We start from the raw sequence: 72,089 nt of genomic DNA, 5'->3' as shown, positions 1-72,089 counted from the left end.
AATATATAGCCATAGGTCATATCTCGATATAGTGTAGCAAAAAACTTGGAAGCAAATGGAAATTAGCGTGGGCCAGCGAGTTGGACGCGCGTTGCGTGGGCCAAGTACATGCAAAATGGACGCAAATTGCATAATCTGAGTGGACGCACAAGCGACGCATATGCGACGACTTATGCGTAGGCCAAACCGACGCAAAATTTAAATATCTCCTATGCGTCGATTTGGCTGACGATAATGAAATAAATAAATAAATATATATATATATATATATATATATATATATATATCAGAGGTTGCGTGGCCGACACATATTAAAAAAAAGTTGGCGTGGGCCAAAGGCCGATGCATAAAGGGAAGGAAAAAAAAAACAATTTATTTTGTTTCCTAGCCAGTTTACCTGTAAAGAATAAATATCAACCAAATCACATTCAGACAAATTACTATCATTCACAATACATCCACAAACACATCCAAAGTACAAAAATAATACAAATAGATATGAACATCCACAAACACATCCACAACCAAACAAAGTCTTTGATCCATTCAAATATTCAAAATGGATATGAATACTTAGAAAAAATATTACAGTTAAAATTATACTTTAGAAGTTTAACTAAAAGCAGCAAAATGAATCCCATAATGATGTGATAAACTTGTAAAAAAATACAAACAATATAAATAAATAAATGAAATAATTAAAATACTTAGTATATAATAAAAATGAAATTAATTCTCGTTTAACAAGTTTAGGATGTAATATCAATTTTACTAACGCTAGTCAAAAGGAAAGAATTAATTCTAGTCAATTAATTTGTTTTGATGCATGAGATTGGGTCACACTCATCCTATTATAAGTCATTAGTGGGAAAATACCAGCAACCAACATAGCAGCTCAATAATCCAAATAAAAAATCAAAAAAATCTGAACCTTTAAATGGAGTGACGCGGAGGAGGCTAGGGTTAGTTACGCGGAGGAGGCAGTGACGCGAAGGCAGTGATGCGGAGGAGGCGGTGACATGTAGGCACGAAGAGGAGGCGGTGACGCGGAGGCACACGGAGGAGGTAGAGGACTCTCCCAGAGCATTGAAACGGCCGCGGAGGCAGAGCTGAAGAACAGCGAAATTTTAGGTTTTCAATTTTGGGACAAGTTCTATGAGTGTTGGGAAAGCGGGGACACAAATTTTTTTTATATATAGTCCAGTATGCACCGGCCACATCCGACCCATACTTTAAAATATTTAATTTTAACTAAATTTAACATCGAATTCAAAATTTAAAAAATAAATTAAAACTTTTTTTATATAACAAAAAATTTTAATTTAATGTATAAAAAAATTTAATTTCATTATACAACAAATTTTTTTTAATTTATAAAAAACAATTTAATTTAATTTATACAATAAAAAATTAATTTAATTTATACAAAAATATTTATTTTAATTTATACAATAAAAAATTACTTTAATTTATACAAAATAATTTAATTTAATTTCTACAACATAAAATTAATTTAATTTGTAAAAAAAACTTTATTTAATTTATACAACAATAAATAAATTTAATTTATACAAAAACTAAATTAAATATAATTTGTATGTGACATAACATCTACTACCACAAATATCAATGAACCCTATTATTGAAATTGCTCATGATATTCCCATCATCCCTTCTAACTTATAATCCAAAATCTAATAATCAACTATATTCCATGATTCTAAGTTAATTCTATATACTATCACGAAATGACTCATATTTCTCAAATTACTTATGGTACTCTCTTTCAGCCTTTACAATGCACTTCTTAGTTCAACTCTTACCTTGACAATGGACTACGATTATTAACTTATAATCCAAAATATAATCATGAACTCTATTCCATGCTTTTAAGTTCATTCTATATCAGACCCAGTTAGAATTTACTTATTTATGTTACATTTATAAAGAACTAAGTTTACTAAAATGACTATGTCAAAGACCTATTATTTAGTACATTGGGAAACTGTATTAACACACTTATAAGGAATATTGCATGTGTCATCTCGTCACTTAAAACTTACTATATTATTATGTGTTTCAGTTGGAAAACATCAATTTCTTTTTTAGATCATACTTAGTAACTATAACAATGACATTTATAGAGCATGTAGTCAACTTTGGAACACTTTGGATATTGTAGCAATCTAACAATTAAAAATAAGTTACTTACTCACGCACTTAGTCTTAATATGTTTGTATCATATACATTTTCGCTAATTCTTTAAGATGATCTTATGCTTCAATTATGAGAAGTAACATCTTTAAAATTATAATGGATATCAAAACAAAATTCCTAGTTCATTTATCCATTGCACACATATAACATTTAAATTTATTTAAGCTACTAATCAAAAGTTTTATCTAACTTTTTTTCTTAAGCCAACTAAAACATTTTTAGATAAAATTGACTCTCTATTTTTAAATACATCCATTACATTTTGCATTAATTAATTACTTCATCTTGTTTTTATATTCTTAAATTTATGTATATTTTATATAATATTTACAAAATATACACATTTTTTTTACTATTTTTTACTCAATTATTATTTTTCCACATGTTTTCAAATCTTTATAAACTTTTTAAGATAACTTCTTTTAAATAATTTCAAAACTAAACACTTCATCAATTTAATAAATTTAATTTAACTAATTTATATCATAATTTCAAAAATAAAATACTTATGACAATATATAAATCAAATAAATTTAAAATAAATAATCTTTAAAATAATAAAATATTTTATATAGCATTTAAATAATTTAAATATGTCTTTTCTTTTACTCAATTAATTTTAAATCAAACACTTAATTAATTTAATAAATTCAATTTAACTAACTTATATTAAAAATTTAAAAATTAAATAATTTATTATAATTTTAAGGAAATAATTTTAAAACAAATACAATAAATAATTAAATATTAAAATATTTCTTATATTTTTATACATTAAATAAATAAATTTTAAAAAACCTAAAATATAAACATGCGTGGCCGTGGCCGACACATACATTAAACTATGTGTGGACCGCGACCGACACAAAATAGATTTAAAAAAAAAAAAAAAATCCGTAGGTGCGTCCGTTTTGCGTCGATTGTCCTCAAAATTAAGTTTGCGTGAATTTTGCGTCTGTTTAGCTGACGATATTCGCGTCCACAATTGGTCCACACAAATATTTGGTAGTTAAATTCTCATTTTCTTGTAGTGATGGAAGGTGACACCACCTAGCCCTAAGCTTACTTTAAACTATTCATGGTCCAAATAATATTCTACTTGACGCAAAACAATTTATAAATTACTGTGTACAATATTTACAAAACTAACTAAAAAGAAGAAAAAAATTATTCAATTATGAGTACTTATCTCTAATAAGCTTCCTCTTCTTCTATCTTGTTAGCTAATGGTTTTGAGACGATCTCCATCAAAGCTTTATTCCAAGCTCACTATGTTAAGTAGTCATATTATTTTCTCTTCTCTGTTACTGTCTACTCTACTGCTCTGTGACCGTCTACTTTTTTTTTTCTCTGTTATCTTCATGAAAAACTTTAAGTAAAGAAAGTTATATCCAAACACAAGAAACTATGCAAAAATAATTTTTGTGATGTAGTGTAATTTTGAAAGGTCAGCTCGTTCAAGTCGGTATTGATGCATATGGGTTGCACGAGTCAACCCTAAGCCCAATATAAGCTGGATTCCTTTAGAGGTCATGATGCACATATATTATGTTCTCTAATTATATCCATTCAATTTTCATTCTCTTTATACCTTTTCTTTAATTTTGGCAATCTCTTTTCTCAAGTCACTCGTCGGTGTGATTTTGTCCACAATACGCTATTTTGAAAGATTGCCATAAAACATGAAGATCCCGCATTATTTTATGGTAACAAGGGCCATGTAAACCTAAACCTAACCTACAACATAGAAGGCCCATACTCTATTCAAGCGAGTAAAGAATTTACCTAAGATATGTTCTTTTTTCTTTGCTCACTTTCTTAATTTCCTAGTCATGAATAATGTCAAGTATTTCCAACACAGGTACTTAGCACATTGCCCTATGCCCATATGGTGTGATTCAGTGTTTGTCCCAAGCTACAACAATTTACAACAAAATCATTTAAGTCCGAAAGACTTCACATGTCAAAAAGATAGTATTGTCTAGAGGGCTATCATTTTCATTGTTTTACTCGTATGTATCATTCATAGGGTGTTGGAGCAGTTTACTGTGATGAGGAACAATTATTGGCACTATTAGAGCAGCTAACAGGCCAAAACCAAATCATATTCAATGATACGGATATGCAGCAGCAACAGGGAACATATCAGACGTTGACTTGTTTAATTTGCAGATTAATAGCATTTCAGACAAAAGAGGGTAAATGGGAATACACTTCAATGCTTTATAAACTGCATATTACTTACTGACCCGCACATTTTTTTTCTTTCATTCCATGGTTCAGTTATTTCTACATCATTTGAATAATAATTCACAAATTATCCATTTGCACAAACATTAACTACTTTGTAATTTTGTGTCCTCCCTTAGTGCACCAGTTATGGAGACATAACCAACCAAAATGTTGATTTGTTTGGGAAGCTTAGAATGCACATGCTAGTTGCAGCAGGTTACCAGCTAGGAGAAACACTTAAGCTCATCTCCAACATGACATGTGAGAGATGTGGCAGTGTGCTGCATATTTTGCATTATTGTACCTCTCTGACTACACCCCGTTGTCACATGTACCAATTAAGAGTATGTAAGTAGCTTGAATATGGAGGACTGTGATTATTACCACCTGCTCACTTGCTGCTGCAGCTGCCTCCTTAATAGCTACGAAGACAACACACCCGAATAAATCAATCTATCAGGTGTAGTGAATTTCTATGTTTTTATGTATGCGGTTAAGTTAGTTACTTTACTGCCTTTATACCCTTCTTCTTATAAAAAGAAAACAGAAGTTGGTAGTTACTTACCATGGTTTTTCTTATGATTTTTAACACATTTTTTTAATTATCATTTAGTTACAATTTTTTATATATCATTTTCTTGTCTACTGATTCATAATTTCTATATTAAGAATAATAATTTCCAAATTTATATTTATAATTATTTTTCACTAATTAGTAATATATAAAGTTGTAAATTGTGATGAGATATATTGTTAACTTTATAATAATATTTTTGGATCGCATAAAGAATGAATTTTAATTACTTGATACTGTAGAAAAACTACATTGGTAGTAGTTTTTTGGAATAACTTTAGGAGAAAATGATTTAGCGTTTTTTATAGGCTCAAATTAATTTATTTATATACAAATTAAAACCATAATTTATATAAAATATTTCTTATATATATATATATATACCAATATTATGTTGTGGAAAATAGTTAATTTCAATTTTTTTTATTTTTTTCTTCCAGAAATATTTAAAAAAAAATGCTTAAAATTTGATATAACTTTTAAATTTTTTATTAAGTGATTGATGTTTTATTTTCCTTTTATCAGTAATGAATTAATAAAATTAAAATGAGATATTTTAGGGTGTTTCAATCCTTATACCACGTATACTCTTAGTTTAAGCATTTAACAATCAAAGCTATAAATTATACAAAATACACTCTCTCGTTCAAAGACATACATGAAAATGAAGAAAATGAAAAAAAGTTAGAAAATAGATATTATGATAAATTTAAATTTAAATTAAAATAAAATAAAATTTGAATGACTATGATATGATATAAATAATTTTATTAAATATATTATAATAATAATAATGTAAGATTTTAGCTATTTATATAGTATAAATTAATTTTATTTCTATTCCATTTAAAATCTGTAATCCTGTTTCTAACATATTAGAACCATACATGAAACTTACAGTGATATCAGTCCATGACATGTTGAAGCAGAAAAGCTGTGTACTTATTAATGGGGAGGGAAACAGTTTCTGCAATTCAAACCTTTAAAATGAATTAAATTAGAAGCTAAATATTGAAAATGGTGTTTGGAAGTTAATTATGACATATTTGATTTATAAATTAAGTTAAAGCATGGAAATTGGTGAATTTATTTCTCTGGCATGTCCATACAAAGTGGTAGCACAGGTGAGAGTACTGTAAAAGAGAAGATGTTGAGTGGATGTGGTGGGTCTACATCTCCAGTTTCTGATGTCGTAACCAGTAACTCCCAACCTGTTGCCAAAATGCCAGTATGGAGCCACATGCTGCTGCGTCAATATCAATCATTTCCTCATCAGAAACTATGCCAGGATTAAGAGATTTTCTGGGCCCAAACAGGGAATTAGGGAATTTTATGCCTCAAATTATTGGAATCTGCTGCCCCTTACCAGGTAATTTTGCAGCTACTTTTCTGTCCAAAATCTAGCACATTTCTTCACTGCTTTATCACACGTTTGGCTCTCATTAACAAACATTTTCATATTGTAAACAAAATTAAATTTTGCATCATTTTGTTGAATAAAAGAAAATAGATTAGCTAGAGTTAGGCATAAAATTATGGGGTAGAAAGATATTTGGTTAGGGGACAGGAACCCTGTGGCTATATGTCAGATTAAAGTCCATGTGAATAAAGGGTACGACCCTGACCTATTCTTCTCCTCTTCATGAGTGATGATGGTATATAATGTTGAACTGTTATGGACATATTAATGATAATAAATCACCAATAAAACACTTCTAATCAGGCAAATCATTGCCAAAAGATGTCAACCATCAATTTAACTCAGACAGCTGCTGACATCAACTAATCATGCATAAAGGATTCTCATGATTCCACCAACAATATAATTTCATACTTTCACTTTTTCTCATACATTTAAATTATTATTTTATAATATTTTGTTTTTTTATTGCTGTAATATAATATTTTTATTATTAATAGCAATTATTAAATTAATGTAGATAAATCAAAAAATATCTTTTCATTTTAAATCCTCTCACCATATTTCTCCCCTCTTTTTTATTTTCAATTGTTAAATTATTTTACTTTTAATATTTTTCTTTGAAAAATTACTACGAGATGCATTTCATTTTATACAATATTTTACAAACACTCTTTTATTTTAAAATAAAAGTAAGTTATGAGTGCACTATGGTTTTTTTTCTCATAATCTCAATATTTCTTTTTACTTAGTTACAACAAGGATAATAACAATAGTCAGTATATGCATCATATGATGAATTGACGTTACCAAAAATAATTGTATGATGAATTAATAGTAAAAATAAATTATTAAATAAAAATTATTTTTAAAGATAAAAAATAATTACTTGTTATATTCACTAAATTAAATACCATTTTGTAAAGTAAAAAAATTATTGATATCTAAATTATTTTTTACTATTAATAAATAATTTTTAAATTGACATATAATTAACTATCAAAATTTTAATTATCAATCTTAAAATCTAAATAATTGATAGCTAATTAGATACTAACTTAGAAACTATTTACCAACAATAAAAACTAACTTTGATATCAATAATTTGTTTTAGTATTTAATCAATATTTTAGCTAATTATTTTTTGTTTTTCAAAATTATTTTTTATTTAAATATTTTTTAATAGTATAAAGGTGTAAGGTTTCACTTCGATATCAATACTTCTTTTTTAGTATTTAATCAATATTTTAGTTAATTATTTTTGTTTTTAAAATTATTTTTTATTTAAATATTTTCTAATAGTATAAAGGTGTAAGGGTTCACAATATATATAATAAATTTTAGAGAGTTATAATAACAAAATAAATCTTTAATTGAGAATTGAATGGTAATAAATATTAGAGAGATATAATAACAAAATAAATCTTCAATTGAGGATTGAACGGAAAGAGTAATTATATATTTTTAATTCTCTTCTACTATTTTTTACATATTTTTTTAAAGATAATATTATTAAAGTCATGCATATGAAATATTGTCTTTTTTAAAGTTAAGTGATATTTTTATAATTTTATCTATAAAAGACACATAGGTAGAAGGGAATTAAGAGATGAGTATTTATAAGTTACATTTGATCTATGTTCCTATGTGATATAGAATTTTAAAAATGTTATAACTTCAAATTTATTAAGATAATATGAGTAAGGTCAACCGTTACATTCTAAGTATTCTCAATTTTAAAAATAGATTTTTCAGTCAAATTGTTATCTTTAAAAAATGTTTTTATTGACTAATAGAGATAAACTTAAATAAAAAATATATAAATGATCTAATATCGAATGGTGAGCTATGTGAGACTTTTAATATCATCAAAATAAATATAATTTAAATGCTTGTAAAAATAAATATTTATAATTGTATTTACACATAAAAAATTTTCAAAAATGAAATTCATATATATATATATAATTTATGTTATTGTTAAAGAAATATTTTTATAAAAAATTAATGCGTTTTTTTTCAAATTTTAAACAGAAAAGAAAAGTAATTCAAATACAATGTGTTACGAGTGTGCATATATTTTCTATGAAAATTTCTCTAAATAATATAAAAATATCCTCAAATTTGATGTGCCGACGTTACTTTATGTGGTGCTAAGCTAATGCATCACCTAAGCCATTTATTGTTGTATAAATGTCAAAATGGTGATGGGGCCTCCTGTAACCAAATTTAAAGCTTCATTACTAATTCCAACCCAATTAATGTATATGTTGTATCAGTATTGGTACTAACAACTTCTACTTTTTTGTTTTATTTTTCAAACTATTTCTTTATCCAAATACGATTAAATGCAAAATATGAATTCACAATATATATTTTTTTCACTTTTTCTCATTTAGTTTTGTACAAAAAATTAGATTAATTGAAAATAATTCAATAAATTAAAAGATGAAAAAATATGAAAATATCTTTCTTAAAGTAATTTCCTATAATTTTTTAAAAGTTAAATGTATTAATTCATGTATTCAATATTTTAAAGGAAGGGTAAAGAAGAATGAAGAAAAAACTTTCTGAAACACTTCTTGGTATTGGTAGTTTTTATTAGAAAAAAATACAATAAAAAAAGTTTTAGAGATCAACATACAACTCCCATCGAACTAACTAACTAATAGAACTAGAAATTAATTTTAAAAAGAAAATAACATCTAAGGAGACAGTTGAGAAACTACTTTTATTATATGCAATACTTACACACACATTCAATGTAGTTGAGCTTTAAGAGGAGGAGACTCAACAACTTTGAGTTTTTTGAGTTTGTCTTTCTCTCAATAAAAGAAATCTAGCATAAGAAAATGGTTTGTTCAAGGCATATAACACCTTCTCTCAAACAAAAAAAATAAAATAAAACAAATATATACATAACAAAGTGATACATTGTATATTGGTTATTGTAAAAATCTAGTCAAAATATAACAAGGCAGAATTAAATTGTGTTTTAAATTTTTTTGAAATTTTCACATTATATTGTTTAATACCAAGTAGTCTGACAATATTTTTTTTTAACAAATGTTTTGACAAAAATCTTTTCTTAAGATTAGTTTATAAATGGTTAAACATGTTTATCCTTATTAAGGATAAGGGAAAGTGAACTTGTTTAATAATGTAGACTATATCCAATTCTCAGATTGAGTTTCACTATGCAGACTATTCCTGCAAGCTATAAATTGGGTATTATTTGGAACATAATCACTCTTCGCTAAAATCCCAATATTGTTTGAAACATAGTCACCTATGTAGAACAGACATTGACACAGACACTAATACGACATAGGCACATAGATACGTATAATCTCTATAATGTATGACACGTGGACACATATCTATATATTATATAATTATTAAACACCAAGTATTTTTTGGAACACAATCATTTCTGACTAAATAAACAAAGTTTGTATAAAGATGTGATCATAACGATCACAAGAGTTTGCTCACTAGAGAGCGTCTTATAACGTACATAAATATATGCATTGTTTTCTAGTTTTTTATATGAACATAATAATGTTTTTCTATAAAGCTTTTAAGGTTGTAAAAAGATTTTGGCAATGTTTTGACACTTAGCAATCCATCACTTTTTTTTTCTTTTTCTTCAAATGATGACTTTATAGAGAACATGAAAAAAAAGTCATTACTAATCCTTTTCTAGTCATTAAGAGCTTTTTAACTAAATAGCTTCATCTACTTCCCTTTGTCAAGCGTGAACGTAGCCATGCAACATTAAATATCAATCTTATTTTTTAGCAACATCCCAATAGTTGACAATACTTACCAGGGCTAGGTCATATAGGTTTTTACTCAAAATGAAGTAAAAGTTTGACCATACAAGGAAGATAGTTGGACAAGAGCTGACATCAGCTCATGTCAAGATGGTTGTTGATAGAAAACAACTTTAGCTTGAAGCCCAAGTGATCTTGATGTACATTTATGCTTTGTGCAGATCATTTGGGTAGATAGAAGATAAAGACATTCCCTACAACACAATAATAAGTCTGAAGAATGTTTTTGTTAGGTACAATGTAACCTTAAAGTCTATTGCACTTATCATTTATTCAATATTTCACTTAAACAATTTTTTTTTTGCAAGGTGTTGTATCGTTTGTCAAATGAAACACTTAGTCTTATATGATATGCTCGTTTTCATAATTCAGCGTCTTTCAAACTAAGCTTCTTTGTGTTTCTCACTTTGTTATGATAAACACTTAATCAAAACCATGAGGTTGTTGGATTTTTTCTCTAATAGCTATGCTCTACAATTAATGTTGAAACTAACATTGTACATTAATTATTAACTAATGTTGAATTTTCTCCACTTTCTATATTTGTGGCATCTACATCTGTTCATCAACAAATGTAGAATATCCAAAATAACTTATTAAAAGGTTTATATTAGATTAATGATGAAGAATTTGATTCAAAATAAAGTGATATTACGATTATTACGATTATAAATGTTGAGGAATTGAATCTAGATAGAACAAATGTGAAAGAAGAATATAATGTTAATCAAACTTATATATAATAGTAGGGTGAAGTCGTAAACTTCACATTGAATGTGAGACAACTCACCATCATGGACATGACTAATGTTCACAACAAGAAAAATCACTACAAGAACCATTCTAAGGATTATTCGAATCACTAGTCAAGATGTATTGTTGAGAATGTTGGGATGAGTATGTTAAATGAACTAAAGGGGAATTAAAATTGAGATTAGGGTTCAATTCTTGGAATTGCGACAAATTGAGAGAATTATCTTTTGGAAAAAATTCTTCAAACGTGTTGCATGCATAAGGGGAAGCCCTTTATCTTTTCAATAGAAGATTATCAAAGTTGTTTTCAATAAGCTCAATAGTAGGATTTTACCAAATAGGCAATAGCTCGATAATGACATTAAGATGTTCGCAAGGAATGACAGATTGACCAACAAAGCCAACGCTTCTACAAAAGCTTTAATATGAAAAAAAAAAATCATTTTTTCATTGATTTATCTTCAAGAATAGTAAATCTAAACTCAATTTGTAATTGTTGCACGAAGAAGTTTGTTTAGTGAAAATAATTATAAACATTCTATCAAATTTGATAAGAATGTGCACTTTTAAAAGAACACCCAAAATAAAAGAAAAAAAAAGACAAAATTGACTTAAGACAAGAAATCAACATTTAATTTTGTTTTTGTGTTACTTCGAAAAGAAAGATACACCAAATATATTGTTACTCTATATCATTTTTCATAAAAAAAAAATGATGAATTTTAAAGAATTTATCATAAAAATGTTAAAATTAATGTAGTTTAATCACTGATTTATTGTCGATATAGTAAAAAAATCCATTAAAAACTTCTCTAAATCTATTGAAAAAAAAACAAAGGTTGCAAAGAAAAAAAAATGAAATCTAAATATTATTTTGATATCAGAAGGCTGTGAAAACAAAACAAAAATAAGATAGAAAAAAAATCACGAAAACACTTTTTAATATTTCTTATTATAGAAAAAGGTAATAGAGAATTTATAAAAATGTAAACATTTGATGAATTTATGGAATTAGAATCAAATTAACTAGATATGAAACATGAAATAGCATCTAAGAAGACAATTGAGGAATTGCTCCTATATACAATACTCACACATTCTTTTTGGAATTTAAACTATATCACAAAATTGTTCATAAATTATTTTAAGGAAAATATAATATTAATGTCAAGACACATGTATGTATAATTTATAGCCCTCTCATTCACGTGTACCGTGGTTTCTTAAAACAGTGTGGCACATTTTAAAATTAAAATATTATTCTATTTTGAAATTGTTAGAAATTTGATGTTTAAAAAAATGATAAAATATTTTATCATTATTTTTTTTTTTAAAAAAAACATTATGTTAAAAAGATGTATTCTCTTCTATTAAACATATTAAAAAAAATACTTTCATATATTTTATATGCTTTTCAATTATCTCATACTTTTTCTTTCTTCCTCTCTTCAAAAGTTACATAATAGTTTAGTATATAATCATACCATTGATGCAGTTGGTGTACACATATTCAAAAAATTTAAACAATATTTCAAATTTCACTAGATACATTAATAACATAATCAATATATATTTTTAGGTGATGACATATACAAACATCCCATATTTTACTAAACATTATATATATATATGTATATGTATATGTGTGTAAGGGACTTGTCTGTTGCCCTGCTCTGTACTGCGTACAAACTTAAAAATTCCAGAAGAAAGGACCCATCTACCATCCTATAACGATTGGAACTTAACAATGGAATGTTGAACCTCTGTAACTGCATGCAATAACACTATATTTTCCAAACAACATCTACATCTTCAGATTATTCTTGGTACGCTACACCATTTTTTTATCACTTCCTGCAGTACGTTGCACCAACGAAGCAAGACATTATTTTCTGTCGTATTTTCTTTGGTGTCTGCTCCTAATTATCATGATTCCATAAGTCTCTGTAGTATCTGATAAGAACATAAGTAAAACGCAGATTATCTAAAAAAAAACTACTTTAGTTCGAAACACCGAAGCAGTCATGCATTAAGTGGCAATACGAGAAAGTAGACACGTACGTTAGCAACTTCAATTGTTGTTCCCTGATTCGCCTTTTACAGCTCTAGCTAGCCTTAGGTGGGAGCCATCTTAAAGCACTGTCTTTATCTCTTTACTGTTCAAGTGCCCATAATTGGAACATCACCAAGGTACCTTCTTCCATTCACCATTCTCATCAACTAACAAAATTATAATATAAACACATTATTTTCGTGCTGCCTTTAATCTCTTCTTATTCACATGATCTTCGTAAATAAAGCTAAACCCGAATCCTATGTGCACAACACAAACTGTACTGGTGAATATCCTGAACCTGCTTTTTCAGGGTTTCTCTTTTAATCTTTCTAATTTCATGCTGCTTATTTAGTGAGAAAGGAAATTATTAGATTCTAAAGCATCTTATTTTTCATCTCATCTATTCTGGAAATCATTTTTTATCTTATCTTTTCAGATTTTAAATTTCATATATAGATAGATAGTAATGTAAACCATTTTTATACTTTAAACTATTTAATAGTTTAAAATAAGTACTATTAATAATAATAATAATAATATTAATATTAATATTAATATTTTATCATATGACAATTTATAAATGATAAGATGATATAATTTTACTTTTCTTTACACTGAGTGGATATTCTTTTTTATGTTTCTTTCTTCAATTGATAAAGAATTTTAAAAAAGTAATTGTACATATATAATTCCTCCTCACTCTTTTCGTTGTGCCATCTCACTCCCGAAGTCACGGAGATCCCTTTATCGTTTATTGTAGAAGATAATAAAGCATTTAAAAATTGTTATTTATTATATAACTTTGGTTTTCTACGAATATGAAGGAAAACATAAAAAATTGTTGGTTTTGTGATAAGGTTACTCTAAAATTATACATAAAGTAAATTATAATGGATTAGGTATCAAATATATTTTCAGTGTAGGAAAATTAAATTAAAACAAAAGTAAGCCGTTTATTCGTTTCTTTAAATAGAAAACTAGTCTACCCTCTAAAATACTAACATTAACATATAAAATACGTTATTTTAATAATATTTTTAATTAGAAAATAATAAGTTGTACAGAAAATGAGTTGCTAAAAATTGATAGTTAATTTCATTAATATTTGATTTTTTAAAATTGGATAAAAGAAAATAATAAATATACCTGGTTCTCGGTTTGTCTTAAGTTACTAAACCATTTTCAATTTATCTGATATTCTATTTTAAAATCTAATGAATATAGTTTCTTTATTTTTTATTTGGCGTAGAAGATAAAGAAATTTATGTCCTTTTGTACTGAATTATTGATATACTATTATATACTCATCGAATATCACCAAAATGTATACGAATTTTTATCTAAGAAAAAGAGTACCATCAAACTTGCCCTTACCATATTTATTTTCTTCGTTTTCTTTCCAATCTCACTTCTTTTTCCCATTCATATATCTAAAATTAAAATAACTAGATTAAAGAGTGAAATAGTGTCAATTAGATATATGGATGAATATTTATATCATTACTATTACTATAAAAAATTAATTTTAAAGAAAAAAAATAGTTACATATTAATTAAATTATATATTATTTTAAAGACTAACAAAATTATTGATATTTAAAATAATTTTCATTATTAATAAAATTTATAAATTATTTATTTATTAACTAATTTAATCCATAATAATTAATTATTTTTATCTTTAATTTTTGTTTAATAATTTTTTTATAGTATATATAATAAATAACAAATAACGACCATACAACACTAATTCTGCATGTAATTATTTTTATTTTTCACACTTTCTCTTTGTATATCTTTCCTTTTTTCCTGGAATTATTTATTTTTTATAATTGTCACTTTAAACTACTTTTACTTAAATAAAAATGAATATGATATTAATCTTTATGGAATTATAACTCTATAGTGTATTAAACTTTATTCTAGAATTATAATTTTAGAAGTGACTGGAAACCTTCTTTACAAGTTTACTTTAATATAATTTAGTAACTTTAGAATTAAATCTCCAAAAATAATTCCGGTGTCACTTCTAAAGTAAACAGAAATAATTTTAAAGTCAGATTAAATCAAAAGATGATGCTATTTGAAAAAGAACGATTTGGTGGACACATACCCAATCATTCAATGCGGCGATCGAAAGAATGGCCCGCCAAATGGACGGTCCTCATTGATGGAGTGGTGGGCCATATCTCAGAGGATCATTAATTAAGACTCTGATGCCAGCAACTGCTCCATCAAAAGGAACGAACAAAAATAACTTAAAGAAAGAAATAGAAAAATGAGTTTGTTCTAAATTTATACGCTCAATTGCCTTTGGGAAAAGTTTGTTTGCGATTATGCAATTTGATTTTTTTTTATACTTCAATTTTCGTTTTCTTTTGTTATAATTAGGTTCTACTTTAATTCTATTTAATATATACTTAAGTCATTATACTTTTTTTAACATGAGAAGACATTTCATTTGTTATTTATTTTAAAATAAAAGTACCTTTTAAATCATATACTCCAAATATTGTAGTCTATCACATAAAGTAATTTTTTAAATGTCAGAGATAAAAGTAAGATGGAGAAACTTAATTGTTATAAATGCAAAAAAATGAAGAAATATTTAGTGAGTAAAAATGTTTTACACAGAAGAAAAAGTATTATAAAAGAGAAAAGAGAGTCTTTGTATATATAATAAAATGAATAATTAAGTAAGTATGTAGAAATTATTATAGTAATTTTTTATATGATTAATATTGTTGGTAAAAGAAATTGGGGAATATCGAGCTGTTAGTGAGTGATATTGTACATTAAGCAGGAGGTGGATCCCACCATGGAGGCAACACCTGGAACTGATAAGGTGTTGCAGACCCCACCATTCATCTCTCAAAAATCTTAATCATCCATTCTCTAAACCTCCACATTCATGGCGAAGATTTAGAATCCAAAAGCATTCTACAATTTTAACATTCACACTACCCTCACTCTTGCACTACTCACTAACACTGTTTCATTTTATCCCTCTCTTGCTTTTTCACTTTCGTAAACTGTTTCTCATCCCTTTTACTAGTGGCTCGGAAACCCCAAAATGTGTTGTTAATTGAGAAGGAAGTTAATTAAACTTACCAAGTTATGATGGAAAAGTGAGTTGTTTTCTTTCTCTTCTAAGAATAAAAAGCATAAAATTACAAATCAAAAGGCTTTCAGGAAAAAAAAGGAAGAAAAGAAAAGCCAATTGCACAAACAATGATGATAAGATATCGTGTAGTGAAATAAAGCCAAATAATATCCAACTGTTCAATAGTGTCATCTCTCTCTCTCTCTCTCTCTCAAACCCTAAAAAACCCTCTTCTCTTCCATCATCCATTCATCCACCTCTTCCAACATATTAACCACACCAAAGAAATAGGAAAAAAAATAATAATAATGATAATAATTATCCTTTCAAAATAAACAAAACTCAATTTCGTAGGGCAATAACAACCAAACCTCACGTCACGTTGTGTTAAAACACCAAACTAGTACACATGTTGAAATCGAAGAACACGTTGGTGGATTTGATCCTCTTGTGTTAATTATCATCGTGCCGATCCTCGCTTCCACCGTGATGTGAGTGTGACTCACTCGCCTGAGATTCCGAAACGCCGATGACCGTCCGGTAAGGATTAAGCCCCGAAAGCATGCTCAAATGCCCTTCGTTGATGTTCCCACCAATCCCTGAAGACCCTAATTGTTGACCAGGTAAAAGGGCCATAGGGGTAGGAAAGTTCATGAAATGCAACCCACTTGACATGTTTCCTCTATACAAAGCACTGTTACTCACACCGGGGAATGTCCACAAAGGAGCTTCACCACTCACACCTTGGCTATTGGAATTCGCCACCATCCATATATTCGCCGGAATTTGAGCATGGCTCTCCGGAATTGTCCCTGAGCTGCTTGATTGCATCAAATAGCTTCCAACTTGGTGTTGCATGGTTGAGGATAGGTCTTGCTCCAAGGGTCGTCTTTTCCTTCCCAAACCCTCTTCGTTGTTCTCCGAGGACAAGTCTAGGGATGATGAATCGCGCAATTCGTGCTTGGGTTGGAACATGGAAGTGGAGATGGGGTTGTTGGATTGAAAATTGAGGAGTGTTGTGGAAGTATTGGTGTTTTCAAGGAACAGGCTTCTCCGGGGTTGGAGAGAAAAGTTTGAATTGAAGTAGTTGGATCGCAGCTGGGAGGGGACGGATATGGAGGAGCCCGAGCTCCGGTGAGATATGTTAAGGGATGTGAAGTTAGCGGGGATGGTACCGGTGCCGGTGGCGGCGATGACAGATGGCTCCGCCTGCTGGAGGAGCCACTCTATGGTCTCGCCGTCAGACTTGTGTCCAAGCTCCCGCGTGAGCTGGAAGACTCTGGCAGCGCAGAGAGCAGGCATTCGAATTCGGCGACCGCGGCCGTCGACTTTGGTGTGGCGGTCTTTGGTGGAGGTTCTTTTGGGAGGTGGCTTTTTGGGGGAGGACTCAGATTGTGTGGGGATGAGGGCGGTGTTGTTGTTGGATGGGGTTGAGTTGGAGGTGGAGGGTTCGGCTGAGATGGCTAGGGAAGGGTATGGGGAGGAAGTGGAGCAAGAAGAGGGGTCTTGGTCTTCTTTCTTCTCGAGGAGTTGGAATGGGAAGTCTTGTCGGTGTTGGTGGTGGTGGTGATGGTGATGGTGGTGGTGGTGGAAATCATCACCTCCCTCCATGATCGCATGGGAAGGATTAAAGTTGTTTTTGATTGTGTTTTGTGTTGTGGTGTATGGTAGTTGTTTTTATGGAACAGAGTGTGATCAGTGAGTTTATGGTTTAATGTCTGTGCGGTGGGTCTTTCTCATCAGTGGACTATATTTGGAGGAGGGGTGTATGTCTAGGTTTCTTTGTTTTCTTTTTTAGAGCAAGGGAAGAGAGAGAGAGAGGGCATGAGCTTTAAGCAACAAAGATAATGAGTGGGAATTATATGGGTGAGCTTTAAAAAGCATGATTTTTGCTCGAAAAGAAAATTGCTTTGTTGTGGTGTGTAGCTTTTGAATTGTATAAGCGTATAAAATGTTTTTGTTTGGGTTGTGAATACGTATGGGAAGGAATTTGAAATGTGGAAAAATGGTTTATAATTTTCCTTTTGATTGTGGTTGGACAGGCTCTTTGGTTCAGAGTCCACGTGAGGTGCTCTTTTTTTATCATTGAATCCATAAAGACAATGGAGGGCGTGGTGGGTCCCAATCCCAAGTCAAAAAATTTAAAGACCTGGAAAGGAAAGATTATCCGGTGGGTCCCCTCTCATTCAACTAATCATTTCGTTTTGCCTTTGCCCTTTGCCTTTTCTTCTGCACCTTTGTTGGGGAACTTTGGGATTCCTCAATTCGCCTTTCCCATTTCCCCCACCCTTAAAACAAGGGCTCTCCCATTTCTCAATCCAACATTTATATACCAAACAAACTTCACTATTACTTTCCTACCTAAACCCTGCTAACCATCTTACTCCAACAACTCCTTTTCTCTATTTTTAACCTTTTCAACTTCTCTCCAACACAAAAAATAATTCATCTACACACTATTATCACATTCTAAGCTCTATACATATTGATTTCTGGAGTTAAATTTCTTGATCACGATTGGACATAATCAAGTTTCTTGCATAAATTATAATAGATATATATGGTAGTTCTTAGGCCTTATTTACAATTTTACCCTCGATTAAAAATCTTGAGGCCTACCTATAAAATTAATGATTTCAAACACCGATGCATCTAATTTATATTATCTGCAACATACTTAGTGCAAGTATTGCTACATATGTGTAGCATCTATCCGCTCCTGTTAATATAGTTGATAGGACACATCATTAAATAATACAAGAAAGAAGCAGCTCCTTAAAAATAGGGACAAAATGTAAGAGCAGCAACGTATAGAATCGGATAGAGTATTTAAATATTCAAGAGAAATTATATAGAGGTAAAAAAATTTAAATACTCTAGCTATGGGTCTAGGATTTGTCCTAAAGTTTTTTAATAGGACATTTATACTTATTATGACTAGATGACCTTTGAAAAATGATAGTAAGAACACATGATTATGAGGGGGTCTAAAAAGCAACAACATGGGAGAATAATCAAAACAATTCTCCAATGTTACAATAAATTATGGATATCATAAAAGTTACAACAACGAAATAAAAAAAAAGTTTGATAGAGAAAAGATGGGTTGTACAAAGAGTTTAAGAGGAGTTATAAAAACTACATATATTTTTAATCAGCAAAAAAATGGTATATGGGTATCCCAACCATAAAGAAAGAAAATAAAGTAATATGTTATATATGTTATCAAGAATTTTCAGTGTGAAGATTCAAATAGAGTTGAAAGAATAATAATGGAGTTTTTTTTATGGGTTCTTGAAGAAGAATTTGAATTTCATCTTCATTTGATATAAAGAATTACTTGTAATGACAAAGGTGGTGGTGGATTTGTGCATCCAACTGACCTTAAGGAAGAAATACCTCAATTGTTGTGGTGATCACTTGGTTATTTGAAGTTTTTCTATGCCTTTTGAAAACTAAAAGTTGCATGTTGTCATCCTCATCATTATTTGAATTGATTACTTGATCATTATTTGAATTGATTACTTGAAGTATGAATTGAGAGAATGCATTAGACACATTATTTCGAGTATAGAAGGCTTAACGACCTTAACTTATTCTTTTTTTCCTATACGAGAGCACCTAGATGTTGTGTCTAGTGTTGCCTCTCAATTACTGGTGGAGGTGCTTGATACATGAAAAATTATGTACTTGGAAAGCTTTGTTACATCATCCTTCAAGCCAAAATTATGCAAGATAACCTTGTTACACATTTGTTGCAATAGTTTCACTTCATTGGTCAGCTTGTAGATGACAAGAATGTTAACAAGGCTTTTATATAAGTTGTTACCAGACAAAACCTTCTTCACAAGGTTCTTCTTCCTATAGTCGGTGTCTCAACCATCATATAGTATTTTTCTACTTATTCACAACAGATGACCTCAACCATGGTCTTTTGGTTGACCGTTATGGTTCAACCCAACAACTTAGACCAAATGTCTATCACTTCATTCATAAAATACTGTTATTCCAAAATGTGTGAAGCAACTTCTGGTAGATAGTGTTGGGTTCAATAGGGTCAAAGTTCAAGAGGGGGGTGAATTGACCTTTTAAAACTTTCGCACAGATTCAGATTTTATCACAGTACACAGAAAATAAATTGATTTATTTAACAATGAACATATTTATTTTTGCACTGTTTATGTGTTAAAGCATTTATATCAGCCAATTAATTCTTGAAGTTATGCAGATTAATTTGCAAGCTATACACACACAGTTTTTAAAGAGGATATTATGAAAAACAAAAACAGTGACTTTCAATTTTTAAGCAAGTGATAAAGGTTCAATTTCTAGCTTGACAATCAATTGGGTAACTTATCACAGTCAAACTGTTTCAGTTGTATTTAATAGGTCATATATCTTCTTAACAGAACCAAACTGATTTTCCAGAAAATAAGAACTGTATGAACAAGCCCAGAAAGAACAAATTTATTTTTAATTGAACAAATTCAATTTCTGACAGATTAACAGATAAGCAATAACCGAGTGCAGGGAAGAAGAGAAATAGAACACACAACAATTATACTGGTTCACTCAAATGAGCTACATCCAGTCTCACCTAATCCAAGGTAAAATCCACTAAACAAACGTACCAAACACACTTACACAACCACTGTTCTTGAACCCTACAAGAACCTTGACACACTTGCTGAAAAACACTATTTCAGCGCACACACTTTTCAAGAAACACTATCAAGAAGAGTTTACAATCACACTTTTACAAGAATTCGAAATATGAAACGAATACACCTGATACAGAGTGCAGAAATCTGCCTTAGACCAGTAGAACAGATTGCTCACACAGTAGCAGCACCTCTAACCAAGCCTTAGAGCCAACCAAGAACAAGCACACTTTGTGATTTGGAAAATCTTTCAAGAACACATGCTAATCCTCTGAAAATCCTTATTTTTTTTTTCAAATGTATGATCAATCATTAAACGCAGAAACTAACTCTCCTTTTATAGAAAACCATTTTATAACAGATTTTCAAAAAACAGTTAAAGTTGTTATAAAAAGAACAGATTGAAAATAAAATGAACAGAATTATTTTCAAAAGCAGTTAGAGAATCTGTTATGTGAAGGAGACTCAGTCAAACACCCTGGTGCAAGGATAAAACGTAAAAAGCCTTTTAATGGTAAACATGGCACCAGACATAAAAAGAATCCGTTCATTTACAGATGAATAGATTTATTTTCAAAACGATAATAGAAACTTCTTAACAATGGAAACACAGTCGTTTTGATGGATTGAAAATTTAGTTAAAATGCTTGGTGCACAAACCATGATTTTCAAAAACACTTAATCAAAGCATCAGCTTAATAAAAGAATTTATTCATTTAGAAAAGAACAGATTTATTTTTTATGCAGTAAGGGTGTTTTTGCAAAACATGTGAAAAACAGTTTAAGAAAACTTGTGTTTGCTCTTATCACATGGTATGGGGTTAAGAGGTGAGGAACCTAGCAAAAAGCCTACTCTAAAAAACCTCTAAACTATACCTAAGACATTCTTAAAGCATAAGTAAATACAAATGAAAATTACACAAATGGCTTCATCAAACACATGTCTTGAATGGGCAGTAACCATCTTCAATAGATAGTTCAAAATGCCGCAATGGAAAAATAATTTGCAAACCTTATATCCCAAGAGTCGAGTTCCTTCATATCAAGTCAATGCTCAACATATGGTTGCGTGGGTTTGTCACTACGTAGCTTGATGACAACAATTGTGACTACGCGAATTGATCTATTCCTTAGAAGGAAGTTGTAGGATCTATCAACTCAAAAAGGATTTGAGTAGGCAAACTTCATGGATGGTTCAAGGAAGCTTAAATGTAACAAGAATGAGTTGCAAGTGAAATTAAAAAGTGGATTAAGGTAAGAATTGGAAAAAAGCATACTAACTTTAGAATGAATTCCAAGGATAAGTGCAATGGAGATTCACCAATTGAAGAAGCTATTCAAAATAGGAACCAATGAACAAGGGTTCCATACTCTCAAGACACTCAAAGATGCTCATAAATCTAATAGCATTCAATATTCAAGTGTGTCTTACAATAGAGAAGAACCTTGTTTATAGGTTATGTGGTTTGACCAATGTTACAAAGAAATATCAAAAGCAATGTGAACACCAGCCTAATGATTACACTAAGCTAATATCAATATTAATATTATGATCACATAAATTTAATTAAATAATCATGTGCTAACATGTCATGTATTTGAAACCTTCATATACACTTAAAAGTGATTGCAGGTGGCATTAATTTTTCCCAGCAGAAAAAATTGTTGTAGGTAGCATCAATTGTTAAGTGGCGTAGGTCAGATAAGTCAAGTCACAATCAAATTGTGTCACTTGAGTTGCTACACTCTTAAGTAGAAAGAGTTGTACCTTGATTATGAGTTATAACTTTTAGCCTAGTGGTAAGTGATTGATAAAAAAAATGACATGTAGAGAAAGTTACTAGCATCACATGTGTTTGAAAATGACATCGGAAGAAAGTTCACATTGGACTTTCTAGGGGTTGTAAAACATCCTTGAACCTTATAGATTATTCTAGAATCTCCTAAAAGTAGAAGTGATTTTTCTTCTTAGCTTCTTCTTTAAGATCTTTTAATGTTTCCCTCTTGTATTTCTCTTTACTCTTCTAAACTTTTGTTCTTTCCTTTCATCTTACTTTCCATTATTCTTAGTGTGTACTTTAGATTCAAATCATTCCCTCACTCTTAAAGAAAATTTTACTATGAATTCAAATCTTAAAAGAAGAAGAACAAATATTAGGAACTATTAACCATCCTCCAAGGTCAAAGTATAAGCTACTTGGAATACCATATGCAAGTACGGAATGTATTTCTTTGTTCCACCTCTTTCTTTCCGTTTTCTCTTTAAATTCAATGTAATTTGATCTTTATTAACTTCTTTGAGAGATAAAAATTTATTACAAAAACTACTAATTAAAAATATACCAGGACTTGTTGATTCACATATATCTCATCTTTTTCACTTAATCATTGTAACTTGTAGAATGGTGATAAGTTGAAGTTTGTCCACCATTTATGCAGATTTCTCTAATTCATAATGAGTGTGAAAGTTTTATTCATAATTAGGCATCTTGAACGAAAAATAGTTTTTCTTTAGGTCTCTTGAAAAAAAATTAATATTCTCAAGCATGTGCCTAATCATTAATAAATCCTTTTCAATCAGAGACAACTCACAAACTTTAGCACCTAAGGAACTCTCACTTGAAGAAGATGAAGAAGAAAAATGTTTTGAACATACTTTCTCACTTTTTTTTAACATCATAACCCTTTTATTTGAACATTTGATGCATTTTGTTCAAATACCAAACATCTAAAACATATAATGGTATTTTTCTTTTCTTGAAATTTGGATTTTTAATAAGGAAGATGATGAGTTGTATGTTTTTATATGTATAGGAGAAAAGGATGATTAAAGATGTTTAGAAAATTTACGTTGATCCTTGGAAGTTTTTACTTCACCCTTTTATTTATCTCTTCATAAAGAATGGTGGAAGAATATTTCATGTAGAAACTTTTTCTTTTGAGTTGAACTTCCTCCTTATTAGCTTGGTGGAAAAACACTTCCAAGGTTCTATAATTTTGAAGTTCCACTAGGTGTTAGATGTCTTGGTTAACTATATTAATGAAACTAGTCATAGTGGAATCTAAACCTTCTTCAGTTTCATACTTGATGAGGAGAACTTCCATCTTGTTATAGTATTCTTTCATGCTCTTATGATCTTATTAAGCCTTTGGAATTGAAGAACCAATTCTTTATTTGTAAAAAAAATTAAACAAATCTCAATCTCATACAATTTTCATGTATTTGTCATTCGAAATCTCATTTGTAATTTAGTTCTGCCAAATTTAGGCATAGTATTTGAACTTTAAAGACTATGTTTTACTCACTAAGTTCATAAGAAAATATAATTTGACCAACTTTCCTTTCCTATTATATGTAATACGACTGAATATAGGAATCTTTACATTATGTTTTAACAATTTACCTTCTTGTAAAGTTCTTCATCCTCTTATTCGTCCTTTCCCTTCATGGAAAAATCCATATCTTTTTCTTCCTCTGAGAACCAGAAAATAAAGTAAAAATTAGAAAATATATTCAAGAAGATAAATTAAAGAATATAAAATGTCAAAATATTATAAGAAAGCTTACCACATAAAAAAAAAGATTGAAAAGAGGCATAGGATAGGGTAGAATAACATGTTTGGATGTTAAAATAAACTATTCTAGGTTAGAGTATGAAACTCTAAATGAACTTATGTGTTAAGAGAAGTTTCGCATTCTTTTTTTAGGGTGGCAATGTGTGGCACCTAAAGGCTACATAAGAAAGACTTCCCTTAACGTAAAATCATACCTTTGAAATAGAAATCAATTTGAGCTTTAAAAGTCTTTTGTGTTTCTTTTGTGAGCGTGTTTCATCTTTAGTTAAATTTTCCTAATTGACATCTCCTTCTATTGCTTTCTTAGAGCACCAAGAAGAGTTTCAAGAGATCCTTCAAGGGTCTTGGTCATCCATCTTTAGGTTGTACACTTGGTAATCACCACCCTATGTTATCCTTATTCCATTTAATTTTTTCATATTCACTATCTTTCATTGTCTTATTCCATTACATTTCTTGCATATTATTTTTGTGTTCTTATGAAGCTTCCATCCTTCACCCTCTTTGATGTAAAACTTAAAAGGTTGGAAGGATCTTGATCAACTTAAGGAGATGTGAAGAAGAGAAACTCCATGATTTTTAAAGCATCAATGGAATAAACATGTGCTTTTATGACTACTTTATGACAAATGTACCGAGTTAGAAGTAATAATTTATCCATAAGGACGAATATCAAATCCACAAGGAGTAGTTCTAAAATCTCAAAGTATAATATTCACTAAATATAAGAAAATGTTAAAAGTTTGTTGGAAATGTTGTTTGTATTGTGAATTTGCAAGAAATTAAATAAAGAAAAGTAAAATATTTGTATCAGTCAAGTGGGAAAATTGGGATTGTGTTTCATCCTTCTCACTTGTCTGTATTTTTCAAAAGCATATAATATTCAATTTTTATTAATATTGATACACATATAAAAATCATTCATATTGATTCTTTTCATACAAAAGTATTAAGAGAGTCTCCTAAATATCGATTTCTCGTATATTAAGAAAAACTCCTTATCATTACGAAAAAATATTATAAATAAAATAACATTTCAAATCTATTCCTAATATTCAAATATGTTAAGCATTTTCATTTAGGTAAGATGCTTAAAAGTACTTTCCATTCAAATCTAAGGATCAAAATCATGAATAATTCAAGCTTTGAGAATAAAATGATAATACCAATCATCAATCAAAAAATGAATATTATAGATAAATATCACCTCAATACATAAGAGTTTGAACAGATTACTCACAATCTCAAAGGTGAGAATTAACCACTCATGTTGGTTATTACAAGCTTGGAAAGCAAAAAAAGAATACCCATGATGTCTCTCCTTGACTACTGCCTCCTCTAAAGTTTTCTATCTCTCTCTATTCTCTCAATGATGTCTAAGGTTATGCCTCACACCTTCTATTTAACCTAATTGGGCTTGGACTAAGTGAAATATCTCATAAGCAAGTTATTACTTGCTTAAGCGAGTTTGACGAGAAAAAACCAAACTTCATTGGATAGAGAGTTCCTCTGGAGATCTTGCTTGGGCGAGTTTTGGGCAAGTTTCCAATGTTTCAACTTAATCTTTTCATCTTGTTCATTCTCTTTTAACCCTTTTATCTCCATTTTCCCCTAGAACCATGAAATTAACACAAATTTGAGAATAAATAATTCAAAATCATCTTATAATAAAAAAAATATGTAAAAAAGGTTCAAATTCCTAAATTAGCACTAGTGCAGAAAGGCAAAACAACAACGACTATTTTCAATGTAAAATGGCAGTTATATAGCTGCATTTGATATACATGTAGTCTTAAATCGAAGAGATAAGAAGACGTCTATTTAGCTGCATTCCTAAATTTGATTTATAAATGCGGCTATTTACTATAATCGCATTTACGAATGACGTTTAGGGTTTCTTTACTTTTTCGCTGTTGTTTGGGTTTCTAATCAAAGTTCCCAACTTTGATCTTTTTCGAAGAACAGGTAATTATTTTAGCATTTCTTTTGAACTCTTGGTGCATCCATATCATACCTCTTCACATTCTTAGTATTTCATCCCAATTTGAATATGAATCTGACATGTTCTGAATAAAAAAAATAATACAAATAATGGATTGATATTGGAAGACTTGATAACTAAGAACACAAATAAAAGTTCAGAAAACACAAATAAAAATTTCCCAATGAAACGCAAATACATGACAGAGCAAGGCAGCAACAGCGACGAGGAAGGCACAGTACAAAGCAAACAAAAACTTTTCCAATGAAATAGTGACCTTAGCAATGACATAAGACAAAACATAAGAGAAACGAAAAACATACAAAAATCAATGGTGAAGAAGAAAAGAGGAAGCACTGTTCATGGAGGAAGCATAGAAGAGAAATGAAGCGCGAGAGAAAGGAGAGTATGAAAACATAAGTGATGCGCTTCTGAGTTAGGTGAAAAAGGTTTTAAGAAGGTGCCTGTTAGTTTATTTGTTATAGCCGCATTCGTAAATCAATTTAATTTCAAAAATGCCACTGCGTTTGAAAGACATCGTCTGACCGTAAAAACGCATTAAATAATGGGTCGTTGTTTTAAACTTTTGTACTAGTATAGGGGTTGAATTATAACTATTTTATCAATTAAAATTCATAATTTTCTATCTTTTTATATGAAATATTACTTAATTAAGACATTTATCATGCTTCCATGGAGAAACCATTTCGGTTTACATTAGTTTCAAACTAAAAACAAGAATGTTTATAAAAAATCCAACACCTTGTGATTTTGATTAGGCGCTTAAATACAACAAAACATAATCATACATCATCTGTAAAATGAATGATTTCAACAATAGATCATGTAAGACACAAATGTTTTGTTTGACAAACAATATAACACTATGTAGTCTTCCTTTATGTCTAATAAAACGTGCAGAAGATCAAATGATACTCGTACAAATTAAGCTAACCCCGTATTATACAAACATTTGTACGCTTATTATTTTGATGCAAGAAATGTCTATTTCCTTCATTTACCAAAGAGATCAATTCAAGTTCCAACACAAGTCAACATCAAATGATCTCTTGGAAAAAAAGTTAAAGTTGTTTTCTTCACCATCCTCCTAACACAAGGAGCATTTCAACTATGGCTTAGTTATTTGTAATGTATGATATGCACTTTTACAATGAATATATGCAAAAAGCTATATTACCTAGGGATATGAAAACTGCCAATGATTAAATATTGTGCGTAAAAATGAAGATCATTTAAAGTTACATGGAGTGAATTTAATGCTACATACACCATCAAGCTCGTCATATGCATAAAAGGCATGCATGAAAGATGAAGCAACTCAACAACTAGAAATGGTCTTATGTAGTGGTTATATTTTTCCAATAACTTTATAAAGCATCTTATCAAGAAGACTAAATAAGAGAGGTTACACCGTGTCAAAATTTTGTCTAGATTTTGTAAGCCTAAAAGAGCTTCATGCAGAACATTGTGAGTGTTTGTCCAACTAACTTGGAAAGAATGTTTAAGCATTTTATTCTTTAAAAAGAGGCAATCTCTTTCTAGAAAGCTTACCCGATGATTTGGACTAGGAGAGAAATCTTGAACCTTGTATTCTCTGAGACACGTAAACACTTCCTAGTACATAGACTTTATGATATGATGATCATGTAAACACTTAATTACATAAAAATCACAATAAGGGAAGGTTGAATTTTGATTTAAATAAATTTAAAAACTTTTCACAAACGTCAATTAATTTATGATACTTAAATGGATGATTTGTTAGTAACACAATTAGATCAACAACTCTTTCATCTATTATATTATATCAAACACATTTAGCTATGATTTCTTTTGACCTACAATATCTAGTTCATATTTCACCTAAGGAGATATGCTACAAAAGGAAGGCTTAAGAAGAAACCATCTACACATATATTTCAAAATGTTTCGTCTGATAAAGCTTAAAAAAATTTCCTCTAAGAAGACTTATAACATATATGATCACATTGATATATTAAAAGGTTTATTTTACGCTTATCTCATCTAGATTATAGAAAACAAGTTAGATGGTAGTGACAGGCAATATAAAAAGAGATAAAGAAGAGATAATATATGTACAAGAATTTATATTGGTCCATCAATCGCAATAAACTACATCTAGTTATTTATCAAACTAGTTCAACTAAGTATACCAATGCTACAAAATACATATTGAGTATTGTTTAGGTTTGTAGTCATTCTTGGCTAACCTCTTAAGTATTCTTTACACAAGTCACTTCTGACTTAACTGAGTATTCCTTGCTCAAGTCACTCTTGACTAACCTTGAGTATTCTTTTCTCAAGTCACTCCTGGTTAACCTGAGCATTCTTTACACATTGTCACTCCTAACTAACTGAGTATTCTTTTGGATCGCATTCACTCCTTGCTAATTAAAGATATTCGATTAGCCAAGAGTGATGGAGATCAAGATCAAGAAGGAATAGAGGCCGAAGATCAAGGACAAGAGGAGGTAGAGGCCGAAGTTGAAGAAGCTCAAGGAGACACTAGCTTACCTCAAAGGCTTACAAGGAGCAAGTTTAAGGAATTAGGAAGTAGTGGTAGATTGTTTTCTCTTTTTATAGTGTCTTTTGTATAAAAAGTAGAATGTTTAATACATAGTTTTTAGGAAGGTGCTTAGAGGGAAACATTAGATACCTCTTTTGTAAAGCATCTTTAGGCTTTAGTTTATAATTTTCTAGAAGGTGACTCTTCATAAGTCACTATAGGCGTTAGCTTAGGAGAATCTTGGGTAGCTTGTGGTACAAGCTTTGTAAAGCTCATGACCGACCCTTGCTCCTATAAAAGGAGGGCTTGGGTCCTTCTAAATGCAGAATTGGAATTTGTAGTATCAAAATTCTCCCAAATTGGTGATTGAGTGTAGTGAGAACTTGTCTTCTCCTCTTCCTAGTCTCATCTTGAGTGCCTTGGTTCCCTCAAGTGGCGGTAATTCACACTTATCTTGGAGCATTCACACTTCAAGTGGCGTGTTCATCAACCAAGAACTACAATCACATAAGTCTTCTTTCTTCTCCATCTATTCCTTCCATTTCCGTGAACATATGAACTCCTAAACATGTCTTAGGTTCCTTTCTTGCAATTAATGACAATAAAACTTGACTGGTGTAATGGTTAAAGCTTCTGTGCACATTCCTCAATGGACTTGGCTTCGAGTCCCACCTGCTGCAGTTTAGTTCTAACATTAATTATAATTCTCATATCATATATAATAATTGGCAAATAATAATATATGTAAATAATAATTGAAAATTAAAAAAAATTCAAATAATAATTAAAATTTTAAAAATAAAGTATATTAACATTACCTACGGATAATGTGTTCGACGCCCATATTACATACAAATTTTTTTTCGTGGGTAATCCGTAGGTAATGTTGATTTACCTACGGATTTTGGCTGCTACCTACGGATTTCTTCCGTAGATAAATTGGATTTTTCTTGTAGTGTTTCTTGGAAGTTATGCAAGTTCATAATCTGTTAGATGTAATAGGGTTGAAACATTCCTAAAATACTCTACATTTATTTTATTTTTCCTTTGATATTTAAAAAAATATAAAGAAGGATATTAGATTTGACAAATCTCATATTTTTGGATGACAAATGGATAGGACAAAAGGGAAAACACTAAGAAAGATATAATTTAATATAAAAAAAAAACAATCATGCTATATATTAATATGGAGGTTTGGACGAGTGATACATGCGGAGAGTAAGATGGAGAAGAAACTTTTTGAATGGGAGAAGGTAGTTATGTAGAGAATGGTATTTGAAATAGATACTATAACTATGAAAAGGAACAAGAAGAATAAATGGTTGTGGGGAGAGGACTCAAAAGACTATTACTTTATCAAATGTGCCTATTGTTCATTAAGGATTTGAAAATAGGAGAACAACAACTGAAATTTTCAAGTAGTTATGGAGTTGCAAAATGTCACCAATGGTGTTGTACTTCGGTTGGAGACTTTTAAGTAATAGACTCTTGGCTAAGCAATTGTCATGTCCTTTCTTCCAAGAAATAAAGGAATTTGCATAATACTTTTTTTACACGTATAAAATATTTTTCAGTTAGAGCTCTTGTTATAGTTAGGTGGATTCGAGTAAGGTTTTACATTACAATGTTGTATTAAACTTCATTCATCATAATTTTGGGTGTGAAGAGTCAAAAAAATCTGAATTGGTTATGATTTGCTGGAGCATTTGGGAAGAGAGAAACTTTGTGTGTTCCAAGATAAAGTTTTTGATGGTGGAAAAGTTGTTGGACATGAAACAACAGATTAAATCCCAACAATTGCCTATTGTTCATCCCGAATGTAGCACTATATTTAACCAAACCACTCGTTGCTTGCTATCCCTGCAAGTGTATTGTTGTTGTTTGGTTATGTTATGGGTTTGGTACCCTTTGTATTAAATATATATAAAGTTTGTTGTTTGCTGAAAAAAAAAATATTCCCTCATTAAAATTTATTATAGCTACTTAATTATGAAACTTAAGGACACTTTAAGAATATATTCAACTAATAAAAAATAGTTATAAAATGACCGAAACATATTTAAACTTTGTATTTTGTAACAAATAAAAACATAAATTTGAATATATTAATTCAATTTAAATAAATACAGTGTAATATATTATAAATATAACCATGCTTAAGATTTAAGGGTGCAATCAGAAAACAAATACATGAAGAAGTTGTAGCAACTCACCAACATATATATGGTCTCGATAGACACTTATCTTCTTCTCCCTAATTAGGACCACACGATATCGTTTTCTTTGCATTTATGAACAGGCTTTAGTTACTTGGCATTGACCAGAATGGAGAAAAATATTAAAGTGACACTTTGAGTTTGTGACATGCATATAAAAAATCGAAACAAAATGGGGCTAACCTTGTGCTAACGATGCTTGGTTCCAAGATCACACTCAATCTTTTCCCCTAATATATCCAAAATTTTCCTTTTTCCCTTTTCAGCTTCACAGTTATTCTTCTGGGTACACGTAATTGAATCAAACAAAGTTCTTGCTGGTTACTATGCATTTACACTCAGATTCGTTCACATCCTAATTTTTACATTACAAAAAAATGAAATATATATAATTATTATAATTAATCAATTTATCGAGAAATACAATTTTAAATATTAATTTTTCCATATTATAATTTTCCCCTGACTATATTTATTTTAAAGAAGAGTACATATCCGAGAAAAGGGATGGGGAAAAATATTTGTTTGATATATATGGCAAAGTCTATGATGAGAGACGTAATAGTATGCATACTCAAGAATGGGAAAAGGTATGAATTTAGAATTTTAGAAAAATGGAATCTCTTTAATTTAACTTTTGAAGAAGAAAGAGGGTGGTGTAAGTTTGAGAAATGCACATCACGAATAACGACAAATAACGCCAGCAGAGGATAGAAATTAGGTCAATTTTGGATTGCATGTAATCAATGATTAATTTATTGTGATATAACTGCAAAAGTAAAGAAGCATCATAATTCAATGCTAAATCCAATTAACCGCTATGCATAATCTACTTTTTACTTTAATTTGTCATTATGCAATCACTTTGTTTGACCCAGTGAAATGAACGATTAAAAAATTACTATAACTGTGAGTTGATGGTAATACCAAAACGATTGACTTATAGCTTATTGCATGCGAACCTTTTTTCTAGTTAGTGAAAAAACAATTCGAAATTATGAGTTGTAGTTTTGTTTTACTTTTACTTTAGGCAATAAATTTGAAATTTCAAATTAGTGTCCAACAACAAGTCCAAAAAATTTGAGGACGCAATGCTAAGTGGCCACGTGAGATCCTCAGATCCTTACCCCACAAACGTAAAAGTTCTTGTCGCCAAATTACATGCCAAGAACTGCATAGACTAACACGCAGACAAGTTGACAAAAACTAAACGCTCTCATCAATCCTTGAAAACGACTCAAATTCAGAAGTAAATTTGGATTCTCAAAATGTAGAATAATTTTGATTATGTAAAACTCAGTTACGATAACCCTTATTATTATTATTATGTAAATTGTTACATAATAACAAGTTACATAATTATTATGTAATGTAACTCGAACCTTTGATCTGTATGATGATAATTTTTTGATTTATCTTTTTAGTTCAGATTTTTTATTGAGTTATGAGTGTTTTGTAATTTTAAGCGTCTGACGATGTGAGTGTTGAGATTGAGTGTTTTAAATATTTTATGTTTGTATAAAGATTGAACCACTCCTAAAATGGTTCACATTTATTTATTTATTTTTTTATTGTAAAAAAAATTATGTAACTTGTTTGTAAAGCATGATTAAAGGCATGGAGAGATTTGTTTATTTAGGTTGGTATGAGGTTGATGATTAGAGGGAAATATGAATGGTTGTAAAGAGGAGATGCTAATTTTGAGGCATAATTATGAAGTTATGTGAAGATTGAGTGAAATGAAAGAGTGGTTAATTATGGATAAGGTGTGAGTTGAAAGGGGTATTAGAATGTAGGACTTGTGTCCTGTGGAGAAAGGCATGGTGGAGCAGCTTGCAAAGCAGAGAAGTGGACCATGTTGATATTAGCCATGCATTGCTGCCTTTTCTGCGACCACATGCCCTCCAACTTATGTATGCCATATTGAAGAGGACAGCCTACCCTCTACAATATAAACCCCATTTAATATATATACACACATCTATACTTTCATCTATATAATATTTTACATTTTGCTTTTCTACATTTAATATTTAAGAATACACAAACTATAATTAATATGTCATTTTAGTTAGAATTCAATCCTTATAAAACTAACTTGAAAGTCAAACTAAACTTCACCATAGAAAGAACCAAACATGACTATTTTTAGAGTTTATGAAAACCTTAGAAATATAATTTTCTGGATTTCACATTGAATATTCTCACTTCAAACATTAAATTCCCTAAAATTAATTTACAACAACAATTATGTCAGAGTTTTTATAAATTAACTTGTATATAAATTAAGTTTAGCTTATGAAATGATTTTTTTTCCCTTTAACAGAGAAGTTTCTTAAATATTCCTAACTTAATTTTTATAAATTTTTCTAAGGTAAAAACTGTATTTTATATATTTTAATTTAGTTATATAACCAACTAATGCAAGATTTTGTATACATTTCTCTCCCATTAAGAAGTATTTCTTATATGACTTTTGCATAACTAAAACCATGTGAATAATTTAAAACGAATTATGGCTCAAATCACAATTAATAGGGGTAAAATGGTTTTAAAATTGAACTATGTGATTTAAAAAATTCCTTCTTGAAAATTTTGATAGAGAAAGTAGTAAGAGGATACAATAACAATAACATCAATAAAATTAAGAGTCACATTCACATCAGACACTTACATCTTTATAGTGTATCGAAAGGTAACTATTTAATTGTTGTTTGTTGGAAATGGTAACGTTATGGGTCGATCCCGATGTTGATGTTGCGTATAAACAGATCGCCTACCGATATTCATATTTAAAGACATTAATGTTGTATCAGCACAAATTAAGGGATACTAGATAATCAGCCTTCAATAGAAGCCACCAATTATTACTGAATTAAGCTAATAATAAGATCATATACAAGGAAAAAGGAGGAGCACTACTTTGTATAATAGAAAGAAAACAACTCACATAATACACAACACACATGGAATACTTTCAACTCATATTTTACATTATACTCACTATATTTTTATGTTCTTACTGACTTGAGTATCCTAGTATCTTCAGCAAGTGGAACCTCCTCATTTTCTGGAGGCAATTCATGAAACTTACAAGAATACAATCCAGCGACCATCTTAGAATTTAATCGACTTCAACTACATGTTCTAATTGAGAGACATGAAAAAAATGACGTTTAGTAATTACAAAAATTTTAGAAAAGTGTTGATGTGGAGCATATGGTTTGAAGCTAGGAGATTAGATATCAAAGATTTTTAGTTGACGCATAGTTGAAGGAGCTATAATGGCACATCAACATTATTATGAACCGTTATGTGTTGATTGTTGTAATGAATTATTATCCGTTTTGCCTTTCAAAATCATCCAATATTTTTGTCTTCCTTTGTTAAGAACAAAAACTCACCAACACAATATTATAAAGTTCAGCCTGTTAATAATAATAACATTTTAAGAGACTTATCTGTAAAAATTTAATACTTATAAAAAAGTTTACAGCCCTTCACGTGCTCTTCAACAAACTTATAAGTTTAAATGTGCTACCATTTTTATAAAATCATGTATAATATTAATTTTTTATTTTGAAACAAATAACTATTATTCAAATTCCTGAAAAATAACTATTACCCAAATAATACAAATATCGTTATTTGATATACTGCATAATTATCTTTGTATAAATACTTCATTACTTAACACATAAGATATATACTTAAAAAATAACATTTATAATGATTCAAATTGTAAATTCGAAAATAAAAACTATCACAGATGAAATTTTTACGATTAAAATAATTATGTATGTCAAAAATGGTTTATGAAAAATTTAAATACTGGTATTTTTGTTAGAAAAAAAAATTACTAATATCTAAATACTTCTATAATGTACATTTTTATTATTTTTCATTTTTTTTGGTTTGAAATTGTACCAAAGTTTTTCCTTTTATTTCATGGTCATTTATCATATTTTGACAATTAAATATAGTCATAAAATATATCATATTTTACCTTCATTAACATTATGGAAGATTTGAAAAAGCTAAAAATTGTTTAAACAAATTTTTAATTATTTTACTAAATTTTTCAATTTCCGATAAATATTTATTAATTTATTTTCAATAATTTTATATTCAATCATTTTATAAAATTATCTTTTTATTTAAAAGTATTTAAAATAATAATAATAATAATAATATTAATAAAATGTTATCATATTAAAATTTTAAAAAATGGATAATTTAATGGTAGAATATAACAAGTAGTTATTTTGAAATAATTACTCTTATGCATCTAATGTGATGATATATAAATTAGTTTAACTTTCTTTCAAAAAATTATTATATCAATAATATTTTTAACCAATCCAATGTGACCAAAGTGTTGAGCTAAATGTATTATAAATCACCACTCATTCTTTTCTAATAGAATTTAGCTAACAAAATAATATTAAATCAATTTATTAAGTCCAAAAATATCATAACATATATGTTAAATCAATTCATTAAATATAATATCACAGCATATATGTCAAATTATATGGAGATTTCTATCAAGTAAACATTATTTTGGTGGTGTTTACACATCTTGTCCACTCTCTTTATCTTCTGAAATTAAAATCATATTATGTTATCATAATTATAAAATATACATAATATTGAATTTTATTTGTGCTTTACAGTATAATTTTATTTAACACACAAAATATTTAAAGTTATCATAATTTTATTTGTGTTTTAAAATCATATTATGTTATTATAATTACAAAATATACAAATATTGAATTTTATTTGTGTTTTACAATATAGTTTTATTTAACACACAAAATATAAAGTATTAAAAGTACATCACTTGCACTATCAAATATGGTACACAACTCATGAAAACTATATTTATTTATCATTCATCTGTAACCATGACAAATTTTAATGTTTTGACATTTTTTTAAGAAATTATTAGCTTTTTCTCAAACTAATAACTTATACTTTTCAATTGAAAACTTCAAATTGAATTAGAATTTGAGTCCTGTCTGCATTACTATCATCCATCCATGGATGACCTGATATCCGAGAAGGTTACTTGCCTACAACGTTGAAAAGTTTGGGAGATCTCAAAAAAATCCTTCCAGAAAAAAAAAAAACTTTGGTAACTAATTAGATATCAATTTAAAAACTATTTAATAATAATATAAACTAATTTAGAAATCATAAATTTTTTTAGTATTTAAAATGGTTTTTAATTTAGTCAATATAGTAACTAATTTTTTTTTCTATAAAATTAGTTTTTATTTAATGATTTTCTTGTAGTAAGCTGAGTGTCCAAGATAAAGCATGGTATTGATACATGAGATTTGGACATTTAAACTATTCATGTTTAAATATGATTTAACATTTTAATATAAAAATATTCATTATTTCATTTTTTATAAATAGAGGTAAAATAGAATAGATGGGTTAAATTATTGTGCATAATCGATTATTTTTAATTTATTAATTTTTTATGTATTAGATTATTAAAAATAAATAAACTAATTCTTTTCTCAAATTCTATTTAAAAAGCATTACTTTCAATTTTTTCTCACTATGATATTCGCTTATTAAAATATTTTTAAAATATAAATAATTTAATTGAATGGATTAACTTTCTTTAAAATGATATTCAAGAGTATGATCTCGATTATAATCATTATCGTTACCATAAATATTTACTTATGTGAATAGAACATAATCAATTGATTGAATCTAAATAAACGTAAGAAACTAAACAAAATCACAACATATATAAGTCAAGCCAATTACTTCCACCATATCATTGAAATGACTAAGATATCCTTAAATAAATAGGATTAAACATTACAGATCCTCTTTTCCATAATGTTTCCAGATTTTATTTTTTTCAGAACGAATTTTATGTATTATGGATTTTTTAGAACTTATGAATTTTTTTTTATCTGAAATGAGATTTTGAATTTTGAATTTTGAATTCTAAATAAACTTTTTCGGAATGAATGGCATTTTCGGAAATAAAATATTATATTGGGTGAAGGTTAAAAATGATTGGGTGTAGGAATAACTTGCCAGATGTCAAATGTTGGTAAAGTGTTATGAAAACAAAATCTTATAGCCCAAGAGAATAATAGGCTTTTGCTTTCTGCACCCATATAATTACTAAATGTATCTGCATACTAAGAAAAACACTAAACTACTCTCCCTTGTACACCATGTCACTGCCTTTGTCGTTGTTCACCACTGCCACCATTGCTGCCACTCCCACCACCACCTTCGAGAGGAAGAATAAGAGAGTTATTTAGGAAACTTCATTCTATAAGCTATCATTTATATTTTAGAAAGTTTGTTTTAAAAATTTTATGAAAACTCTTCTAAAACGTATTTCATATGTTTCAGAAAAAATATTTTGAAATGCATCATATATATTTCGAAAAGCATGTACTAAAAGGTTCGTTTCAAAATATATTGTGTTACGAATATTTTGTTCTGGAAATTTTATTATGAACATCTTGTTTCAAAAATTCTGGAAAACTTGTTCATTTCAAGAATAAGTAATCCAAAAAAATCACTTTTGAAAAGGATTAAATAATTATTTTAAAGTTATGCAGGTGCAGTTATAAATTATAGGGGTGCAGAAAGAAAAGCACAAAATAAAAAAGAATATATTAAAATAATTTTCTCGTCTATTTATGAAAATCTTTCTATGTGCAATATCTACAAATGTAACTTATATGATACAACTAAGGAGTTCCAAACTGAAAAGCCACCATTTAATTAACACAACAAAACATGAAATATAAAAGCAAAATGGACAACCACTATAATAATTATACATAACAAAAGTTAATTTTTTCATACATTTTAAAAAACAAAGATAAACAAATTAAGTTAAATTATTATAATGATACTTAATAGCTCTTGTCTCATAATTATGATAGTTGTTTTTTCAATTTAATCACATTATTTTTCACATGTGTCATTTTAACAATGTCGTCATCATTCCTTTTATAAAAAATATTATATTAACTTTTTTAAAAATCAAATCAAATTAAAATCGTGTAAATAGTAAAACAAAATTAAAAAATTAGCCTTAAAACTAATAGATAGTCGATAGCTCATTATGTTTTTAATTTAGATTAAAAAAATTAAGCGATTCCTTTGTTAATGTTAGAATTCCTTTTTTAAGTTGAGTTATGACAACTATTAATATCCATTGTACTTATGACTATAGTGATTGTGGGAGTTTGAATCCATAATTTGATGAGAAAATAGACTATTAAATAGTGGAACTCACGTAAAATTTACCCATGGCTTGAATTTGCCAATAAAGTCAAGGCTTACAAATTTGTCAAAAATACCCTTACATATTGGTGACAGTTTAGACATTGCATCAAAATAAAACTATATATTTTACTTTTATCAAATCAGCTACATATACGTATAAGTTCTTTATTAATTTTTCTTTAATTTTATCAAAACAATCTCATTTTTCACCTCATTTCTTATTCTTTTTCATTTTTTCCCTCTTTATCCCTATAAACCTTAGAAAAGAGAATTAAATATATATTTCTGAAATAATAATAATGAATGAAAAAACTTTATTAATTAAATTCGTTTTATACGTTTTCAATACATTAATAAATTATCTAATCCCGTATTATTACTGCTTTTATTAATCATCCAATCAACACGTGTCACTCCTAAAAAAATGGATATTATAATAATGCTGCTTCATTCAAATTATTCGCACGATTTCGTTGAAGCTTCAGAATGTCGGAATCCTAAGAATAAGAGAATGGAGAGATTTCATTCACAGTGAGAATAGTAGGAATACATGGGATAGATGCTAGAATTTATGGTCGTTTGATAAATTAATATTTGTCATTGTATTTTTCTTTTGGTTCCATTGAATACATTGGCAAACAAATAATCAATATGTCTAAAATAACCTATGGTACACTTCGTGGTCTTGTATAGTGATTTAAAAATTAGCATTTAAATTTGTTCTAGATTGAAGATTGGACGACCTTAAACTCAACATTAATGATAGTTCAGAGTGAGTGCACTCTTGACTTATGTGTAAAAGATTATGATTCTTGTTGGTGCCTCTTCCGATATATATTGGTAGAATCCAACCTGTCTCTAACGATTCTGCATTGATTGAGCCATTAAGACGAGTCAATTAAGAGATTGCTAACATATATCAAAGTAACGTCATATTGCCTTATGATTCAGAAACTAATCCACTCGTTATTAAGTCGAGTCTAGGCCCATCACCCTACATGTCCTCCGGTCTCAGGCATAAAGCCATTGAGGCTATTAATAAGTTACTTCTTGTCTGTCGTTGGTTGATTCTTTACGCTTTACAAAAACTCATACTTGCATTTATGGTTGTTCTGTTACACATCACTTCACCTGTCACTTGGTACTCCTAACACCCACATGTCGCCCTCTTATTGGGAGAGGTTCGAAATAGCCTTTTGGCCTTCCCGCTTTTACTCCCTTCGCTCCTTCTTCTTCATTTTTTGGTTTTGGACTTTACTCCTTTCACTCCTTCATAACTTTGTGCCTCTGGAATCACCTCTTCTGCTCTTTTCTCCTGCACTCGACCTCTATATCTTCCTTCCAACACTCCCGCTCCTAGGTACGCCTCCAGTGTTCCATATCCTTGTTTGTGTATTACCATTGCTTGCATATATTGAATGTTCGTCGTTTGCTCTGTTCATGGATTACTACTCTGCATATCCTTGGGCAAAACCTGATATTATCCATAAGTATTTGTTTTTACCTCCATGAAAAGAATCCAAAACTTTGAGTCGTACCCCTTCATAAAAAGATGTTGTCGTGTCCTGTGAACCAAAAGAACCTATTTGCAAAAACTGTGTAAACGAACTAACCTTTTGTTTTTAATATGAAACATTTTTTACGAAGCTTGGTGTCTGACTACCCTTACATCCTTTTGAAAAAGAAATACTAATGACCATGAATGTTGCCCCTGCCCAATTGCATCCCAACAGTTGGACCTTTGTACGAGCTTTCATATCTTATGTGAACAACTTGATCTTGTTCTAAATGCCAACATGTTTTTTTACTTCTTTGAATATAAAATTTCTAAATGTACCTCCTAGGCCTTTGTTAGTGGTGTTAAAGGTTGAGCACTGTTATCTCTATTCTAATCTCCATATAAGTTTTTTAAGGGTAAATTCATAAAAATTCAAAAATTCGACCATAACTCTAATCTTCTAAAGAGGTTTCTCCTTTATTGGTCATCCCAACCTCAGTGTCAACTTACTCATTCTTCGGAAGACCTTGAGAATAGTGAACTAAATGACTGCAAAAAAACTTGTTGATCTTGGCATAATCTTTGAAGCTTCGATCCTTCTAAAGCTCGAGTATCGACCCAATAATCTTAAAGTCTACATTCGTACTCACTTTCTCTTTATTTTCCTTATGATTTGTTATCATTTTACAATAACTTCTTTTTTCAAATAACACCATGCTTTTGACCAAAACCAAAATGACTCGCCATATTAGAGGAGCCTCCACCAAGCCTAGTACCAAACCTATGGTGACTGATTCCGAACAAACTATTTCCATGCCTACTAGAAAGAAACGCTCTCTCGACAGTCCTCCTACCATCCGGTGCAAAATCGTTAAAAAAAGATTACAACATTCATCAGCCAATTGATGACCCTTCCTCGTGGTCTGAGCTATTAACCATTTTTAATGGCATGGCCCAAAGGTTAATGAAAGAAGATAACCAAAAGGCTCACACTATCACCAAGGAGCTGGAATAAACTAAGAAGTTGACAATTGAATTGGAAAATGCAATAGTCGAGATTGCATTGTTTGAGAACAAACTAACCAAAATGGCTCGTGACAGGGACGATGCACTGGGAAAACTATAACGAACGATTGAAGACTACGCTGTTAGAATATATGGCCTTAAACGATAGGGGTGAATTGTTTAAGAAGAATTTTAGAAAACTTTTAAGCTTAGAATGAAAAATACATCAAGAAAACCTTGATTAAGAATTCAGTTTTTCAAAACATAAAGCAAAAGCACAATACTGGAAAAAACAATCGGTTGTTTTACTGAAACAATCGGTTGTTTATACCAGTTATTAATTGACAAAACGAAATTTAAAGAGATAGGGATAGAAAAATTGTACACAGTTGTTTATACTAGTTCACTCCAAATCCAGAGCTACATCCAGTCTTCTCATAACCCTGAGGATATCCACTAAGCAATCACCACTTGATCACTTACACAACAACCAAGAGAATGACCTTGAACACCTCAAGAAACACACTCTCCTTGGCCAACACTAAGATTGCTGATCTTGAACACCTCAAGAACACACAGCCAATCTCAGCAAACACAGAAACAAAATTGTTCAACAGAGTACAAGGATTACACTTGTTACAGAAGATAATCTGAAATCAATACAAGCATAATCCTATTCCAACACTTTGATCAATCACAAACTCTTAGCAATCTCAGCACTTTAAAAAAAAACTCTTTGGAAAAACTTTTTCAAAGATTCTTAATTGTCAAATCTGTTTTCCTGAATTTATTCAAAGATGTAGTTTGTTATCAAATCTTAACTCTTAAATTGCATTAAAAGATTGGTCAAAGCATTTAATGACTGGAGCGTAAGCAGTTAAAACATTTAAAGCTCAATCAAAGAAAACAGTTGTTCTATTATGGTGCCAAAACAAACAATCGGTTGTTTTCTCGAATCAATCGGTTGTTTTGGTACTTAATAGTTCAACCATTCAAAACAGTTTTCAATATTTTTCTCAAAACACCTAAGTATAAACAATCGGTTGTTTCGACAAAACAATCGGTTGTTTTAACTTAGTTTGAAAACATTTTACTTTCACAAAGATTGAGAATGCTAATGCTTTAGATTTAATCACAGGGTGGATTACAACATATAAACTACCCCAGAACAAAGCTTAAACCAGCACAACAACATCAAGCATAGCAGAGACTTCAACATCCTTCAAAGGATTTGGATTCTTCAAAACATGAACACCACTTGATTCAACATACGCATGTCATCGGGAGGAAAGACAAGCTGCTAATCGAGCTTGGGAAGTCACTGAAACCATGTTCAAGACAAGATTTCCACTCTGGAAACGGCCTTAGAAGTCACTAAAGATTAGATTTTTGATTCGTTTGTTGACAGCTTCAACAGTGCTCTTGAGCAAATCAAAGTTCTCCAACCTGATATCGATACCTCAATCCTCAATCCATTTACAAGTGTAATTGATGCGAAAATTTTCGATGAAGCATGAGAGTTTAACTCGGGACATTTTCTTTTGAAAAACTCATAAGTACATTATTTATTGTATAATTGCTTGTCACATGCATACTTTAATCTTCATATCATGTTTTCTATTATGTCTTCATATCATGTTTTCTATTATGTCAACACTATATGTGACACCATTTTGAATCATGAGTATACTCAAACTTATTTTTCTTAATCTATCAAATTTATAACTTTAAGGGACTCAGAACTATCTTTCTCGTTTACCAAGCATGCATACAGAACAAAAATTGGTGACTCATGGATAAAATGTTATTACGAAGTAGTTGTACCTTTATTTGTAGAGGCCACCATACTCTGTTGTGTCTTTTTGCAGGTTGAATTGGACTGAGGCTTTAAAGATCGACACCATGGAGGGTTAGAACCCTTTCATGATTTTTTCGGTTGACAGTGGACCGAGTCTTTAAAGCTCGGCAACATGGGGTTAAGACTCTTCCATGGTTTTTTCGATTTTTAAAGCTCGACACCATGGGGGATTAGGACCCTTCCATGGTTTTTTCGGAAGGCAGTGGACTGAGACTTTGAAACTTGGCATCATAGAGGGTAAAGACCCTTCCATGTTTTTTTCAAAAGGAATTGGACCGATACTTTTAAAGTTCGACACCATGGAGAGTAAAAACCCTTTTATGATTTTTTTTTGGAAGGAATTGAACCGAGACTTTAAAGCTCAACACCATGGAGGGTAAAGACCCTTCCATGATTTTTTTCGGAAGTAATTAGATCGAGACTTTAAAGCTCGACACCATGGAGGGTAAAGATCCTTCCATGGTTTTTTCAGGAGGAATTGGACCGAGACTTTAAAGCTCAACACCATGGAGGATAAAGACCCTTCCATGATTTTTCAAAAGAAATTGGACCGAGGCTTTAGAGTTGCATTGTGGAGTATCAAAATTTGCATATAAACTTTTTTTAGTCATTATTACTTCACAATCCATATTGTATTATTCATTCTTAAAAAAGCGAAATAACTCACACATAAACTCATAACAATAAAAAAAATGAATTAAAATTCATAACACTTATTTCAATTGTAATAAAATCGTAAATTAGCGACGCTCCATGTACGTGGCACAATTCCACCATCCAAAGTTTCAGACGGTAAGCTCCTTTGCAAACAACTTCTTGCACCCTAACTTACTATCCAGACCTGCTTCCCCTACTTTCTTCAACACTAAGTCTCGCTCTCTAAACTCCCTGGGTCGAACCTTACTTAAATACACTGCTCCAATTCTTCTTTTCAAAGCCACCTCTTATATCTGTGCTTTTTTCCTTAACTCGCCAACCATGTCTAACTGAAAGAGTCATCCTTCGCCTGATTCTCTCTCCACAAAATTATGGGTCAATTCCCGTTAAATCCTTTACCGACATGCAAAAGCGCCTAGATTCTCCTTCAAACATCCCTTTACCTCCTCATTTAACCCAAGTTCCATTTTACTACCTATTTTCAACATCCTTCCTTCCTCAAGCATAATAGTTTTATTCTCCTCCCTGACGTGGCCTCTCCTCCTCGTAATCTATTCTTGGGTCTAACTCTACATCATTCCAATTCCCCGAACCCAACTCCACATGCAAACATCTTATTTTGGTTTTAAACTCCCCTCATAACACTTTAATGTCACTATCTGAACTACTCTAATCACACCCAATCCACCCTTATCTGTAGGATATTTTAACTTCATATGCACAGACGATACTACAGCGCCCAATGCATTTATTGTCGGTCTTCTTAATAAAACATTGTAAGATAATGGAGTGTTAACAACCATGTACCTTATGCTGACCGTTTTGGCCTCATCTCATTCCCCGAAAATCATCCTAGCATCCAAATAACCACGCACTTGGACAGGATCGCCAAAAAAGTCCAACCAAAATCCCATCGTATGGCTCTAGCTCGTCCAATGATCCTCCCACGGCTACAAAAGCTTCCCAAAAAAGTACATATACTAAAGAACCTTGGTAACCAACACTATGAATTCGCCTGCTTCTAATGATGATTGAGATGACAATGGGGTCATTATCATGAGGGAATACATCTCTTAAATCATCCTTCATAAAACTCATCGTCGGTGTAGGATCTACGTATTCTGATACATGCATTATTGTTGGAGCATACTTCTTTCGACTAGCGCTAGACACCCCTCCACTTGAGAATCCTCCTGCAATTATATTTAAATCACCCATTACAGGTCTCTCATGTCCTTCCCCTCCTTCTATATTTTCTCTAACCCTTCTTGTGGGATAACCTTTTTTACTCAACACCTCCTCCTCCGTTCTTGCCTTAAAAATTGGCTACATTCCATGTTTAATCAATTCTTCGATCTGCCTTGTTAACGTATAGCATTGCTCAGTATCATGGCCATACAACACCACACATTTTTATCGTTTCCCGTGTTTCTCGTAGTCTTTTCTGGGAAACGTAAAAGTCGAGTTGTATTTACATCTTTGACAATATCCTTTTGTGATACTGTCAACTTGGGTGCAATCCAATCAAACCTTCCATCACCTTTTGTCATTTATAGCCCTTCCACCTCCATACAGACCTTCCATTACACGATCATCCCTCCTTGTTCTTAACGGGCCTCCCCTATTTTGACTCGATCGCACTCCTACCACTGTCTTTTCACCTTTTGATCGTCCCCCTTCTTTCTTTCCCGTCATGAACTCTTCTACCTTCACATACGATGCAACTCTAAGATTTATAGGTGTCATATCTTTCGGTCTTCTATGTACCAACGACTCACCAAATCTTCCTGACCTTAGTCCCCTAATGAATGCCTTAACACACATTTCTTCATTTGGTTGAGGAATCTGTACCACCACCTCATTGAACTACTGCAGGTATTGCTTTATCGCCTCTCATCTACTTTGCTTCACCTCGAAGAGATCTGTTGTGTCCGAAGGCTCTTTGTTTGCCGCAAAATGAGCCATGAAGTCTTACAAAAACCTCCAATGACAAAATCGACCCTACTGTTAAATTACTAAATCAGTCCAAAGTCGTTCTCATCAATGATCCTACCAACATCTTACATGGCACCGCATCCGATCCTTCATAAATCAACATTTGTGTCGTAAAATTTTTGATGTGGCCATTCCAATCCTCAAAATGTAACTATTTTGGGAAAAACATTTCAATGGGAGTAGCTCATTCAAAAAAAATTCGAAAAAAGGCTGAAAATCTAAAACTACTTCCTCCTCTAAACGGTCATTCCTATTCTAACCATTGCTTTTATCATTTCTACCAACATCCTAGTTGTATCTGGTGGTGGAGCTCTATTTACCTCCTCCTTCGTGGCTACTTATTGTCTCGCATCCTGATTAGTACCTATTGGTCAGGAAAAGTTTATTAGGCACCAAATGTTCTAGACTAAAAGTTGGACAACCTTAAACCCAGAACATTAATGGTAGTCAAGTGTGAGTGCACATTTGACCTATATGTAAAAAATGATGATTCTTGTTGGTACCTCCTTCAATATATATTGATAGAATAATCTCTCTTGATTCTACATTAATTGAGTCATTAAGATCTCCTTCAATAATATATATTGATAGAATCGAACTCTCTCTTGATTCTACATTGATTGAATTATTAAGATGAGTCAATTCGGAGATCCCTAACATATACCAAAGTAACATCATATTGTCTTATGATTCGAAAACCAAAACACTTTGATATTAATTCAGGTCCGGACCCTTTACCCTACATACCCCCAACCTTGGGTGTAAAATTGAGGTTATTAATAAGTTACTTATTGTCCGTCATTGGACCGATCCACTCGTTATTAAGTCAGGTCCAGGCCCATCACCTTATAAAACCCTTGATGCTTTGAAATTTTCATTACGACTATATTCATAAAAATATAAGGGGCATTGAACTTTTTTAAAGTATTTTATGTAAAAATAAAACAAGGTATAGTTTTTAAATCTTCGAAGAGGAGAATGATGATCGCCATTCTCAAATAATCAATGATTATCCCAAATATTAGTGATACTTGCAAAAACAGTATCTTAAATTGCCCAGGTCGCCAAATGTGACTGCATCTAATTTTAGCTGGAAAAAAACATCATCAGATTCAATAGGGTACGTGATAACAAACTGAAATGTGACTCATGCAAGTAAAAGAATATATTGGATAACACTGAAATAGTAATTGGACATTTGACTAGGGAGTCATTTCTCATTTGTAAAATTGCTTTCATACTCCTGCACCCTAAGAAAATACCGAACTGGAAACTGCTATACAAAAAATACTGCAATTTAACTAAGTAATTTCACATAAAGGTTTATAAAAAACCGATATAAAATTAGTATTTGAAAAGTGCACAAGGGAATAAACCAGAAATAACTCCATAGGACAATAAATAGGACTATAGTCAGAGAGAACCAATAACTGGCCTTGGTAGCTTCACCTGCCGAGATAAGTTGATAACCCCAAAGGGTGGCCATATGATCATCCCCTAAAGAACGCTTACATACTCCTAGGACACAAAAAAAAAGGTAATATGACCATAATAATGTATTTTCACTTGCCATCATCCTCCTCCCCCTCATCGTCATCCTCCTCACCTTCATCATCATCATCTTCAGAGTCACCGTCATCCTTTCCCTGCTGACAGGGAAATATGCATTTTATAATACACCATGTATATCTGCATATACTATCTCAAAAATTGTAGAGAAACTACAAATAAAAACCCAAAGAACATAAAGCAATTGAAAAGAGCAGCAAGACTGGTAACTTTCTTGATAAAGCAATTGTATCCAAAAGCATTTCATTAGCTAAATTTCAGTGCTGAGATCTGCTTTTTCCCATGTAAGCACATTCACAGGTGTCCACAGAAATCAATGGTAAACTTAATTGATAGAAAATTAAAATCTCAAAAGCACAAAACTAAGAGCATAATTTAATGACGTTGCACACCATGTTCATTATGATGGTTCTCAATGCTCCAATGGTGAAATCATCATCTTAGCACAAGTTACACATTCAGTATGGTTAATCGCTCTTGTAAGAGAATATAACGTGGTGATATCACACATTCATGCTAATTTAATAAAATGGAGAGATGACGCAATTGCTAATCAAAATTTGTCCAGACAACATCCACTGGCTGGTAAAATATTACACAGGAACTGTAAGCATGATACATATTAAAGATATAACCAGAAACTGTCACATCTTTCCCATCTTTTAGTTTAATACCCATCTTTCCCAAAAAGACGCTGCCCATTAAGTGCAGAATATATATTACAGATATAACCAGTAACTGTCACATTACGAAGCAGTAGAAAATAAAAAAATCAGCAACATTAATCAATTAAACTTCTTCCAAAACAAGAAAAGTTACATCAGTTACCTCATCATCAGCTTCATCCTCATCAACCTCGTCCTCATCAGGTTCTTCCTGTTCCAAAGTAATTATTATTGCGATTATTGTGGGAGAAGGAAAGAAACAATATTGATGGTAAAATGAATGATTCAAAACCAAGAAGCATTATTGTCTCTAAAGAGAAAAGGATATCAGAACTGAAGGTTAACTTACGTTGTTGAAATAAGTAAGTGGATTTGGCCATAAATCATCCTTGATTAATTCTGCAACCTGCTATTTAGAGATAAATATAACACTAAAATTTATATGACTCAAATACACAAACTAAAGAAAGTCAATTATTATGAGATGCAAAAAATCAACAGCAGGGATGCACTGCATAAGTAATAATCAAATCCAGAAAAATATACCTCATCATGGATGTCATCAATTTCATCTTTTTGCTCAGTGTCGTTAAACCAACTAAAGAAGCTGCATACATTAACATGAGAATATGAAAACAATGATTTATTTGTTTCGTAAAGTGTTTACAAAAAAGAATTTTTGACAATAATTTTTATATAAAATTATTAATTGATAATTTAATAAACAAGAATGACGAGTAAAAGAAATGTTGTATTTATTCATTCTTCTTAGTAAAAACATTTTGCAAATTTACAATATATATATATACACACACACACCAAGTTTCAGTAAGGTATTAGAATCATACACTAGTAAATTCAATTCATATCCAGATATTATCTATAACAAAATAAAGTATGAACACAACTATTCTGAAAGCAATGCCTATTGAGCTTATGGAAAATTATTTATAAATGAAGAAATAGAGCATAAACTATAAAAGAAAAAATCTGCTAGACCACAGTATAAAATTGGTCTCATATGCACTGTAGTTAACCATTTATTGATAGTTGATAATCCAATGTAATGCCAATGAATCTGTGATCTGGTCAATCATATTTCTTAGCAGATCAGACATATATCAGTCCCTTGAAAGAGCCAGAAATCCGCAGGAAACTCAAACAAAAAAAAATACAGTTCTGGACATCAATCATATAACTAATGGAAAGCCAGAACAATTGCCAGTTAACAGAGTCTACATGTGCAATGCTTTCTTTGCTGCCAATATTTTATGGAAAAACACTTGGAACATATTTAGGCACCAACCTGATATCAATAGAAGCCCGCTTGTTCCCTTTTTTCTCATGACTAACGCCATTGGGTATGCTCTACATGTTTAAGGATTGGGATTTCAGAAACAAACAAAAAAAAGCAGAACAAGTTAATAGAAGAACACCGCAAGTGGCATTCGTAGCTTTACCTTGCCCTCCTTCCACTTTATGGGAGTGGCAGTGACTTTTGTTGTTCCTTCCTCAAGGAAAGTATAAGTCTTTACAAGTTTTGAATCTTCAAAATAGGGATTGGCGTTGAAATTCTGAACAAAAAATCAATTTTAGAAGAGGTTATTATTCAATTAAATGAACAGTTCCTGAAAAACATAAACTTATTAAACTGGCTGTTTTGCTAAACATTCCGTTGGTATACACTAAGAGTAGAGGAAAAGCAACTTACAAAGGTGATTGAGTATCCTGATTTGACATCTTTAAAATCTTCAACCTCAAGAGAACTCAAATACTTAAATATCTACAAAATAAGGGGATCGCTTGTGAATTAAAGTTACTCATCAGAAGATATCTGTAACCAAAATAATATTTGACGAACTTCCATGGAAAAATTTGGTCCCAAATAATTAAAAAGAACAGAAATGTAAACAACTTCAGTACTCACTCAAGTAGAGTTATCTCCTTATGCAAGCACATGTCAATTTAGGGAAAGAATATTAAAAAAACATCCATCACCTAACTTGCTTTGTGTTCTATTATTGAAAGAGTTTGTGTAACAAGCATAACTTCTTGGGTTCAAAAACTAAAACAACTTAGCAGGCTTTCAAATTTAAATACCATCAAACAAACAACACCAAACCACTTCATAAATGCACAGTCGTATACAAACTCAAACAGACCAAAATAAGCCCATCCAATTTAAGAAAGACAAAAGAGGCCTGACCTTCTGATCTTCTTCGTTCAAAAGATCACCAAGTGCAGGATGACTCAAAAACTGCAAAAGGATAACACACAATACTAAACAAGGTATTCCTAACAACATAACAATTTCACAATCTAATAAATAGCACACGTATATATTAATATAATGTGTAAAGTCAAACTCACAGCAGTTAACCAAAAATCAGGAATTGACTTGATAATATCATTGCGCTTGTCATAAACGGGCTTCCTAATCTCATTGTACTTCTGCTCTATCTCGAGAACTTTGTCGCTGGCCTCTTCATTGATCTAAAACAACATAGCCAACAAATATAACAAAGCATAAACAACAGGTTAATTGATCACGTTCCCAAACCAGAAAACAGATAATCAAGCACAACACCAGTCACATTTAGCGCGTGCAACTTGGAGGCTCCAAAAGCAGAGTCACACTTCCAACGTCACATAAACACCTCAAAAGAAGCGAGGGAAGATCCGTAATCCTCGAGATTGAAAAACCGAAAAGCAGAAAGAGGTCAAGCGCATGGGGTATTGAAGAATTGGTACCTTTTCGAGCTCGTCTTGGATCTCCTGCAACTTCTCAATGGAAAGGACGAGTTCTCCGTCAATTTCGTCGAGGTTCTCGCCCTTGTCGGAAACCTTCAATTTCTTGGTCCTGTCGGCCACCATTTTTCTTCCTTATTCAGTTCTAGACGCGCCCTTAGGGTTCTTGCGTAGCTGGTTCGTAAAACCCTAGCGAAGTTTAGGCAGAGCGAGACAGGGTAGTAGTGAAGTAAAGAGTTAGGGTTTTGGGGTTTTATATATGTCGTTCGTGCGCAGTGTGCGGGTTGCACCAAATAAATGAGCTACCGCATGACATCTGTCCGTTTCAGGGGTAAACTCGTCGTTTCCTTTGCCCTCAACTTGATTTTGTTGGTTTCTATAGCATTTACCAAATTAATTTTGTAAAATTGATTTTATTAAAATGAATTTTAAATAGTGTCATTTATGTTTAGATTTTTATTATAAGATATTAATTTTCATTGATAATTATTTTTTATGTATTTGGTTGTTTTTCAATTCTCTTATACTATAATTAAAAATGACTTTGGTATTTTTATTAATATATTTCGTAGTCACAATATTCGTGGTCAAGTTTCTCAATAATTTTGGAGAGATATTGTTCTCAACTTTAGATAATCAAATTCATCATTTTACTTTATTTTCTCGTTAACCACTCCACCTTACCTCTTGAGTCTTGAGGTTTATATGTTGTGTCCATATCCTTACTCTTATTAATGATAAGTTGTTTATTAGGTCTCACGAATGTGTCATTTTAAGTATGTCTTCTAGATTGGTATGTCACCTCCATAAATCTTTGTATGGACTCAAGCAGTCTCCTGGAGCATGGTTTGGTTTATTTAATGAAGTTATCCAAAAATTTAGTATGACTTTATGTGATGATGATCATTCGATGTTTTATCGTCACACGATTGTTGGATGTATCTACTTGGTAGTGTATGTTGATGACATTGTTCTTATAGGTAATGATGATCATGACATTATACAAATATTTCTTGAGGATTGAGGTTGCACAATCCAACAATGAAATTATCATTTCTCAAATGAAGTATGCATTTAATATTTTAGAGAAAATTAGACTAATGGATTCCAATCCCATTTACTCACCATGGATCCCAATACCTAACTTATACCTAATCATGGGGAGGCACTTCATAATCCTGATAAATACAAAAACACTGGTTGGAAAATTGAATGACCTCACAATTACTTGTTCTGACATTTTCTTTGTAGTTGGTGTGGTAAGTCAATTTCCAAATTATCAATATAATGGACATTGGAATGTATTCATAATTTGAAGTATATAAATGTGCTTCTGAAAAAGGTTTGTTAAATGGTCACAATAATAACATTTTTCTTGTGAAATATTCAGGTAAAAATTAGGTTGGATCTCCTTATGACAAGAGATATGTTAAGAAAAAATAATGACTTGATTAGACCAAAAGGACAGTGAATTGGTTTTTAATTTTTTTTTTCTAAAAAACTTACTTTCTTTAAAAAAAATAAGACTTAAAAAGAGAATGCAATTATAAGTGAAATCAAAATTGGTTCAAGAATTAATGTAGTAAAATTAAAACAAGATAAACAAGAAAAGAAAACACAAAGAGATTTATATTAGTCCGGGTCCTCCGAGTCTCAATAATTCAACCTTAGAATTGTTGTTTCCATTAACTTTCACAAAGTTATACAAAGAATTAACTCATGGACAATTTCAAGAAGATATACAATAACCCACGATATCAAGAGGATATTAACCCTTATCAACTCTTACCACCTAAGAGGATATATAACTTATAAACTCTTGATCACCAAGTACAACAACACTGGAACAATCTAATTACAATATTAAAGAAAAACAAAGAAATTTTTTACTAAACTTTCTCACAATAGAAGCACTCTCAATATCAACACAAAACAAATCATTTATTCAAATCTTTGTAGCATAAGAATAAGTACAAGAAAAGCTTAGAATTCTCAAAAAGTATTGCTTAAAATGTTTGTTAATTCTTGTGTAAAACATAGAGTCAAGTGCTTTGTTTATAGATTTGAAAATAAATAATTGAAAAGAGCTTTTAACATGTTTAATAAATATATTAAGTGTTAATCAATTATTCTATGTAAATATGATGAAAACAATTTCAATTTTAATCGATTTAAAGATGTGTTAATCGATTAAGTTAATTCAACAAGTAATACTGAAGCATATTTAATTAATTATAAAATATTGTAATTGATTATTTCACTAAGAACTCTCAAAACATTAAAGTGGTTATTTGGTTAATCGATTATTAGTTAGATAATCTATTATCTTGTTTTGATCCTCATTAAGAATAGTTTAATCAATTAAACTAAAATGTAATCGATTATTTTGTTCTAAAAAAAAATTAAAATAATTATTCTTTTAAAAAAAAACATTTTAACTCCTTTTAAATTATATGTGTGTTGATCTTATGAATATCTTTGTGTGAGAGACTCATAACAATTACAACAAAGCTAAAACATTACAGACACATCTACACCATCTCTATCTTTATTATTCATCATCAAAACACCATATCTTTGGAGCTTGAGAATCTTCAAGTCTTACAAGATCCACCTTCGGATCTTATGACTTTATTGGGGATAATTTGATGTCCTAAAAAAGCAAAAACATAATGTAGTAGTGCAAAAGCAAAATATAAAGTTATGGCTTAAATAGTTGCTTAAAAAATTGAGATTTGAAAAGTTCATACAAATGACTTTTATCTTTCATAACCAAGTTGCTCTACATGTTTCCTCAAATCCAATATTTCAAGAGAGGACTAAACATATTGAGACAAATTTTCACTTTGTTTATTGGAGACATCATCACTTAATTTGTTAACTCTAATGATCAATTGACATATATTTTCACTAAATCATTGTAAGGTCATATGATTAATTATATTTTTAACAAGATTGGTTAATATGATTTGTATGCATTAGCTTGAAGATAATTTTTAAATGTAATTAAATATATGGGGATTGACCCATCTCTTTGTATCTTTTTTGCATACGAGACACTTATACACATGTGTGTTCCTTTATTGTAGTAGACACATAGAGAAAAATTATTATTCGTCTCTACACCACATATTTCAACAATTATAATATTTTTTAAATTTTGTATTTTGAATATTATCAATTTGGTTTCATTTCTTTTGATTAGTTAATGTAGTCTTTTGAGTCAAATTCATGGTAACAACGTTAATAAAGTGATATGTGAAATTCATTTTGTCACATGCCACTTCCTTAAACAAGTCAACTTTTATTGATAACATGTTATTCATTATTCATGTCAATTTTTGTAACTAATTATCAATTGACTGAATGAACTATATTGACTATTTTTTTAAATGAAGTTGTTAAACCTATTATTTTCATCCAAATGAGTCCTTAAAATCTCTTTTTGCCATGTATCTAAGTTTTTCAATTAGTGACACTCATAATATAAATCCACGTCAATAGTACAATGTCACAATGACATGTTCCTTACTTTCTGACATGACTCTTACATGTGAGACACAATGGTTAAATGAGACTTCAATGCATGAAAATAAATCCTTAAATAATTTATCATTTTACATTTAAATCCTTTTGACGTACAAATAAGTAGACTTCATAGTAGTTTTATCCCTACACCTTTTCGTGTTAACATAAATAAATGAAGCAATAAGCAAAAATCCAAAGAAATCAATCACACTAACAATAATTTTATTCCATACAAATCTTCCATGTTAGAAAAAATAAGCATAATGAATAAATCGACAATACCTACTAAATAAAATCTAAAGACATAAACTTTCTCTTCATCAAACCATAAAGATAATAATCTCATTCCATACAAACCTTTTATATTAACAAAAATAGACATAATAAATAAACTAACAATACATACTAAATGGAACACGAAATCATAAACTTTCTCTTCATCAACCTAAAAACCAAACAACCTTATATGTAAACAAAACCTCACACCCCAATAAATTATTACAAAATCACCCCTACTCTTTATCCACCACCACTAACTAAAACTCAAATAACCTTAAGTCCTAACTCTTAAATTTCCACCATTATCATCCCCACTATGCACCCATAATCGGATTTCTCCAAAATACACATCTTTTCAATAAACCTAGAAATTCAAACCACAAAAATCAAAGATAATCAAAACATTTTCCCCTTTTGAATATCTTTTCTGTATACTTTATGTAATTAAAAAAATCATTTAAATATATTTTTTGTGCACCACGTTTCTAAATTGAACAACTATAGAAATAGAAAAGATATAAAGAATGATGGTTTTGTATTTACATTAATTGGTGATTAAAAATATTTAAAATGCAGTAAAAGGAATTAAATGAAAAATGATGAATTGTTTAAAAATATATTATATATATATTGAAGTATCATTCTAAAATGTTTCACATCTATAAACTACATGATAGTCACGTGACAATGATAATCATGTTATTTGAGATGACTAATGTGAATTTCTGTTAAAAGTTTATTAAATAAGACTTAGATACATAATAAAAAAAACTATTTTAATTTAGTAAAAGACTTATGATACAGAATGTCTCAAAAGAGTAAATTGAGTATTTAATTTAAATACTACTACCAATATTAACTTTAGAGATGTTTTCTAAACCTCAAATAAAAATTTCAATTTGTTCTATTGTGTGCTTTAAGTGAAAACTAGTTGAAGTTATTAGAATGTTTTTTATATTTTATTTAATAGCTCATTCAACTTATTTTTAAATAAAAACTAAATATTTGTATTTTAATACTTATGAACTTTTTAATATGTTTTAAAAATAATACGAATTCTTCTTTATACTAATTTCACTTGATGATAAAAATATAAAGTTATTTAAAAAAGAATATTTTATTATTCGTGGATAGTCCGGGAAAACATACCAGTTAGTTAACCAACCAAATAAACTATTCCTATGAAAGAGTGCAGAAGAGAGACATTCCCGTACCCCTCGTACCTTCCGGAACTCGTATATGTTAACTAACGAGGATCAACACACATTATTCCACTTCTCCTTCCAAACACAACAATAATCGAAATCTTTCAGATCCTCTTCTTTCAGGAATTTTCATTGATGAAGATGCATAACTTGATTCCCTAGGGCCTACCATCACCCAGTATTTTCATCATTTCTCTTTTGCTTTCGTTTTCGTACCAGTAAGTGACGAATCTCTCTTCCTTCGTCCCTATCTTATTGTTTCAACAACCTTGTTAACCGCTATAATAGGTTTTAATTTTCTGTCTTTTTGATAAAGAGGGAGGGTGGATTTTATTAGAGGAACTGTTTGATTGAATTAAATAACAAAGTTTTGCTTTCTTTCACTTTGAATTTCCCCTGTTGCTTAATTCGTTATGCTTTAAATTGAAAACGAGGAGGTCCGTGTTAATGTAATTGATTCACAGTATGATGTGGTTAAGGGTAATTTAAGTGAGATTGGTGTAGGAATTAATCTGTCAAAAGGGTTTGAAATTGTGGACAGCACCGTAGTGTGTTTATGCAGAGAACAAATATTTGAATGATGTAAATTATTTTTGTTTAGGCTGACTTCGGTTGCATTGATTGCTGTTGGGACCATTGGCTAAATTGGTCCCAATGGAGCATCTTGCTAGTTAGTTAATTTCACATTAATTCCTTAATACGTTTCACTTTAACCATGCAGAGTTTATATTGTAAAGATTCATCATGGTTACGAAAGGGAACCCTGGGGACAATAGAAATAATAGGAGTCCATTGTCTATTTTCATCGTAGTTGGCTTGTGTGGTTTCTTCTATATATTGGGTTTGTGGCAACGGAGTGGTTTTGGAAAGGGAGATAGCATAGCTGTTGAGATTACTAAACACACAGATTGCAGTGTTCTCTCTGATCTAAACTACGAGACTCACCATGATGATGATGTTGAAACATCTGATGGTTCTGACACACAAGTCAAGGAGTTCAAGCCTTGTGATGATCATTACATTGATTACACGCCTTGTCATGATCAAATGCGAGCAATGAAATTTCCCCGAGAAAATATGGCTTATAGAGAAAGGCACTGTTTCCCTGATGAAGAAAAATTGCATTGTCTCATACCTGCCCCTAGAGGATATTCAACACCATTTCCATGGCCCATGAGTCGTGATTATGTACCATATGCAAATGCACCTTACAAGAGTTTGACAGTTGAGAAGGCTGTGCAGAATTGGATACAATACGAAGGAAATGTTTTCAGGTTCCCTGGTGGTGGAACGCAATTTCCCAAGGGAGCTGATGCTTACATTGAGGAACTTGCATCTGTTATTCCAATGGACAATGGGATGGTTAGAAATGCATTGGATACTGGTTGTGGGGTATGTCAAATCATAAACAAACATCCTTGTTTTGGTTATATTTATTTTGTTGGCCTCTACATAATGTTTGCATGAAGAAATTATTGTCCATAATGAGACAGTGCTGGCTAATTGTAAGCTTTCCTAAATGAACCTTCCACATTTGAATGCTTCATCCATGACACATTTTCTTTTTATTGAAATACAATAATACTTTTTTGTTTCTCTTTCAAATTTGGAGCCTAAAGCTGTGCCCATTAATTATATATCATAGCTCATTTGCTGATTATTGATGGTGCTAGGTTGCTAGTTTTGGTGCTTACCTGTTTAAGAAAAATGTTGTTGCTATGTCAATTGCACCAAGGGACTCTCATGAAGCACAAGTTCAATTTGCTTTGGAAAGAGGTGTTCCAGCAATCATTGGTGTTCTTGGAACAATAATGCTTCCCTTCCCTTCTGGAGCTTTTGATATGGCACATTGTTCTCGCTGCTTGATTCAATGGGGTTCAAATGGTGAGAATTACTATGGCATTTCTGCTCTCAAACAATTAAAATATATCTTTTAGATCAATAAACAAATTTTTATGCATATATACCAATAATGAAGCCTGATTCAGCTTGTATTGATTGTAAAATTAACAACTTAGAAGGTTGACTTGTTAACTTCTTTGATTTGTTCTCCCGTGCTTAGACAACCTAAATTAATTTTGAGTACTTAAACTATGGCCCAGCTATTTCTTATTATAATGATCGTCGAAGGCCCCTTTTTCTTACAACAGATCAATATCTGTTTTTCCTAGTCACTTCGTTTCTTGGTTTCTTATTTACTATTTGATGGTGGGCTAAAGTATTAATTTGGCTTTTTGGTTGTAAGAAATATCTTTAAACTGTATTTATTGGAACTTCTTTCTTAGATGGAATATACATGAAGGAAGTGGACCGGGTTCTTAGGCCTGGTGGTTACTGGGTATTGTCTGGTCCTCCCATCAACTGGAAAAGGAACTTTCGTGCATGGCAACGTCCTGAAGATGAGCTTGAGGAGGAGCAACGACAGATTGAGGATATTGCTAAACTTCTATGCTGGGAAAAGAAATATGAGAAGGGTGAAATTGCGATCTGGAAAAAAAAGTTACAAAGCGGTGATTGCACTGAAAGAGAAATTCAACCTACAACGTGTGAAAACACAAATTCTGATGATGTCTGGTAAATTATTCTCTCAATCTTTTGCCCCTACCACTTTTTTCTTTTCACTGATTAATAAATACTTCTGTTCAGAAAGTCAAATTCCTATTATTACTCTTGCACTAGATTCTTTGTCGATTAGAAGGACAGAAGGACAATATGTATTTCAATTTAAATAACTGTTTAAATTTCTTCTAAAGTAATATTTTTCTCTTATGGCTTGTTCCAAACTATTTCCTTAAGCCTTCTTATCGGAAGGATACAAGAAGTTTGAGTTTTATTCTATAAGCATTTTGTAAGAATTACTTTTTGACTACAAAAATGGTGTCTTACAAGATTGAGTACTTGAGACACATGGTTTAACGAGAATTAGATTTCTTTTTGGATTATAGACTATTGGTTTCAATAACTTTCTGAAAGGTCTTACACTGAGTAGGTACAAGAAAATGGAAAATTGTGTAACTCCTAGTAAACCTGGTGGTCCATGGAAGACATTCCTAGAGAGACTCAATGCTGTTCCTTCCAGAATTACCAGTGGATCTGTTCCTGGTGTATCTGTGGAAGCATTTGAAGAGGACAACCGATTATGGAAGAAGCATGTGAATGCTTACAAACGGATCAACAAACTCCTTAGCTCGGGGAGGTATCGCAACATAATGGACATGAATGCTGGCCTGGGAAGTTTTGCTGCTGCACTGGAATCTCCCAAATTATGGGTTATGAATGTTGTGCCCACAATTGCTGAGAAAGCTAACCTGGGTGTTATATTTGTACGTGGATTGATTGGCATTTATCACGACTGGTAACTTCAGTGACATGTTTTCCTTTCCCTTTTTCATTTTGGCCTCTTGTCTGCAACTTTTTACTTTTTTTTTTTGTATGTTTAACCTATCTATAGAAGTATAACTTAAGATGACAACTCTAAGATCTAGTCAATTTGACATTCCACTTCATAAGTTAGTACAATAGTTCACATTTCTGAGATTGCACAAACAAACAAGACCGAATCAGAGCACAAACCCACAAAGCATAGGCCTAAGCCCTAACAAGAGTTCTCTCTCAAACATACATTCAAACTCATACCCTATCCCATAACTGTCTGCCATACATAAATATATCACCAAAGTATATAACACCAAGAGAAAAAGAAAAGAATAATGGAGTCAAAAGAAATGACACATGAAAATCAATAGATAACCATTTTCTTTGTCCATGATAGAAAATTATTTTTGCCCAATTTGTGTTTGATATTCAATACATCCCTACTCTTGCTTACGTCATAACTCCTTCTTAGTTCAAAACTGCACCTCCTAGGATTGGTCAAAGTCATTTTATTCAAAAGCTTGATCTGAGGTAATTGTTGAAAAGTGCAGTGATGATTACTTAAAGGCCGGAAAACGTATGCATTGTATTAAAAACAATTTTAGTATTGCTGAACTTTATGTTCAAGGATTACATTCAGGAATTTTTCTTGAAGCAATAAATTCTGCTAATTTTTGCAATGGATCATATGATCTGCCACACAGATTTTTAATTTGAAACTGAAGTGGTGGTGGGAGGAGGGGTGGTGAAGTTTTGTTTAATAATTATGTATTTCCTACCAGGTGTGAAGCCTTCTCCACATATCCAAGGACATATGATCTTATCCATGCAAATGGTCTTTTCAGCTTGTACAAGAATGGGTAAGTGCGTGCTAAATGTTTATGCTAGACCCTGTAGTGGAACAACCTTGGACACAGGCGTGCAAGGGAAACAATCTACTTTTGCGTTTTGCTAACTCAAATGATCAATGCAGATGTAATGCAGAAGACATTCTATTGGAGATGGACCGTATATTACGGCCTGAAGGAGCTGTAATATTCCGAGATCAAGCAGATGTGCTATTGAAGGTGAAGAAAATTGTGAAAGGAATGAGATGGAATACCAAAATGGTGGATCATGAGGATGGTCCAATGGTTTCAGAGAAGATGTTGTTTGCTGTCAAGCAGTATTGGGTTGCAGGTGACAACACCACGAGCTCGGAGTGATGGACCTAAGCAGTGTTGAAGCGGAAGAACATCTCCCAAATGGCATTTTTGACAAACTGATTCTAGTTGTGACTTGGATTCAAGATATTCCAGCTGAGTCAGATGGTTGGGGCATGAAATTTTCTGATGTCTTAACATCGGTGGTATAGATTTTTCTGGTTTCTTTTATTAAATTGTAGAGTTAATAGTTGTCCTATTTGTTAGAATTAATTAATCGTAGTCATAAGATTTGTGTATTTGGCTTCTCCAGAGTCACATTTTTTACTTCTAAAGCAATCAAACAACAGAAGACTAATGAGATCATCGAGCTATAGATAAGATCTTGATGAAACTCATGATAGCGTTTAGTTTTTCTTATACACTTCCGTCTTTTGTTTTGCCACTCTCTTCTGTTTTGTGAACGAAATTTAGGTCTTATCTTGTTCATTTTACAGCTTCAGTTAATTCTAAGTTTAGTGGGTATTTTTGGTTCAGCAAAACATAGATTACTTTCTGAGAGCATTTATGTTTTATTATTTTAAGCTTCGTTACCCAATCTGGTTTACTGGGGGAAAAAACGTGAAACAGTGGCATGATTTCTCTCATGTACATAAAAGTCTACATAAAATTTGCAGAGCAGAGCAAGGTTTTAAATGTTCAGACAGATATATACCTCTCTAAGGTTGCCATAAATTTCTTGGTCAGATTTAAGCATATAATAGTACCCTTTTTTTGTAATGTGGTCAATAATAATGGAAAATTAGTGTACATTGAATTTTTTTGTAATGTGACAAAAATAATGCAAAAAAGGGAATGAACCTCATCAAAACCTCCAACTTAACCCAACTTGATTTATGAACGTAATACACCAGTATTAAATTATTATCTGTTCATGTATTCTTTGCGAAAAAACAACTACTAATAGAAGATTTGTGTTTACATGGAAAGAAGGTTGCTATTTATCAAACCGCGTGTAACATAATGTTTAAATAATTATGAAAAATAAGAAATTATTTGCGAAAAAAATAATTTTAATTCATGTTAGTTCGTTTTTATAGTAAAATAAGGCTTTCACGAAGTCTCAACTAAATAAAATTATTTCTTCTGAAGTTTAATAAATCAAATTTTTAGAGCTTAAACTTGGTCCAATAGTAGATCTCTACACAAAAAAACTTAACCTTATCTTTTCACAATTCAAGTTATGGATGGCTCCATCCAAGAAGTTTTCAGATTGCACAATTTGGGAATTTTTTTTATTGTACAATTCAAAAGCCATTTTTTCTTTCCATATTTTGTAGTAATAGAATACAATTTTAACTTATGGATTACATAATCCAAAAATAAAAATTAACTTCCAAATGCTGAAATGAAATCGGATAAGGTATTAGAATTTATCTCTTCATCTGTGTTAGCTATTAGACATAGATTTATCTTCTCTTCATTTGTCCTATAGTCAGAACTTGAGTATGACTTACCTTCTATATTTTCCTTATAGTTGATCTTCACGAAGTCTCACATCTACTTGGCTGACTTGAATTTGTAGATCTTATATTCGTCTTTTGATATAATAGAGATTAAAATGTACTTGACTTCATCCCTGAGTTGCATTTCATTGAACTCAACTTGTTTCCAATCTTCCTCTAGAGCCTTGATCTTAATGTCTCCTTTGGTTATGATGTACCATAATTAATAGTTTGTTGATTTTGACAAACATTTTTATTTTGTTCTTCCAATATGTGTAGTTCTCCAAAAGTATTAGAGGCCTTATGATGGATGCTCCCTCAGCTATAACATGTTGTTTCATGCTTGTTGTGTTAGATATTTTCCTTTAGGTGTCGTCAGGTGCTTAATCCTTTAGAGGTTAATCTTTGATACTAGTTGTAGAAAATAATTAGAAGACACAAGAAGAAATGGTTAAATTGTATTTTAATATTTTTGAAGACTTTTACGTAGATGTCGTCTGATACTTCGTTAGTCAAATGATAGTTTTATGTGACAAGTAAACTATCAACTAATTCCTTAATAAATTTTCTTCTAATAAGATAAGTTAGACGTACCTTTTTATTTAACAAATTAACTTGTTTAAAAAAATTTCTCTAATTAAGTTTTTTTAATGACTCTCCCTCTTAGATTAGTATAGATAAATAATAAGGTGAAAGAGGTAAAGGGAAAATGAAATGCACATAGTATTTTTATACTAGTTCATTTGACTCAACACACTATATCCAATTCTCAATCAAAAAATTAAGTTCCACGAGTGAACTAAGTTGCAAATTACAACACAAGTATTTTTTGGGCACGTAGCTAGTCTTGGCTAATTCCTTGAGTTTTGTTTGAACTGGTAATAACTCTTGACTAACCCCTTGATATTGTTTAGGAATGTAGCCACTTTTGGCTAACCCTTTGAGTATTATTTGAATCCAACCACTCTTGGCTAAAGTGAGTATTCTTTGAATGCAACCACTCTTGGCCAAAGTGGAGTATTCTTTAAACTTAAACTCTCGACTAAAACCAAGCATTCTTTGGATGCACCCACTCATGGACAAAACTGAGTATTCTTTGAAAAATTTCATTATTGGCTACTAACCGAGTATTTTTTGTCAAACAACCACTCATGACTAAGATAAATAAATTATCTAATAAGTGATCCACATGTCACAAGGTTTCTCACTAGAGAATGATAACATCTTTCAATGTATGTAAGGTCATGCCCTCTCTTCTCTTCTAGGTTGCTAAGTGAACATAAATAGTGTTCTCTAAGAAGCTTTTAGGGGCACAAAAGATCTGGAAAAAGTTTCAACAATATGTAATGTAGTCTATCTACTAATCCTTATTGGTGAATGACTTTAAATAGATCATGAGAAATCTAGTCGTTGCAATTCCTTTTCTGGTAGTTTGAGAAGGTTTAACTCACTTTAATGTTGTCCTTTCATATAATAAGTTTGATTGTGATAGATGCATTAAATGCACTTCATACAATATTAATTTCTCTTTTATTCTTTACGTAAAATCCTAATAGTTGGATATACGTCTATTTTCTCGAACAATGTGCTTTTACTTGAATTTGTATAAAATGCAGAATGATACGAACTAGACAGTCTTTCTAGAGTTGACAATGCTTGTGTCAAAGGGTTGTTAAAGAAAAACAACTTTAGCTCTTCGTCTAAAAGATCATTAATGTGACTTATGCTTGAACTAATGTTCTTAACAGACGAAAGAAACGAACATATAATAAGCATATATATGATCATGGAATACGAGGTTAGCTTATATCTATGTGAATCGTCTAAGCATATTTGCTTTGTTAGAAATAGAAAGAAGACAACATGGTGTTGTATTGTTTGATAGACGAAACACTTGCGTCTTACAAATGAAGCATAACCATGATTTATACTTAGTTGTTTTCAGCACTTAATAAAAAATCATGGGTGTTGGACTTTTTCCTAACATATATGGCTTGGAAGAAAAAGCCATTGCAAATCCCTTTCTGATGGTTAAGAGTTTTTGAACTCAGATAACTTCATCTTCTAACATCTAAGTAGCTTGTACCTAGAGATGCATTAAATGCTAGCTTCATCTTCTAACATTTGAGTAGCTTAAACCTAGAGATGCATTAAATGTATTCCATGCAACATTATATGTCAATCTCCACTTTAAGCAACATCTCGATAACTGTCAGTACTTATCGGCACTACGTCAAAGAGCTTTTTACTCAAAACGAAATAAAAGTAAAGACCGTACAAGACATATAACTGGACTGGAGTTGACGTAAGCTTGTATCAGGATGGTTGTAGAAACAAAACAACTTTAGCTCGTATCCTAAGTGATCTTGATGTAAACTTGTACTTTATGGATCATCCGAGAAGACAAAAGACAAAGAAATTCCTTGCAATAAAGTAATAAGCTTCAAGAATATTTGTTAAATACAACATAAACTTGAAGGCTGTATGCATTTATCGTCTGTTAAAGTTTCACTCATTAGATGAAGCGAAAAATATAAGGTGATCTACTATCTATCAGACAAAACACTCACATATTACATGTGTTATTTTTTCATAATTCATCGTCTTATAAACAAAACATTTTCATGTTTTACACTTTGTTGTGCCAAATACATAATCAAAACTATGGTACTATTGAACTTTGCTCTCATAGTTAGAAATCATATATCAAAGTGTCTATTTACAAAATGGTAAAGTTTAATTATTAATTAAACGGAATTAAAATTCATTGTGTTTATTTACATATTTACGCATGAGATAAAGTTTTAAAATAATTATAATAAAATAAAGTTTAAAGAGGTTACACTTTTTTTTCCATTTTTCATTTATTCTGTACTATCCTTAATAAAAAACTAATCCAATTCAAATTAGCAAGGATCATATTAAATTGATGTGGAGAATCATATCATTAATTAGATCACAATTAATATTACACTCAACTGACATTTGTTTTACCCTAAATATGAATTCAAACATAACCTCAAACCACATTGCTGTCACAATACACGTGTTACATGAATACATACACTGAAGACTTGCAGAAGAAGCAAATAATGGAAAATCCATTGAACTGGTGAAGTATATATCAGGCTGCAGAAGAAGATTTCAGTGCAGACTGCCTGAAAAGATGAAGAATTTCCACTGTTTTTTCATGTGGAGGAGTTGCCTTTTTCACTACTTCCACCTCAGCAATGGCCATCAACCAAGAAAATAACACTGGAAACTTTTCTGGCACTATGAACTTCATGCCAAGAACTTCTTCATGAGCCTTGTAAGAACCAAATAACGCACAAAACACAATTTCCAAGATTCCAAAGTTGCTTTCACCCCTTGCATTGCGTTCTGCCAGATAGGTCTTCATTCCATCTTCAAGCACATTCAGTTTTTCATACACTTGGTCAACCGCCTTTTGTTGCGCTTCTCCATCAGTTTTCAACACTAGAAAACTGACCTCGATCAACTGCAACCCAAAAATCGAGAAAAAGAGAGTGAGACATGCATTAGATCAAAAGCATGTGGTTTAAACAAGAAGTTTGATTGACCCAAGTGAAATCTTAGTTCCAAACACGGTATCCTTTGTGTTTTAGTTAGTTCACTAAACTTAAAAAGGCTAAGGTTTAAATTTATAATCAATCACAACATCTATAATTAATTATTATAAAAATCACAAAACTTATATAAAGAATGGGACTATCAATGAATGAATGACGGATGCATGCATTATCTTTGTGTTTGGTTTCTTTTTTTTATTTTTTATCATATTATAGGTATTAAGAATTCATTAGTTTAGTTGTTAACAGATTTTTGTTGTAGAACTAACTAATCACTTTTAGTAAAATTTTACTTAATTATATTTTTCAACTACAATATTCAAACTGAAGATCCTGTTAAAGTCAACAACCTTGTTTAAAATATTTGTCTGGAGTTCTATCAGGACTTAGTTAGCATATGTCTGTGTTTGGTTTTAATCTTGAGTTATAAACCAAAATTTGTGAACTGCAAATACTAACTAGTCTTTTACCATTCTCACACTACTTTCACCAAACAAGTGGTGTGCGATATGAAAGCAGTATTGTTACAAGTGATTTAGTTTTTAGGCAACTGTTTCTATTAATTTTCATTTTCATAGATACACTAATACCAACATTAGCGTTATGGAAGCAAGAAATGCATGCATTGATATGGTTGAATAAGTAAAATAAGGAAGCCCAGTTAATTACCTGATCCTGGATGAAACTGGACCAGAACCGAGCTTGGGCCCTTCTGTAGGAATCAGTGGGAAGCAGGTTAGGAGCATCTTTCCATGTTTCCTCGATATATTCAAGGATCACCATTGACTCAGCAATGGCCTTTCCATTATGAACAAGAACAGGAACCTTCTTGTGAACTGGGTTGTACTTAAGAAGCAATTCACTCTTATTTCTCAAGTCTTCTTCCACATACTCATAGGGTATGCCCTTGAAATTAAGGGCCAATTCAACCCTCTTGGCATATGGACTGGCCCACATCCCGTGTAGGATCACCTTTTCTTGCTCTGCCATTTTTCTTTACACTTGTTATCTGGATATGATGAATTGATGATGGAGTTCAAGCGAAGCCAATGGGTGCCTTTTTATATATTGTTTTTAACTTGATCTCCAAGTTTTCCATGATGATGGAATGGAATATAGTATTCCAAATGGAAATGGGAATGGGTTTCATCCAATTCTGACCAAAGTGTAAGTGAAGTGTGAAAACAATATATTTTTCCCAGGGGAATCGTTGAATTCATTTGTTAAAAGATCTTTGACCAGACTTTTCTTTCCCAGAAAAAAATACCAAATAGAAACAATATTCTTTAAAAGTTAAAATTAACTATATAAGTTAAAATAAAGATTTAAAGAAGATATAGAAAGTAATTTCTATAAATTAACTTAAGCTAACTTTTCGTATAGATAAATTTATTTTATTTTTTTGTTTTTCTAGCTAAAAATGCTTATAGAAAAAATTGTCTAAACATACAGTAAGAAATCATTCGTAATTATTTTAAGAGAAAAAAAGATAAAAAATTAAATAGATGACAGTGCAAATTTTAAATGCATATATATTATTCATTTTGTGTATAACTCTCATAAATTTTTTTATTGTATTAAATATTCTTAGAAAATTATTCCTAATATATTTTTGTATCTTGTAAAATATTCATCATGTCCTGCTATCCCGAGAGATAATAGGGATTAGTGTATTAACTATTATATAGAGTAATAATCACATTTCTAAGAAAATTGAGACAATTAATGAAGACTTTTGACTTATTAAAGAATTATTGTAGGACAAATTCAAAATAGTATTGTTTATTAAGTATATATTTTTTACTAAACCAAAATGTCAACTAAGTGTAAGATTATTTTTCCAGACACACTTACCATCCAAACAAGTGTTGGAAGAGAACATTTTAGAGAGGTATTGGAAGAGAACATCTTATACAAGTGATAGAAGAGAACATAACAAGGTAGAAACGCGGTCTTATGAAGTTATCCCGACCCTTGTAAGATCATTTTGTGATCAACAAGGTATGAAGTTAAATTTTCCTAGACCACATCACATGGTATCAACAAGGAACTTGAACAACGAAGTACGAATGATAGCGACCAAGGTCATCAGACTAGAAGGAAGGAAGAGAACCATTGTTGGGATTAACACCAAGAAGATCCCCTTCCAGAAGAGGATGAACAACGAAGTTGGAACTGAGATCAACCCCTTAAGGACATCATCAACACGATAATAGGAAGTTTTTCAAAAGGAGTGACCTCAATCTTGGATTGACGAAAATATTTGCACATAATACGTAAATGTCATGACAATGACACCAAGGAGAAAGATGTCTCCCATCACCTTTGTTAAAAAAAATGGATTGAGTTTAAGAGGGGAATGGATTAAACATATAAATTTTTTACTTCTTTTTGAAAAACAAAAACTAAACTTCAGATTTTCTTTGAATAAATTAACTCAAAAAGAAAGTCTTGATCAAAGTTACACGATAAATTAACAATTTTTTTTATATAGAAGATGAATAAGTAATAAAACCAAGCATACAAATATGCAAAAGGTAGAAAGCAAGAAAAAAACACAAAATTTTATATTGGTTCACCTCCCAAAGGTCACATCTAATTGTCTATTCACATTGATTAAATCAATCCATTAACATCAAGTATCTTGCAAACCTTATACCAGAATTAAACAAGAAATGAAACACAATACACTTGATATTGAAGCCTATAAGATACTTGTAAAAACCTTCCACAAGCAAATTTTGATAACCCTAAGAAACCAATTACAAACTTAGAAAAATATTTTGGAAAAAATCACTTAGACAAAGAAGAACAAAGAAACTTCCTCCAGAAGCAATGTTAGGTGATTTAAAATAAGAGTGAGATGCAACAATTAAAACTTTAACATTTTACAAATTTCTTCACACAAGACAGCTCCAAGAAAATTTCCAACTAAAAACTATTTGATTCAATTTGTAAGAATGCACATTTTGAAAAGTTTGAAGTTTTTTATTTATTTAAAGGAAAGTATACAAATTGGTTTTGTAGAACTAGTATAAATAATAAGTTAAAATTTAGTTTTAATCGATTGAAACATAGTGAATTGAGATTCAAAGACATTTGAATCAATTGATTCACAATTTAATCAATTTAAATCATTTAAAATGACTTGATGTACATCTTCATCCCATCATTCCAAAGGGGAAAGTTTTCCCTAGGAATGCTAGTCGACTTGTGAGGGATGCCCCCTCAGTGATAATATGTCATTCCATCCCTGCCATTTGTTGGATCTTTACCTCTAGAAGTTGTTTGGTGTTCAACCCTTTAAAGGTCAAGCTTTGATACTAATTGCTAAATAGGTAGAACATACAAGAAGGGGAAAGAGCTTGAATTGTGTTTTAAAACTTTTTCAAAGATTTTTGAAATATCAACATCTAAAACACAATCACTCGTAGCTAAAATAACTTGGCTATAAGAAAATATGATTAGACGATCACATGGTTCCTCACTAAAAGAGGCGTTGCATCTTACAACATATACAGATTATGTTCACTCTTCTAGATAGCTAAAGAACACAAGAATATTCTATTGATGAGCAAGGGTTTCATGCTTAAGATTTTATCTTTATACAAAGTTGTTTGTATCTTGATTGTGGTTAGCACCCTTCTTCAAAGACATCTTCTATAAATAGAGATTTTTGAAAAAGTCATTGTAAATCCTTAGCTAGTCATTAAGACACAAAGAGAATGTCTTCTTTTTTCTGTTGCATCAGTCCGTGTTCATGTATTAATATGAATTAAATGATCTTCTTTCAACATTAATTGTATATCTCTTCCTTAAATAACAACCTGATACTTGGCACAACATCTCAGACCTAGGTTAGATAACTTCGATCCAAACTGGAGTAAAAGGCATAACCATACAAGGTTGATGGTTTTTGCTAAGTTAACATTTAGTCTTTTCAGAAGGTTGTTGACATTGAGTGGCATTAACACATTCTTTAAGAAATCTTTGATGTAGACAAGTCTTCGTGAGATCCGCTTGTAAGACTAATCAGAACAAACATTCTCTAGAATGTAGAAAGAATACTTATAATATTTGAATTGTTCCATGAAATGGTTAAGAACACATATCTTTATTGGTTGTCCAAACGTAAGCTTATTAGAAGAAAATAAATATGAAGGTGTTTTGCATATGTTGTTGTTAGACAAAACATTACATCTATTGTCATTGGACGAAACATTGTATTTGTCATAATATGACACTAAGACAAATTCATATTCTTAACACTTTGTTTTAAGCACTTAATCAAAATAATTTGGGATCTAATGAATTTTTTTATAACAGTAGCCTTATATACTAGTTAAGTCTTGAATCAAGCACATTATGTTGTAGACATGTCTTTAAAAGCTGTATTGTTAGACTTCTTTTCTGATGTAGAAGTTTCATTTGATAATTTTGTTGACGATCGGATGATTTACTCTTGTATAGAACAAGTAGATCCTCTCCTAGTGGATAAAGTTTTGATGATAACAAATATGAATGAATCTTTAAGTACTATTACATTATGATGGTGAACCTTTTAATATGTGTTCTATGAAGTTGTAGTACTATTAGACCTTCTCAAGACCATCAAGTATAAACAAGATGGTATCTTTATTTATAATTGCTTGCATTGAAAGGCCATAATCACAAACTATTATTTCTACATAAAGAAATATACAAAGAGTATTTTTTTATTCACATGCTTAACACAATTCTTGGTGTCCAATGCACTATCTTTTGCATATAAGGAAATTCATTTTTTTAACATTTAAAAAATATTTACATTTGGAACCAAATAATTATAAGCTATTGTGAAGTTGTTTTTATTTCAAGATTATGTTGCAAATATTCATATAGTATTTCCTTATCTATATATGCAACATAAAAAAGTGCAACCTTCTATCCCTAGCCATAAACATTAATTTGAGACAATATCAAGCCATATCAATACAAAAATATTTGTGATCACATTATAAAGCATAAAGAAATACTATCACCGAAGATTACACCAAGAAAAGATCATACTTGTGAAGCCTATATATTGATCAATGTTTCAAGAGTTTGAAGCTTGAGCGTGAGTTGTGTTTTTTGGTAAATTTGAAACATTTGTATTATTCATTTTGTGAAGTCACCCACCTTGTGATAATTCTTGCTATATCCCCTCTCTGTTGAATTAAAGGTAAGTGAAGTTCAAAATGGGGTGAATTAACACTTAAAGATTTTCGCAAAAATATCACTTTCTTGAAAAAATAGTGTAATTTTAACTAATTGATTATAAAAGACCACTACAACTGATTCTTTTATGAAAACAATTAGTTCAAAATACAGAAACAACAATTATGTAACAAATTTAAAAATGGAGAAAGTACGAGAACTAGGAACACAAGTATTTTTATAGTGGTTCACTTTTTTTCAAGAGCTACATCCAATTATCACTTTACACCAAAGTGATTTTCACTAAAAACTCACAATCTTTACAAAGATCACACAAAAATACAGTTCTTGAACTACACAAGAACATATTCTACACCCTATAACACTGATAACTCTTAGTTTTTCAGAAATTTTCAAGACTAATTATGATGTCATTCAAAGATAATCTTCTTTATGATACAAGTATAAAAGGAAATCAAGTTGAAACTATCTTTCAAAAGTATCAATGAAGTTTCTATAGAGAAACCTCTTTAGTTTGATACACTTGGACTTGTTTAGTCCATTTAGGATTGAATCTATCAATGGTAAACAATATGGTTTAGTTATAGTAGACCATTAATCTAGAGGAACATGTGTGAATTTCTTAAACCACATGGATTTGCAAATTTCGTAAACATGTTCAAAACAAAAAATACTTATTTATTGTTTCTAGCAGAAGTGATCACGGAGGAGAGTTTGAAAGTTAAAATTTTGAGTTTTTTTATGAAAAATATGGTATCATAATTTGCATCTTTATTGGTTGGTCATATGCAAGAGCTATGATTTGACTAATTGTTAAAGTAAATAGAAAAAAAATGTTAATCAAGTGATTCAATTGAGTTGCAAAACTCATGTCTAATGTGAAAGAGTTGAGGATATAATAAGTTTTTGAATATGTCATCCCGACCATATTTGTTATGAAAAGCTGTTGATATAGTTTTTGTATTTCATCAAATAAAACTTGTTGAAAAAATATTTATGAAAATATACTTCCTTAAGTATATCTTTTCAACATATCATATTTGGTCAAACTTGCATCAATTGTGATCTATCAAATGTAAGAATTACAATATAATTATTGGTCAAAGTCAATGAAAAAAATATCACAAACAAATTATTTAATGAAGTTAACTAGTTGCGTCTGACATGATATATTAGATGAAAAAGTTACGGTTTGATTATTTCACAAACTCAATCATCATCTTAGTACTGTTAATCAAACGATATTTGTGAAAAGTTTTTAAATTTAATTAAATCATAATTCAACCATCCCTTCTTGTGATTTTTCTATTTTTCACAAGAAAGAGAAATAACTTACATTAGGTGCAATGTATCATACATTTTTCCTAGCAACTCGTGGAAGTTCAAACAACCTCAATTGAGCTTTTATTGCATTACTAATAAAATTTACATTAGAATTGTGTTAAATTGTAATATTATTAAATTATATAACATAGAAAACACAATAAGTAGAAACTTTTGCACTAATACATTCATAATTGTGAAACTGCTAGTTTTTGTATACAATGAACACAAGATAACAAGAAAGAATTGATGAGGAATAATAACTATTATTTGTTAGTCCTACAAGTTGAAATATTATGAATTTGAAGTATTACATCAATCAACATTAATTTATAAAATGTAATTATTGATGGAAGTAATAACTTCTTTGATGATTAGGAGGTTTCAATGTTGGAAGGTTACATGCCTTCCTTGTAGTGTTGGAGTGTATATTTATTTAGGAGATATAATTACTTTGTGATAGTACGAGAATTTTGATTTAGGT

General features: G+C 30.7%; 4 protein-coding genes across 7 annotated transcripts; 1 reads left to right on the top strand and 3 right to left on the bottom strand.

The window, feature by feature from the left end:
* Window positions 1-16,309: 16,309 nt before the first annotated feature.
* Window positions 16,310-18,256, bottom strand: LOC137821501 (transcription factor TCP14-like). Its single transcript, XM_068626120.1, has one exon. The coding sequence runs from the start codon at window positions 17,801-17,803 to the stop codon at window positions 16,646-16,648; it is 1,158 nt and encodes a 385-aa protein (XP_068482221.1). The 5' UTR covers window positions 17,804-18,256; the 3' UTR covers window positions 16,310-16,645.
* Window positions 18,257-46,773: 28,517 nt separating this feature from the next.
* Window positions 46,774-50,722, bottom strand: LOC137820854 (NAP1-related protein 1-like). 4 transcript variants are annotated; one of them, XM_068625142.1, is made up of 10 exons: window positions 50,463-50,722; window positions 50,082-50,204; window positions 49,918-49,968; window positions 49,423-49,494; window positions 49,172-49,285; window positions 49,018-49,079; window positions 48,258-48,318; window positions 48,061-48,117; window positions 47,875-47,922; window positions 46,774-47,123 (listed from the first exon to the last, which is right to left on the bottom strand). In XM_068625142.1, the coding sequence occupies exons 1-10, from the start codon at window positions 50,583-50,585 to the stop codon at window positions 47,040-47,042; spliced, it is 795 nt and encodes a 264-aa protein (XP_068481243.1). In that variant the 5' UTR covers window positions 50,586-50,722; the 3' UTR covers window positions 46,774-47,039. The 4 variants fall into 4 exon arrangements, with proteins under 4 accessions (XP_068481243.1, XP_068481241.1, XP_068481240.1 ...); XM_068625140.1 differs by having other exon boundaries at window positions 48,061-48,120; window positions 50,463-50,714; XM_068625139.1 differs by having other exon boundaries at window positions 46,774-47,126; window positions 48,061-48,120; window positions 50,463-50,706.
* Window positions 50,723-55,388: 4,666 nt separating this feature from the next.
* On the top strand, window positions 55,389-60,477 carry LOC137821579 (probable methyltransferase PMT2). The gene is made up of 7 exons (XM_068626235.1): window positions 55,389-55,689; window positions 56,193-56,863; window positions 57,145-57,355; window positions 57,757-58,045; window positions 58,461-58,826; window positions 59,629-59,706; window positions 59,820-60,477. Exons 2-7 carry the CDS (start codon window positions 56,216-56,218, stop codon window positions 60,049-60,051), a joined length of 1,824 nt encoding a protein of 607 aa, XP_068482336.1. The 5' UTR covers window positions 55,389-55,689; window positions 56,193-56,215; the 3' UTR covers window positions 60,052-60,477.
* A 3,937-nt stretch (window positions 60,478-64,414) lies between these two features.
* On the bottom strand, window positions 64,415-66,283 carry LOC137821304 (glutathione S-transferase U9-like). Its single transcript, XM_068625822.1, has 2 exons — window positions 65,753-66,283; window positions 64,415-64,992 (listed from the first exon to the last, which is right to left on the bottom strand). The coding sequence occupies exons 1-2, from the start codon at window positions 66,071-66,073 to the stop codon at window positions 64,618-64,620; spliced, it is 696 nt and encodes a 231-aa protein (XP_068481923.1). The 5' UTR covers window positions 66,074-66,283; the 3' UTR covers window positions 64,415-64,617.
* Between the last annotated feature and the right edge of the window lie 5,806 nt (window positions 66,284-72,089).

This window comes from Phaseolus vulgaris, chromosome 9 (assembly GCF_000499845.2).
Source record: "Phaseolus vulgaris cultivar G19833 chromosome 9, P. vulgaris v2.0, whole genome shotgun sequence".
NCBI classification, from domain to species: domain Eukaryota; kingdom Viridiplantae; phylum Streptophyta; class Magnoliopsida; order Fabales; family Fabaceae; genus Phaseolus; species Phaseolus vulgaris.
This window is presented reverse-complemented; position numbering and strand designations above follow the sequence as displayed.

Excerpts from the sequence above, each read along its gene's own strand:
- LOC137821501 (XM_068626120.1), bottom strand. The coding sequence starts at position 17,803 with ATGGAGGGAGGTGATGATTTCCACCACCACCACCATCACCATCACCAC.
- LOC137820854 (XM_068625139.1), bottom strand. The coding sequence starts at position 50,585 with ATGGTGGCCGACAGGACCAAGAAATTGAAGGTTTCCGACAAGGGCGAG. Across the intron at positions 49,286-49,422 it reads CAGGATACTCAATCACCTTT|AATTTCAACGCCAATCCCTA; the intron begins GTAAGTTGCTTT and ends TTTTTTGTTCAG. Across the intron at positions 47,127-47,874 it reads AGGATGAAGCTGATGATGAG|CAGGGAAAGGATGACGGTGA; the intron begins GTAACTGATGTA and ends TTTCCCTGTCAG.
- LOC137821579 (XM_068626235.1), top strand. The coding sequence starts at position 56,216 with ATGGTTACGAAAGGGAACCCTGGGGACAATAGAAATAATAGGAGTCCA. Across the intron at positions 58,046-58,460 it reads ACAAATTCTGATGATGTCTG|GTACAAGAAAATGGAAAATT; the intron begins GTAAATTATTCT and ends TACACTGAGTAG. Across the intron at positions 58,827-59,628 it reads ATTGGCATTTATCACGACTG|GTGTGAAGCCTTCTCCACAT; the intron begins GTAACTTCAGTG and ends ATTTCCTACCAG.
- LOC137821304 (XM_068625822.1), bottom strand. The coding sequence starts at position 66,073 with ATGGCAGAGCAAGAAAAGGTGATCCTACACGGGATGTGGGCCAGTCCA. Across the intron at positions 64,993-65,752 it reads CCAGTTTCATCCAGGATCAG|TTGATCGAGGTCAGTTTTCT; the intron begins GTAATTAACTGG and ends TTTGGGTTGCAG.